Raw genomic sequence first — 72,089 nt, 5'->3', positions numbered from 1 at the left:
AGTATTGTGGCGAGGTGAACTCCAACAGGAGTGAAGTGATCAGGGTCGTCGTGCGTTTCCATTATTTCTTATGGGGAAACTCGCTTAGGATTATAAGCATGCTTCTGGAAACTAATTATGCTCGCAATCCAAGGTTTTACTGTATGTTGAAAGTCTGCATGGATGGCAAGTGTAATGGATTTTATACATTCCAAGTTTTTCTGGCAATATAAGAAAGAAATCTGGTAAATCAAGGTTTATTTGAGGACATGTACACCTTATCAATGGTAAGCTTTGAATGAAAGATTTATGTTCTTAACCCTGAACCTTAAAGGATAAATGCACCTCCTAGAAGTCCCTGCAGCCTATCCCCCCTCCCCATTCCCTCCAGTCACTTTGTGAATTAAATCTAGTGCCAAAAATAAGTAGAAAGTCCTGTTTGTACGGCATGTCTGCTCTGGGAAGGCTATAGTAAAAACTGGACTTTCTACACATTTTTGGCATTAGATTTAATTCATAAAGTGACTGGGGGGAATGGGGGGGGGGGGGGTAGATAGGCGTGCAGGGACTTCTAGGAGGTGCACTTATCCTTTAAGGTTTAGGGTTAAGAAAATAAATCTTTAATTTAAAGCTTAGCAAGAGCCATAGGTTTTCTGCCATTGATAAGGTGCTTTACGTGTCCTCACACAAACCTTGCTTGATCCAATATTTTCTTATATGACTGTTTGCCAGAAAAACCTGGAATGCATAAAATGTGTCTGGAGAATATGTTCTATAAGCTGGGATATAGGCCCAGATGGGGTACTGCTTTCATGACATAAAAGCCATTTGAGTGGAAAGTTTTGGCTGTGATACCTTGTAAAGCTCCATCACATTGATTCACTTATGCTTTTAAAGCCATTTAAACTTGATGGGGGCAACTGAGGATCTTAAATGCGAAAGAGGTGATGTAAAGTAAATAAAGTCTTGGCTGTTAAACACTGGCTCTCATGGTCTATTAGACAAATATGTTGAAGATAATCATTGGCTTGAAAATTCAATAAGCTGGGTCTGGTGGTAATTCTCACTTCAGATCAGTATGGCTGTGTATACATGGTCCTAAAATAAAAGGATTATAATTGCTTATTTTAGGATACACTTGTCTACCTGATTATGTAGCACCATTTAACGTTAAAGCTAAACCCTGGACATTCTCCAAATGATTATAATCACCTCACCCTCAAAGCTGATGTAGCGCCTTGGCGTTTAGACAGGAAGCTCTGCATCAAATTCCTTGTCAGGGGAAGCTACCATAGTTAAATTGTTAGAGATCCATTGATTTCTCCCTAAGTTTGGCCTTGTACTTTTCTCTTCTACCACTAGGTGGCCGGGCACTTGGTGGTACTAGATATGAGAAGGACAACTCAAGGTCAGGTTATAGTATTTGGGGTATCTCAGCCAATGGGCAGGGGTTTTCTTGACTCCCTTGGCCTGCTGGGAATGCCTATATATTCGGGTGGATTCAGGTGATCTGTGCCACCCGGACTGCCATCTGGGTGAAAACATGTCATCTGCCCGGGGCTGCTAGGCCAGAGATTGGGCCTATCCCGGGGGCATCTGGCAGCCAGGCTGTGTGCGGGCCTATGCAGGAGTAAGAGGGTAGAGCAGGGTTGGGACTGGGGCTTGCAGGCCTAACCAAAAGTGACGGTTCTGCTGTGGTCGGAGGTAGAAAGGACCAACCACCTTTACCAGGGACCACAGTGAGTAACTGAAGCAAGTACCGGAGCAACATTCTCATTGAAAGGGCACGGTGGAGAATTGGAAAACTTCAGGCGGTGATCCAATCAAGAACCCAACTAGCAGAGGTGACACTTGCAGAGCAGCCTTGTGTGCCAAGCTAAGGACCAAGCCGGTGAGCAGGGGTGAAGCTTGAAGGTATCTGAAGTGCCAAGCTAGGGACCCAGCAGGGAAGCGTGGGTGATGCTTGAGGGAGATACCACCGCAAAAGCCTTTAGGAGCTCATGGGATTCAGAGTCAGTGAATCAGAGAGTCCATTGACAGACTAGGAGCTCAAGGGCCTGAAGAACTACAAATAGAATTTGTAGTAAAGCTGAGAGAACTGTTACGTTTGAATTAGGAACTGTTAAGTACTGTAGCCAGGAGGAGAGCAAACCTGCACGTGCAGAAGTGGCCCCTAGCTGGGGCCTTTCCCTGTAGGGCTGTCCTCCTATTGAAATCTTGGAGTCTGCCTATTGAAATTGCAACTACTTAAGGGTGTCCTAGCCCTAACCCTCTTTCCCTTGCAAAATATAAAAGGACTGTTAAAAAGGAATAAATCCTCTTTTGCATCCAAGAAGTGCTTGTGCCCAATGACTTTTACCACCTTTGCCCCCACTATGCCTCACAACTCATTACATATTGAAGGTCTGTGGCCTCAAAAGGTTCTCAGTAGACTGGGATAGGTTAGAGATTCTGCTACACTGATAAATGATTTAATACTTGTTTTAAAGTGTTACTAAACCCACAACATTAAAATCAGTCTGTATATGCAATAAAACATGCTTATTATACTCAATGTGGAACTTAAGGGGTTCATCCTTTGCATTGTGTATAAAGGCTGTGTAACCATCTGGGGTGAGTATGCTCAAGTGGTGTATTTGTTTTCAAGAACATCGGTCAGTCCAGACGGTATTTGTGAGGGCGTGGCTGCCCAATTTTATTTAAACAAAACAAACTTTACAGAAAATCTTCCCTCGCAGGGGGTTCTACCATAATTGTATAACAGAAAACTTCAGCCTCCCAGCTCACTCACTCTTACTTAGTCAAACTCCCTCCTGGAGCTTACTAGCTCAGCTGCGTGCTGCTTGGTCGCGGGCCACATCTGCCTCCTGCAGACATAAACGCTCAGACTCCTAGAGACCGCCGTCTCTCTTTCATGGAGCGGTCTTCACCTGAAAGCCCTCCTGACTACTACACCAGGCCACCTGCCTGTACGGTGGAGCTGTTTCCAAGTGTGAGCCCTGAGCTCTCTTCCTGAGGGGAATATAAACCCAGCCCACAGGTGTGCAATCATCATGCCTGTCTTTGCAAAAACCAGGCTGAAGGTGCTAATACACACCATGACCTGGAGTCGCCTCTCCACATAGCCTACCCCCCTGTTTGGCACCGGAAGGAGATATACAAAACCCTTCTTCCTAAAGGGGCAATGTCATACATCTCTGAATGGTCAACCCTGACATCTCTGGCTGCAACAGCACATTTTCACCACTTGTCTTCCTGCTATACAGAAGACTGCCTGAAGACAAGTCCTTATCAGTCCTCATATTACATTGCATTATCTCATCATTTACACTGCACCAAAGTCCTTCTCACAGGTGTATCTCCCCTCCGGACTTGCCACCACTTCACCTGCATCAAATACATGATAAGTCTCTTTCGTATAAGAAACAGGTATAGTCTTACCAACCCAGATGACAGGTGTTTGAACCTTCAATTGAGGGCATCGTCCCTCCTTAGTTGTGCTTTCACAGGCCAATGCCCCCATCTGGTTGCAGGGCAACATTGCAGGCCAAACAGGTTTCCTGTTGCCAATGGTAATGGCAGGCACTTTACCAAAAACAGACATAAACACTCAGACTCCTAGAGACCGCCTGTCTCTCTTTCATGGAGCCGTCTCCACCTGAAAGCCCTACCGACTCCTACACCAGACCACTTGCCTGTAGGGTGGAGCTGTTTCCAAGTGTGAGCCCTGAGCTCTCTTCCTGAGGGGAATATAAACCCAGCCCACAGGTGTACAATCATCATGCCTGTCTTTGCAACGCCAGGCTGAGGTGCTAATATACACCGTGACCTGGGGTCTCCTCTCCACAGCTGTTTGATCCTGTCTCTCTGACCCTCCTCTTCTTCCACTGTCTCCAAAAAATAACCTGATATTTACAGAGCCAGGGGACAGGCTGCACATGCTCAGTTTGGTGTGTATTGTTTTGTTTTCTTGAAAGGGTGCATCTGATCAGCACAGGGCCAATCAGCACTGTCCCGACATGTCCAGACAGAGGATCATGGGAGAATGAAAACTTCTCCTACAAGCTTTTCTAGGAACTGATACAAGTCACAAGACTGCTATATACTGCTGACGAGAAAAAGTATTTAGCATTTTATATTTACTAAAATAATTGCATTTCTATGTTCTGTGTACTGTGGGAGACCAGATATAGTGAAAGCAGGTTCCTGGGTTTAGTAACACTTTAAGTTCCATGACAGGCCCTGGTCCTTTTCTTTCCAGCACTGAAATGTGGACAGCCACACAGTGGTGGATTGCCCTGCATTGTATGTGAAGATGTAGGTGAGAGGTGGTGATAAGATTAGTCAGCGACCCCCGAGAAGAACAGCTCTGGAGGACTGGTCATCGCAACCAGAACTGGCAGGGAGGAAGACTGCATGACCTTGAATTAAGATAAGTTATACTATGTTCTATATCATACCCTAGAAGAGCATTGGATTCTTTATCAACTAGGAGGAGGAGCTCATTCTAATATTGTATTAAATGCCTGACCTTATTCTTTAAAAAATACCTTCAATCTAATAAAAAAATTGTGTGAGTAATATTTGTTATGACATATGACATATGAAGGAATGCTGTAAAAGCCCTGGGAGCATACTTAAAGAGGAACTTAGACCCCTTTAACACTGCCAATGTCCGGGCGTCAGCAGTAAAGGGCGCTATTTTTAGCACCGCTTTACCGTCGTTGTAGCGGCGCTATTCAGCCACTAGCGGGCTCTTTTAACCCCCGCTAGCGGGCGAGAAAGGGTTAAAGACCAGCCACAAAAGGGTTAAAACGACTGCAAAGTGCTGCTACAGCAGCGCTATGTCGGCGGTATGGCCACGCTGCCCCATTGATTTCAATGAGCAGGAGCAGTGAAGGAGCGGTGTATTCAAAGATGCTGCTAGCAGGACTTTTTTTAGCATCTTGCCAGCGCACCGCTCCAGTGTGAAAGCCCTCGGCACGTTTCAGCATGTTTGCATGTACTATTTTTAGTGCTGTAGCACCTGCAAAGCAGCCCAGTGTGAAAGGGGTCTTAAGCTTTTCCCCTTAATATTTTTTTCCCCCATCTTACCTTATACTGTATACTCACCTAGCCAGTGGATCCAGCGTTGAGCTGCTGGAATCTCTTCTCTTAAGCTGCTGCATGGGTCCGGTGCTGCCATGTTTCTTCCTGACAGCTGCCAGCTTTTCTGCGTGCAGGCATGCTAGGCCCGCCCCCTCCTCCTTACTGAATGGGACTGCACGTCATGCATCACCTATACTATACGAACACCAGAAGATGAGGGCTGGTCTGAGGTTTTTAGCAAGAAAAAAAAAGGTAAGGCCATGCTCATGCAGCATTCTCCTCCTCTATAATCCCACCATCCCAACCCCCCCCCCCCCCCCCCCCCGACTGACAATGCTGCTGGCTGCTGTGCACTCTGTTCTCATTCATCCAGAGTAGAGGCACCAGGAGGTGTGTTACTGACCACATCATCAGGTAAAAACAGAGTGAAAAAGCCTTATAATAAAGAAAACAAATGCAGCCACCACATCTAATGATTGGTAAACTGCAACATATTACATGTTTAGTTTTGGGTTTATTACAGCTTTAATGTACTTGGTCAGCATTCTTCATCCTTAGCTGCAATAATGCATATTTAATACCTTATCATTTTATTTATGAAGCCCTTTTAAATATATATATAAATGTGTATAAATATAAGAGTGCTTTCACTCTGCAGTCCTTGAACTTTGATTTGTACAAGCCAGGATGGACTTCTCCACACATATTTTATTGGGTTTGCCCTGTAATTCCAATGCTCTCAAGGCATATAGACATCATTTGGAATAACAGAAATTTGATGCCTTCAGCCTGTGTCTACTTCTAATTTCCCACGCTTTGGGAGGAAGAAGCGTTATTTGTGTAAAGTGAGCACAGCAAGGAGACCCCACGCCCCTCGGAATTAGAGCACTGAGAGTATGAGAGCAATCACAGTATTATATGACAGATAAAGACAGATAAATAGATAGATAAACTGAATTCATTTCTCTCATGTATTTTTCAGATTGCATTGTTAAAATCCAAAAGCATGTACCTAAAGCAGGATTAAGTCCAGCACCCTAATTGATAAGAATGACAATTTAGGCAGTCCATACATTTATAAGGATGGGTATCATTTTAATAGTGTAAGGAAAAAGGGTCAGAAGACATCTGCATTGACCTGCAGATTATTAAACAAGAAAACCAATTCCAAACATTAGTATCCAGGTATATGGCCTTGTGGAGCAATTATTGCTCCAAAAAACTCAAATTGGGTCTAGCCCAAGTGTGGTGGTATGGCCCAAAAAATAGATTTAGGTAATGCCTAGTGTCTGGTTCTTCTGGCAATGTTGTAGAGGTCATAACCTGGAAATAATGGCATTAATATGGTAGTCATCACCATGCTGTAGCTGTGGTTGATGTATATTATTGAATTGGTTGTAACAGTGTCTAATCTCTGTCTGATGTGGTCGTTCCCCCTTTGATATGGTTATGATCCCTACCTGGTTGAGAAGATGTGTCGGAAGTTATCAGTCTCTCAGTGCCCAGTCATAACTGGTCAATTATTATTATGATGAAATACTAATTATAATTTCTGCAATTTTGCCATTAAAGATTTTTTGCCATTAAAGCCATTAAAGCAATTTTGCCATTAAAGTCCCAAAAATCTAAAGAGCACCTTACTGCAAAGATTAAATCCTCCAGCAGAATCTTCAGCATGCGACGCATCCAGGAGTGAATTGCTGAGATTCCCCTATGTCACTACAGGAAACTGTAGTGACATCGGTGCCAGTGGGAGGAACCATTTTGCACAGCAGGGAGCATGCTAAACATTGGCTGAAGGCGTTAACAATTGTAGACAGCAGGTAACAGAACTGCTTTAAATTCCCGTAAAAAAATAGATTTTTTTTTTTACTGACGGTTAAATATATCCAAAAATGTTGTAGCCAGCGAAGTATCTTGAGTGCCAATCTAGGGACCCAGCAAGGAAGCAGGGGTGACGCTTGAGGAAGATACTACAGTGAAGATTGGAGGAGCGCAAGGGATTCTGTGGCAGAGAATTGTCTAGTGAGAGAGACTGGGAGCTCAGTGAGCTGAAGAACTACAAGAAGTGATTGTAGAGGGAGTGAAGGAACTGTTAAAGACTTGCCATAGGAGACAGCATTCCTACACATGCAGATGTGGTGTTTTGCTGGATGCCTTTCCCTGCTTGGCTGTCCTACTGTAGAAGTCTCGGAGTCTGCCAATTAATCTTGCAACTACCTAAGGGTGTCCTGGCCCTAACCCTCTCTGCCAAAGTTCTATTAAGAGAAATAAAAATCTCTTTTGCTTTCAAGAAGTGTCGACCGCCCAATTACTTTAACTACTTTGCACTCACTATGCCTGACAAACCACTATATACAGAAGGATGTCAGCTATCTCTGGCCCTGGAGGTTCTCATTAGAGCGAAGGAGACCTGGGACATTGCTACATTTAGTTTAACACATTCAAACATATTCAGTTAGGGCCGGTTCACACAGGGGGCGATGCGAGGCGACACGACTTGCCTCGCCGCGACCTCAGCGGCGACTTGCAAATGACTTCTGTATAGAAGTCAATGCAAGTCGCCCCGAGGTCGCCCAAAAGTAGTACAGGAACCTTTTTTCTGAGTCGGAGCGACTCGAGTCGCTCCTCTTAGAACGGTTCCATTGTACAGAACGGGGGCGACTTGTCAGGTCGCGGCACGGCGAGTCGTGTCGCCTCGTGTCGCCCCCCTGTGTGAACCGGCCCTTAGTTGTTTATTGTGTATTGCATTTACCTGCCTTGCAACAATATATTCACTTTATTTACTGTCAAGTAGCTTGTGGTCCATTTCCTGTGTGATGATATAGTGCAGGGGTAGGGAACCTATGGCTCGCAAGCCAGATGTGGCTCTTTTGATGGCTGCATCTGGCTCTCACCTCTCAATCCGCGGATTGCGTGGTGTGCCGATCTGTGGATTGAGCCCATAGGAAAGGCCGCAGCTTTGGCCTAGCTCTGGAGCTGCGGCCATCTTGGTACACCTGGCGGTGGCCTAGGTCAGCGGCGCGCTGACGTCATCATCACCAGCCTCAACTGCTCGTGGATCTGCCTGCCTGTGTAGTGGTAAGCAAGCAGACAATCATAGGGGAAATGTGGATATTACAGTGGGGGAGATGACATGGATATTACAGTTATAATTAAAATTAGTCGATTAATCAATAAAAAAAAATAGTTTTAAACTTATTGTATGGCTCTTGTGGAATTACATTTTAAAATATGTAGCATTCATGGCTCTCTCAGCCAAAAAGGTTCCCTACCCCTGATATAGTGTGTAGTTTACCAGTACCAGTAAGTTACAACCAGATGTGTCAAAAGGGACAGAGCTGTGTGCAGAGTTACAGCGGAATAGAGAACCGCATCACACCAAGCGGCTCCTCCGGGGGCAAGTGCTATAACATTTTTAAACAAATCCTGAGTAAAAGAATCTCCCTTTATATGTAAATGCAGTGAGTCTTCTTTTTACACTACAAAACAAGGAAAACGCAATAGTATGGAAACCAAGAGATCAGAATGATACAAATATATGGAAAAATGGTGAATAAATGGAAAAAAATGGTACCTTATTAACCACTTCAACCCTGGACCATTTTGCTGTCCAAAGACCAGAGCACTTTTTGCGATTCGGTACTGCGTCGATTTAACTGATAATTATTTAACTGACGCATTATTTTTAACTTTTTGCTATAATCAATATCCCCAAAAAATATATTTAAAAAAATGTTTTCCCTCAGTTTAGGCCGATACGTATAATTCAACATATTTTTGGTAAAAAAATCGTAATAAGAGTTTATTGATTGGTTTACACAAAAGTTATAGAGCCTACAAAATAGGGGATTTATGCCATTTTTATTAATAATTTTTTTTTTTTACTAGTAATGGCAGCGATCAGCGTGACTGCAACATTATGGCGGACACATCGGACAATTTTGACACATTTTTGGGACCGTTGCCATTTATACAGCGATCAATGCTATAAAATTGCATTGATTACTGTGAATATTTCATTGGCAGTGAAGGGGTTAACCACTAGGGGGAGTGGGCGAGGGATTAAGTGTGTCCCGGGGAGTGATTCTAACTGTCTGGGGGATGGGCTAGCAGTGACATGACACTGATCGCTGCTCCCGATGACAGGGAGCAGACTATTAGTGTCTTGTCACTAGGCAAAATGGGGAGATGTGTTTACATTGACACCATGACACGATCGCGGGTATCCCCGCGGACAACGAGTCTGCGGGTCCAGAGGTCATGGAGCTCGCAGCAGGTGCGCGCGCCACTGGCACGTGCACAGTGCATTCTCACATGTACAGTGCATGCGCACGTGCACAGTGGGAAATTCAAAGTAACGTACAAGTACGTTACTTTGCTTAGCCATGCCATTCTGCTGACATATATGTGCAGGACACGGTCGGCAAGCGGTTAAATAGCCCCCCCCCCCCTATTTCTTTCTCAGGATTATTGTTTTACTAATATGTTACCGAGGTCTTGTTATGAAGTTTGTTCAGATGTAAACAGTGCTAAACAGAATTTTTTATTATTACTATTAAAGCGCTAGTAAACCGCAGTTGATGAGAAAAAAGAATCGCAAAGCAATACCATAATGTGCTAGTATGCATTGCCTACCTTAGAACTAAGCCCTACAGCGCAGTGTTGCCACTGCTGAGAGGGCTTGCATCTTCCCCTGTTTTTTCTTCCGGATGATGACCCCGGCTGTATGCACTCTGACTATCTCCTAAACTTGCACAGTTTAGGAGATAGTCAGAGTGCATACAGGTAAGCCTTACTATAGTCTTGCCTGTAGGTACAAGTGGTAGAACAGAGTTTGCTACCACTTTAATATTGTTATCAATTATATTATATTATTATGAATTTGTTTCTAACTTGTGGCAACAGAATGGAAAGTGTTTCTCCAGCCTAATCTTCTGTTTCCAAATCTGAGTCCTATCTAAGTCCAAACCTGGGTAGAAAAAACTTACCAGTATTACAGCAGGTATGCATTTCACTTAGTGCTCATGCACACGGACGTTTTAAAAAACTGGCTGCAAAGCTAGCTCCGACGCTTGGAAAAATCAGCGTTAAAAACGCAATTTTTACCGCGTTTTGCATTGGCGTTTTTGCGCGTTTTTTAGCGTTAGCGTTAAGTAGCGTTTTTAAAGAAACACATCTCTTGGCTATAGCACTCAGAAAACAAAGAAAATATGTTGCGCGTTTATGCGCGTTTTTGCGCGTTTTCCCGCGATTTGCGTTTTTACAGCTCTAGCTCCGCGCCAGGGAACGCACTGGTCCTGGGTTTTTTTTACAGCTTAAAAACGCCTATGCCATTTGCAGCTCAAAAACGCCTAGGTGGGCATGAAGCCATAGACTAACATGGACAGGCCTTTTAAAGCTGCAAAAAACGCTCAAAAAAGCGGCTGTAAAAACGTCCGTGTGCATGAGGCCTTAAAGTGGTTGTAAACCTCAGTCATGAATCTTAAGCAAAGCACATATATCTGTAGTGTTTACTTATCTCTCTCCAAGGCTCTAAGTGTGTTTTTTTATCTGGTGCTTAGTTCCTCTGTTATCAGCATTAGTCACTTCTGAGAAGTTTTCCCGACACATGAGATGCAATTTGTGTCAGGGAAGGAGCTCAGAATGTAGCTTGTCTATTCAGAACACAGTTCTTCTGCTGTGTTTGGAGGGGGGGTGTGTTCCTGTCCTCCAATCAGCTCTCACACACTGTAACTACAGACTTTCGGCCCCCTCCTCTGTGCTCCTGGCAGATGAAGAGGGATTTTAACACTTTTCTGCCCCATTTAAAGTTGTGTAGGGAAGAGAGGGCTGCAGATAAACAAGTAAAACCTATGTAGGAGATTTTTTTTAAATCTCTGTGTTTCATCTGAGGCTGTTCACTTCACTGGGTATATGTGAGGGTTTACATCCACTTTCAAAAAATAAACTTCCTATCATGCTGGTTTTATTCTACAGTTGTAAAATCATTTCTTTTACATGTAAGATGGAAGTACAGCTCCTGCTAGAATAAAAGTGCTGCAGGCTTAATAGACCCAGTATGATGGTTGCACTTCTGCCTTCCTCTCCTCTTGGCCTTTGACAAAACACAGACCTGCAGAGCTTACATCTGAGCTGGCATAGATTATCGATATACAACTGGGGTAGTATTTCTCTTGCATGTAAAAGGACAGATTTGACAGTGTAAAATAAAGTTAGCATGTTTTTTGTGCCTGAAGTTGGACTTTATGTCTTTGCAATGGCATGTTATATTATTATACAGGATTTATATAATGCCTCACACCGGGGATGATAACACCAGCTCTAGCCAGTGTATTGTGTCCTGATTGGCTAGATTGATAGCAGCATAGCCATTGGCTCCCACTGCTGTCAATCACATCATATGACGTGGGCGCGGGGGTCAGGGCCGAGTCCAGCATTTGTGTCTATGTACACAAATGCTGGACTCGGGACCGCGCCCGCAAGGTAACCCCCTCGTGGAAGCGCTTCCTCTAGAGTGTTATCTGATGCGGGGAGTAGCCGCCGCAGGACCCCAGAAGAGCAGGGTCACGGCCACTCTGTGCAAAATGAGCTGCACAGTGGAGGTAAGTATGATATGTTTGTTATTTTAAATAAAAAAATAAAAAAGAACCCTTACAATCACTTTAAGTTTCTCCAAGCATAAATGTCTTTTCTTGTGAGCTGGTTCTTTTCATAATGGGGGTTAAAGGCAAATAATTTGTTCAGAAAAATAGGCAATTTTCACTTTGCATTAGAGCTTAGTGAAAAAGCTCTGCTTTGCTTCTTTCATGTTTTATTTGTCTTGCACGTGATTAAGTATTCTTTGCAAAATGCATTTTTAACACATTTATTTTTACAACGTGCCCATCCTTTTTCGCAGTGATCTCAGTTGCAGTCCAATTTCATCTCATTGGAGAATTCCCTTGCAAAATGAACAGCCTTTTTGTTCTTAGTAAACCAACCCCTATATGTCCAAAATATAAACAGCTTCAGCCTAGTCATATGAGCTTCTAGTGGAAGGTTGGGATTGATTTGCTGAAGCATTTTTTTTTTTAATTTCCCCTGCTGTCCATGGTATTCATAGAATTCTTTGCCAACACCAAAGTTCAAAGGCATCAGTGCTTTTTCCATCTTGCGTCTTCATTCTCCAGCCTTCACATCCAATGAGTAAGAGAAAATACCATAGCCTAGACAATTCTTCTGACCTTTGTACTAGACACATTGGTACTTTTGAAAATATTTTCTAGCTTTCATCCTTGCTCTTCCAAAGGCCAGTCTCATTCATATTTCTTGACTGCTACATTCTTTGTTGGTAATGATTGATCCAAGGAGGCAGAAGCTGTCTACTGTTTCTTCCTGTCCACCAACTGTCTTGTCTTGTCCTGTCTTTTCTGTTGTTATAACTTTATTTTTCTTGATAGTTAACCGAAGTCCCATGTTTGAAATTAGGGTTTTACTTTTCTATGAACCCTTGATGTCTTTTACATTAACTGTTAATGTTTCTACCACCAAACTTTAAACCTCTACCATCTTCTTCCAGACCTTTTTTTTAATTATATGTTCAGCATAAATGTTGAATAAGTATGATGGATGTATTCAGCCCTGTCAAACTCCTTTGTCATAGCTGAACCAGAATGTGTTTCCATGTTCTGTGAGGAGTTTAGCTTTGTTGATCGGTGCAGAAGATCTTCATAAGACTAGTGTTCAGGTACATTCTCTTTCCATAATTCACACAATCTATACCGTTAAATGCTTTGTTTTAATCAATGAAGCATATGTTGACTTTCTTATTGAATTTCTTGGCTTTTTCAACTATTTACAATGTATCTTCAAAAAAACCTTGTGCTCCTGATACCTCTTCTTCAATATATGGTTCTAGTCCGCATTCGATACTTAGCATAATTTTGCTGGTGTGTGTGGTGGAAATTGTTTAATAGCTAGTATAGTTTTTCAAGTCTTCTTTCTTTGGTATTGAAATATTAACTGGTCTTTTAGAATCTGTTAACCATTGAGTGTTTTTCCAGCATTAGATATAAGTTTACTTTCTTATGCAATGTTGTTAATTACTATTTTATCTTCCATCACTGAAGTCTCTTCTGTATAGCTGGTTTCAGAAAAAGTTTGCTGCTTATTGATGTCCCTCCACCTTTGCTTAAACATGCGTAAGCTGCGGAGCCCGCGATAAGGCATCCCATTATTATCCGCAGTCTTAACTCTATACATTTTTGAGAGCCTCCATAGTAGAAGCACATGCAATATAATGGGTGTCCAGTGTGCCCCTGTACCTTTTAAGGAGGGGTGGGATCCTTCCAATCTAACCTGCCCTCTGCCTATCCATTATAATGCATGTGCTTCTACTATGGAGGCTCTCAAAAATGTATAGATCTAGGACTACGGATAATAGTAGGATGCCTTGTTGAATATATTTGCAAATGTGTCCTAACAAAACCCCTGTTTTTAATGCAAACTGTCAGACAGGATAATTCGGTTGGTTGCAGGCTGGCTGACTAGTTGAGCTGGGAATTTTCTTTGGTTTTGTTCTAAATACGGATTTAACATGTTACAAAGGAAAAATTTAGCCTATAATCTCAGTTCAGTAGATGATGATCTCTCCATGGATATCTCTGAGCATCCATTCTTGAAGCCAAAATTTCTTAGTGTTCTTTCTGTAGTGTTCTTGTAATATTGGTCCTTAAATTATTAATTGTTGATGATTTTGAATGCCATCCACAGTTCATCTGATTATCTATTTTCACATCTAAAATCTGTTCTTGAGATAGTGTGTATATTCTCTAGGTATCTTGGAATACTAATAGTTTTATTGTTCTTTATCAATTTCCCTTAAAACTTACTTATTAACAGTTTATGATTTCTTCCCCAATCCACTGCCATGTCTTGGACCTATTATCATCTGGCATAGGGAGTTATTTGATTTCCATAAAGTTCATTTGGCGATGTATAGATATTGTTTTTCTTTCTTAAAGAATGTATTAATAATGAAAAGTTCATTGTAGTCACAGAATCTGATTAGTCTTAGCCCTTGTACACATGATCAGAGATTCCGACAACCAAATCCGTCGGACAAAATTTTGTCCAAAACTGTTGCATACACACGGTCGGACGAAGTTGTCGTAAGATCTGATCGTTCAGAACGTGATGACGTTATTTCGTTACGACGGGACTACGTTCAGGCTAGTAGCCAATAGCTTTGATGTAGGAATTTGATCTGAGCATGCGTGGCACTTTGTATGATTGGAATTCTCTACACATGATCGGAATATGTCTGATCGGAGCATTTTGTCGGAAAATATTTCCGGCAAGTTGGAAAATTTGGTCCGACGGATATTCCGACAGAAACAGTCCGATGCATACCACACACAGTCGTAATATCTGACAAAACGCTCCGATCGGACACATTCCGTCAGAATCTCCGATCGTGTGTACAAGGGCTTACTCTTGATTATTTTCTGTTTCCATTACTGTATTCTCAACAGTAATTCCTTCTTTCTTTTTTTCTACTTTTGCACTTCGGTCACAAGCAGCATATCTTGTTTGCATGTCTTGTCAATCTAATGCCCTGCACACACGGTCAGACATTTCGACGAGAAAATCTGTCTGATTTTTTCCGATGGATTTTTGCCCAAACTTGTCTTGCATACACATGGTCGCACATAGTTGTCGGAAAATCCGATCGTTCAGAACGAGGTGACGTACAATGCGTACGACGGGACTATAAAGAGGCCAGAAGCCAATAGCTTTCATCTCGTAATTTATTCTGAGCATATGTGGCACTTTGTGCGTTGGAATTGTTGTGGGAAAATTTTAGCTCCAGATCTCAAACTTTGTGTGTCAGAAATTCCGACAGGAAAAGTCCGATGGAGCCCACACACAATCGGAATTTCCGATGACACAATCTGATCGCACATTTTCTGACGGAAAGTCCGACCGTGTGTACAGGGCATTAGCCTAGGTTTGGCACTTTTGGGCCTTACTTGTCCTATTAATGTGGTAATTTAGATTTTCTCTCAGTAATCATGTATTAATTTGTTTGGTTATTTATTTGATAAATCCCAACTCCCTGTATTGTATGTGTACTTTATTTTGCACTGAAAATGTTTAATAAATGTTTGTTACTTAAAAATAAATAAATACATTTGTTGGACTTCTTTTTCATCTACGTCAGTTGTTTGGGCATATGTTGAATGGCTATCTGAAATGTAATTATGATTAGAGAGAAGAGATTATATCCAACGACCGTCTCATTAATGTTTTTGCTCATTCTTAGTTTTGTATGACTAGAATAGTATATCCTCCTGTACACATGCTTCTGATTGTCATTGCACTCCTGTCTCCACTGTTTACAGTGCAGGGTTAAGAGCTATGGCTCCATCCACAGGCTGGAGCTTTAGGGTTTCATTCTACCCCCTAAGGTTAATGATCCTTTAATTCTTGCAGTGTCCCTCCTCTCCGTTTTTTGTTGTTGTGCCTCGAGCTTTACGTTTGCAGAACCCTAGTGTCCAGTTTACTTTGATTCATATTGCATGTTCCAAGTACCTACAGTATGATGAGTCGATTTTTACAGCTTCAGATTTTCTATTCTTGCATTGAAACTATAGTGCAAGGGCCTCAAACTGGCGGCCCTCCAGCTCCAGTCCCATGATGCCTCTGCCTGTGGGAGTCATGCTTGTACCTGTCAGCCTTGCAATGCCTCATGGGACTTGTAGTTTTACAACAGCTGGAGGGCTGCCAGTTTGAGACCCCTGCTATAGTGACTAGAGGCCAGAAGGGTTTATTCTAGTCACATCTTTCACACCAGCTCTTATTTAGTTCCTTTAGTTCTTCTTTCAGGTGCCTATATATAGTGCATTTCATACAGAAATTATTGGTACTATGTTCTGTTATGATAAAAAGTATGTTCAGCCTTATTCATGAAGACATAAATATAATAGTGTTCCAAAGAAAATAAACAGAATCTCAAATGTTTATAAATGTATAGAAGTATTACCCTTACCAGAATATCTTAGAGGACTTTTCCACTAAAACTTGTATTTCCTGTATGCAGTCTGGAAAAAAAAATACATTGGTATCCTTATTATTTTTAAATGTATTTTGGTTACTTTTAGATTGATTTCTCTATATTAAGGATTTTATTGTAGTCCATATATACATTACTTAATAAATACATAAACAAAAGTCTTTGACACTTAAACAGCCACATTGCATTAAGTACAACATCAACATTTATTTATTTTATTTTATTTGGAAGGAAGGGGTAGAACCTCTATTGAGTTTCTATTGCATTCTGTGTCTCCAGTGGATGGTTCTCCTACTGGTTCTGTTGCCATAGACATAACAGGAAGTAAGTAGCAATTTCACCAAAACAAGAAGAAATCCCATATCTGGTTAATATTTCCTAAATGGGTAAAAATCGCTCAACCCTAGGTGTTAATTATACTCCTAAATATATCCAAAAATATATAGAAATAGGGGAAGAGAGTGGAGCAGCAGCACCTGTGTAAATATTCGGCTGGCTGGTTTTAAGAAATACCGGTATATTCACACAACATTGTAACTGCATTCTTTTGTTATTATTGGGCTTATTTTAATAAAGAGGTATACAATGATGGGTTCTCTTGTTTGTGTTTCCTCTTTCATCTTCTGAGCACATTAACTAGTTAAGGACCGGAAGGATTTTCCCCCTTAATGACCAGGCCATTTTTTGCGATACAGCACTGCGTCTCTTTAACTGACAATTGTGTGGTTGTGCAATGCTGTACCAAAACAAAATTTCCCACAAATAGAGCTTTCTTTTGGTGATATTTTTTCATCTCTGCTTTTTTTTTTGTTATAAAACAAAAAAAGACCAGCAATTTTGAAAAAAAAAAACAATATTTTTTACTGTTTGCTTTAATAAATATCCCCAAAAAATGTAAAAAAACTAAATTTCTTCATCAGTTTAGGCCAATATGTATTCTTCTACATATTTTTGGCAAAAAAACCTCAATAAATGTATATTGATTGGTTTGCACAAAAGTTATAGCATCTACAAAATAGGGGATATATTTATGGCGTTTTATTATATATATACATTTTTTTTACTATTAATGGCGATGATCAGTGATTTTTAGTGGGACTGCGACATTGCGGAGGACAGATTGGACACTTTTGACACTTTTTTGGGACCACTGACATTTATACAGTGATCACTACTAAAAATAGCCACTGATTACTGTATAAATGTCACTGACAGTGAAGGGGTTAACACTAGGGGAGATCAAGGGGTTAAGTGTTCCCTAGGGAGGTGTTTCTAGCTGTGGGGGGAGTGTAGTGACTGGGGAGGAGAGAGATCGCTGTTCCTAATCACTAGCAAATCTGTCTCTCCTCCCCTGACAGAACAGAGATCTGTCTGTTTACATTGACAGATCCCTGTTCTGTCTCTCTCGGAAGTGATCACGGATGGCCAGCGGACATCGAGGCCGCCTGCCACGCGCATCAGCTCCAATGTCACGCGGTACCCCCTAGAGCTCTTAAAGCAGCCGATGTACAATGACGGCAATTCGCCCAGGAGAGCCAAGCTGCCGCAGTGCAACTGCGATGGCTGGTTTTAAAGTGTTTAAAGTGTATTGTAGGGTTTCTAGGGCCATTCACTCATGATTCCTGTGGCTGTTGGAAAAAGATTCTAGAGATACCTGCTTTACTATAAAACATTGTTTGACCGGCTTATTTAATAATAAGAAGTCAATAATTCCAGTGAGAAAGCACTTTAAAAGGATATGAAGGAGAAGTACATGTACAGTGTTAAAGAGTTCGGCATGGATTTTAATCACAGTTGAAAACTGTGTTACACATTTAAAGTGTAGATTTTTGGATACTGTTTATGCACTTTATTTGGGCACAGTATAATATTGAACTTGCATTTTTTGCACATTTACATTGGAATTAGCATATTTTTTTTGCACATTTACTGTATATCGAGTGGAGCATTTTGTATTTGAATATTTTGGTTTGCATATATTGGAGCATCTTATTTCTGTAGTTTTTTGGAGGTATTTAGGAAACGTCAGTTGGGTTGCCATAACATTGATGTATTGATTTTATTTGAGTAGTTTTTGTGTGATGGACATCAGCGCAGGTTTGTTTGAATTATACATTTCACTAATGATGTCACTAGATGTTGTCACTAGAACAAGTGTTGATGTGAATATACTACATATCTGCTGCTGCTGCTATGAGAGACTATGCCCCTAATGCTGTTGCTGCTGAGTGTCAAGGCTTCTGTTTATGTCTACTGCTGTTCCAGTTTCCTGTTGTTTCAGAGCTGCTGTTCCAGTATCCTGTTGTTCCAGTATCCTGTTGTTCCAGTATTCTGCTGTTCCAGTATCCTTTTGTTTTGGTATGCACCTGGTCCAGTATCAGGTTGATGTCTGAGAGATGAAATATTCTGTGGATCCCTACAAAGGTGCGGGCTAAAGAGGTAGACCTAAGGCTTGATGGGTTACCTTTCAGTTGACTCCATTTAGGAACTGCAGTTTTATTCATGGTCATAATCATCAGAGTGTGAGAACAGTCTTCCAAGAGTAAACAGCGTTTGGGAGGACTATACCAGAATTCTCTGGAGTGTTCTGGGGCCTGAAGCCACTAATATGTGTTTATTGGCAATTTTTTGCTAAAGAGTTGCCACTGTCTTCTGATTTTGCAAAGAGATTACTACTTGCAATGTCTCCTAGTAGATTATAAATTAGAACAATTTGAACAATATTTCCTTGTAAACACTTTTGTTGTAGAAAATAATATTTTGGTTACAAACATCTTTATTATTTTTATTGTTGTTCATATAGCTTACAGGATAAAAGCGGATGTGATTTCCTGAATTGATAAATTGACCTGTGTATCAATGCCATGGTGCATTGCCACGGGTCTTGTTAGGTAAGTTGTAGTTGGTTGTCTATTTACAAGCTTGTAGCTTTTTTGCTGTCAGAATGGTGGCGCCTTTCCGCACTTTAAGATGAAAAGTTCCAGCTTATTTCAAGCAAGAGAATCTACATCTGCAAAAAATTAAATTACCCATGTAAATGTTATCAACATTCAGAAGAACATTAGTCTAAGTATAATCACATTTTGCTTCCCCTTGGTCTGAATGTAACAAGCAAAAAAGACTGTGTTTATTAAATCAAAGTTAGTGGAATAAATGATTTAGTAGCCAGGTTGTATTGTATATACTATGTGTAGCTATATGAGATAAGGTATATAACAGGATCTCATATCGTAATTCTCTTTATGCAAACTATAAACTCAGGGTATCCTTTCTCTTCTTCTCCTTTCCTCATCTTTTTCCCTTTTATCTTTCCTTTTTATCTTTCACTTGTCCTTACCTTACCTTACTCCTACCTCCTACCTGGGGGCCGCAATCTAGTTCCAGCTTGCTGTAAGTCCATCTCCGCCATCAGGGGCTCTGGTGAAGAAGCAGGCTGGAGCTTGGACTCCATGCCCTGGATAACCCCAAGTTGGCAATCTACAAGGGCTCACTACCATTGAAACCTGACAGTAACTTGTCTTTGTCCTCCAATTCTTCTCTGTCTTCTTCGTATTTTGCTTCCTATGTACAAAGAAACAAAATACAACATCAGGGAAGACTGAAGGACGAAGGACAAATACACAGAATGAGGGGAAGATCCAAATGGTGATATATCTAAACAGAGAAAGACTGAAATTATATATCTAAAATCCAGTGTGTTATCTGATTATCTGGTTTTATGGCCAAGAAGGATATTTTTTTCCCCCTTTTGGGACATAATTGGGAAAATTGTCTACATAGGTTTTCTTTGCCTTTGGATTTTCAGACAAGTTACAAGGAAGCCAGACCTCATGGAGCCCCAGACATCCACACGGAGTGGCTGATGTGGACGTTTCTGTGGTTAAGTTAAATAAAATCTTAGTATATGCCGTTAAGTGAATTTCTTGTGTTTACCTGATCAAGGAGCACAATTAATGTGAAGGATGAGGAAGAGAAGAAGCAGACAGAAAGTTTGGAGGGCATTTGGATTAAAGGAGCATTGGCAGAATAGGAAGATATACTGCTTACCTCCTTCTTATTACTAATGTAGCGGTACACGCCATAGGGGCCACTGGTTCTTCCCTAACAGTACAAAGGTTCTAATAACATAGTCTAGGTGATGTATTTTTTAGATGTATTGCTTGAAGAAACTTTACCAGAAAAGGGGTTAGGGCATGGGTTACTCCAAAACTATTAGCACATAGCAATTAGTGGCTAATAATTTCCTTAAATAATTTTGAGTTTTGGAGGGCCTAATACAAATGATCATAAAATTGGAGGTAAATAGGCCTTACAGCTGCAGATGATGAAGCAAATTTCTGAACAATCTCCAGTCTATTGACTGTCATTGACATATACCGCTGCCAGTAGGAGCCAGCTTGATGAATGCCTGTGTTTTAGTGGGTAATTATAGTGGCCAAACATATAGCAATTTTCAGAGGAATAAAGGGAAAAAAAAAGAGGTGAGGGCAAATGTAAAACAGACTTTAGACATGTGGATATCTTCCGTAGAGCAAGGTGTTTATTAAGGGTTTTTTCGCCATTAGTTAGACGGATACATAAGGTAGATATCTTCTTGACAGAACACCTGAGCCATCTACACTTGATGCTGACACACAGTACTTTGATCTCTTCCTTTGTTCCTTAGGTTGGAAAATGTTCCAGTGCAATAAAAAAGAGAAGAGGAAGGAACCACAGTATTATGCCAATGTGGTGCCACATCAAGTATCAAACAAAAAAGAGAAGAATACACCCTAAGGTGGACTTTAAAGGCACACTAAATTTATAGATAATTAAAGAGTATTCAAAGTATTATAGTACAAAAATTAATTTATTCAATGTTACACATAATAGCTAAAATATGGAATGCATAAACATTTCATAACATTGTCACCATGTTTTGACAAGACATATATGAAGTCCTCTTGCACCCAATGCGTTTCAGAGTACAGTTTCCTCCTTCTTCAGGGTTGTATGAAGAGGGAAATTGTATCTATAACATAGCTGAAAAACAATCAATATTTTATAGTGCATGGTCACAATAGGAAAACACTTGTAAGGATAATTGGTAAATACACTTACATGTGGTGACAGAATGAGTGTAACATTCCATTAGGTTACATTTAAAAACAGAACAGGTATAGGTATATATATCAGTAAGAGCTGGAGCTGCTGGTTCTCTACTTCTATAGCATAAACATCAAAAGGAAGCTTCTTAGGGCTATATGGAGTCACCCACAGAGCCGAAAAATCGTTCCCCCCCTATACCCCACGGGGGGGGGGGGGCAGAAGGATTCACTGAGGAAAAATGTAGAGACATCCTGCAACAAAGGCATAAATAATTCTAGAATATAGTATTGATCATGGACAGAGGTATAATGCTGTAATTATTTGTATATTGATCCCTATAATTTTGTTAAATATTGTCTTTTACCTGAATATTGCTGATAGCACTCAACCAAAATTCTATTTTAAAGACGGTGAAATTGACTAAGAAAAAAATACATAAAATGTTGACAGAAAGTCAATGAATTGTTTTACTAAGGTTGAGGGTAATGTAACAGCAGTGAAATATTGAAAGGTATCATAAAAATACAGAGTAATGTATTTTTTATTTTATAGTTTAGTACGATATCTAGAGTAGCTAGTATTTCACTAGATTACTGTATTACAAATATATGTATAAAAGTCAATGAATTGTTTGACTCAAGTTAAGGGTAATGTAACAGCAGTGAAACATTGTAGAGTATCACAAAGATTGCAAAATAATGTATTTAATATTTTATGGTTTATTACGATGTCTAAATGTAACTAATATTTCAACATATTGTTTTGTTAAAGATAAATTTATAAAATAATACTGCAACTATGAATAATCATAAATGGTTATATAGGTTAATTATAGATAATGGGTATCACATACTGTTAACCCATAACTAAGTGAAAGTTATATGAATCAGACAGAATTTCAGGGGGAGGAGCAATTTTGGGCTATAATATGCTGCTTCATTAGCTCCAAAGCAAAAATTGTGAAGTTGCAGTGAAATTCAAAAGAATAAAGCTTAATCAGATTTGTAATTTACCTTAGACCAGAGCATTGAAAGCAAAACGACAGCATGTCCTGACATCCAACAAGCTACTGATGGCTCCAAGGTGCACTGGTAGCTATATACCCCTCTCTCTTCAATCAGCTGGCGCAACAAATTGCAACGGCTGATGAGCTTGGAGAGAGGGAGAAGAGACAGGAATATCTGTGATGGGCCCCTGGGCAGGGCACGCGCAACCCCGTCCCTGATGCACATGCATCAATGCAAGCACGCCGGAACAACGTCACACGCACATCGCCCACGGAAACAGCAGCTTCACGAGTAGCAAGATGGAGGCCAGACAGGATATAATACGTCTGCAGCCTCCCAGCACCACATCAGATTGTGAAATCTAGGTGGCCCCATGTGTCAGGCGGTCCTAGTGGCCTAACCATGGGGCAAAGAAGGAATGAACAAGGAGCCGGACACTAAGGGGAACAGGGGAAAAGAAAAAGGCCGCTGTAAGCACCTATATGGCATCAAAAACATGTGCATGATGCAATAATATAAAACATTCACGTTTAGAGAGCTTTAGTGCAGACAGCATATATACATGAATGCACAGCATACAGAACTTTTACACAGCAGGTGATATATTATTGAAACAAGTTATACATAACAAAGTGTACTGTATATATACTGTAGATACAAATGCATGTACATACATAAGAGAGAGATTGAAAAGGAGAAAAAAGGGAAGCATAGTAGTTCCAGATTATTGTTAATTATTTGATGGTTCATTACATTTATTAAAAGATCAATAAAGTTTATCAATACTCTATGGATACAGATTGGAAATTGTGTTTATTTTTCCATTCTTCCTAATAAGTAATGGTTTAAAACAGATGGCCTCATTTAACCCTCGGGATTGTGTAGCTTTCAACTGATGGATCCATCGTAGCTCCATTTGGAGGACGGTTTTATTTCAATCGCCTCCTCTGGAGCTAGGGTGTATGCGATCTAGAATTAGAAATTTCACGTTTGGAAATAGCCGCCATTAGTTAGACAGATACATAAGGTAGATATCTTCTTGACAGAACACCTGAGCCATCTTCACTTGATGCTGACATATAGTACTTTGATCTCTTCCTTTGTTTCTTAGGTTGGAAAATGTTCCAGTGCAATAAAAAACAATTCTAAAGTGGATGGAGGCTCTCAATATTGCTGCCTAGGTGATCACAAACTGTCTGATTCCTCTGTGTGAATTTTAAAATTAGGAGAATTGCTTGTATTTAATCACCTGCTTAGGACCACCTTAACGCTTCCCCCTTTTCCTCATTGCAACCCACATAGCTATGTACTTACCTTCTGCCCCATTCCAGACATCCTCACTGTGTGGCTCTGCCTGATGGTGCACAGCCTTCGCATGAAAAAAAATCCCATTTGGACCCTACATCATAGTTTTATTTATTCATATGGCTAGTCCATATATTTACAGCAGCCTCAGCCAGCCAGATAAGTATGGACCAGCCATATGAATAAACAAAGAAGGCCATGGTGCTGTAAGTGCAGGGCCCAGAAAGGATTGTTTTGTCATAGGATGCCATTGGGCAGGACACATCATCACAGTGAAGATCTCTAGAGTGGGGCTGAAGTATTTAGCTTATACTGAAAGGTGGAGGGTGGGCTTTATAAGACAACTCGCCTAATCATGACAGTGTGCAATTCATTAGCTAGTGTAGATAATATTAAACAGTGGTGAATTATTGACTAAAAATAGCATCTGTATACCAGGTTGTATTATTTGACTTACTTGAAGATGGGTTTTAAATCTTCGTGCACACTACTAATTTATTTTCGTTCAACCCAGCGGGTTGAACAAAAAACTGACTGCTCAGGTTCGGAACTGGTGTACTCAGGTCAGCAGACCTTTTTTCGATTAGGAGCCTTCGACAAAAGCCGGCTGCACAGCCGGCTTCTGTCGGACTGGCTGCCATACACACGGTCCGAATGTCGGCTGGGTTCTATTGAACCGGCCGATGCCGGCCACCATCTGGCCCGTGTGTACTAGACAGAAAGGTGTGTTTGAAATGTCGATGAATGCCAAACAGCACACAAATGAGAATTCCAAAGAAAGAGAAAAGTAAATGAGATATTATAAAGGTGAAAGTGTGAAAAAGTTTACTACAAATCGAATGTATGGTAAAACAGGTCGTCATTCATATCCACTGTATAATGGGCTGTTTGTCAGTTCTGCTATTTAAATTAACAGACAGCCTTTTTTTTCATTTAGCTTCTGCAATTAATATGTTAATCATTACTAGGGAAAATTTCCAAGCTTAGCTCTGTGAAGCTTACAGAAAAGTCTTCATAATTATATACATTTCTTGTTGTGTTTTCTGGTGTAAACTGTCTTAACTTTGCTTATTTTGTCTGGTAAATGTAAAACTTTGAAAATACCTATTTGGCTGCTCTGCAACTGAGCTATTTCTCCCCAGTTTTCTTCAGTTCTGTCAATAAATCAAGGCTATTTTTCTTACAAAGACTTTTCAACACAGTACATTGCCTTCAGCAAAAGCCTAATTATAGCTACACCTTCGATTTGCTCTTGCACAGCATAAGAGCAGCCAAACTAACACCATACAAACAATGTTTTTTTTTTTTATAAAGCTTTTCAAATAAAAGATACATGTGCTCAAAAACTCTGTAGCTAAAATAGTTATTTTTGTAGCAATAACAGGATTATCTGATGAAATGGTTATTAGGTAAAACAATTTAAAAAAGCATAGGCCAAACATGGAAACCTTAATTGGGAAAAACGTGAAACTATTATAGTCCTTCATATTGACCTCTTTCCGACTGTGTAACGCATATATGCGGCATCAAGAAAGGTAGGTTTTTACTCCCAGCTGCTGCACATATGTGTCTGCGGTGGCAAGAGGTTATGTGCTGAGAGTGCCATCACTGTGCGCTCCCAGCAGACCGACTGACCAACAACTATCAGTCAAAGCTTTTGATTGGGAGCCAGCGGGACAAGCTTCTGGTGACATGGCTGCTGTAAGAGTCAGTCACACCTGTCACATGATACAAAAGGCCACTTAAAGGGCCACCGGGAGGAGTCAACTTACACTGTTGCCTTGCGGTAATGTGTTCACCCCAGGATGCCCTCTGGGCCCTTAAAGTGAATCTGTGCCCAGACTATGTACTCTAAAATATTTACATATTCTGAACAAGCAGTAAAAGCACTTTAAAGTCCTCATTTACCTCTGTAGCTATAGGCATTGTGACGTACACTGCACACATCATTTTATTGATTCATGTATGCGAACCAGCTACTCCTATGTTCCATACCTTATTAGTTGGTGTTAGCACAGTAATACTTTGACATACTGTCCATCTGCATACAGTGACTGGTCACAGAAGGATTGCAAGTACTTCTTGTGGAATATACCTCACTACACATAGCCAATCAAAGGTGCGAGGGGAATGGTTCAGCAGGTCTTGCTACCTCAGGTTCAGCTAACATGGGGGGGGGGTTACATCCATCCAGAAGTATAGCTAGGCCTCCCTAGCAACTTATGGTGCACCCATCTTCTCCTGTTTATGGAGGAGTTCTCAGCCACAGAGTCTCAGAGTCTTATTTTATTTGACTTACAACACTTTTAGGAGCTACAAACTACAAAGGCTGCCTCATCCTGTCCCTCAGAGTCCATCTCTGATTTTCCCAGATTGCTTTTGTGCTCCCTGAGGAGGAGTAAGAGAGTGTTGCCCCATCTGTTTCACCCAATCTTCTGACATCTCTCCCAAGCTTAAATTATATCCTTAATGATGCAATGTGCACTTGCCTTGCCTTATTGGCATGGCCAAAGTTCACCAGCCTAAGTTCAATAAAGATGCCCAGTCTGCCAAAACCTTCCCTGTACACTTACTCCTAAAGCCTGTGTTGCATGGTGACTGGCCTGATTCTCAAAAACAAAAAAAATGCATCCCTCCAAAGCATTTTGCATAACAAAACCTCATTATTGAGAAGACATTCCTAAGTTGTGTACCCTCACAATAAAACTTAAAGGGTAACTCCACTTTCGTGGGGAATAAAAAATAGCAAATAAAGAAAAAATTGTGTAGCACATATAATTGCGATACTAATCATATTGTAATTGAATGTTATTTAAAATTACCTTTTCTTTTCAATCTGCAGCCGCTGTAATTTTTGTATGAATGTAAAGCAATATGGCTACATGGAGTTGTTCTGTACATAGAATGTGTACTGATTGACCATTCCCCAGAAACATCATTTTCTGCTTGTGCGATTGGCTCACCAATTTTCCCATAAGTCTGCCTAAGATACAAGTCAGATTTCAGGCATCCCCTGCATTAAAAATTACATTTTTGGAAAGATACTTTCAATAGGAGCATGTCTAAAGGGATGCAGGCCCAGGAACTTTCCTCATTAGTGCTTTCCAGCTGCACACCTGACCGTTAATTATGAAACCACTCCCATTAGAAACATTTAGAACAGAAGCACAGACAAACACACTTGGATTTCTTCAGAATAACAAAAGGTAGAAATCTGCAACAGAGCTTGTTATAATCCTTGCAATGTACATAGATCACCCAGAAGTACAACGAACAGTAAAACTTTTTAACGTTTTGGATAGAGTGGATAGGGATTAGAATGCTTGTCAGTTTTTATTGCTGTCTATGCCTTTATTACGGAGATTTACTCTCTTTCTATTTGTGCTGTTTACCATTATCACTGAAAGTGAACGTAAAAGAAAATCCCAAATTTTGTCCCCAGAAAAGTAATAAAGGGGGATATTCTAACAAATGGGGCACTAAAAGGGGGTCCCCAAGGAATTCCCTTTATTTGCAGGGATTTCCTCTGACTTCCTGTTTAGCTATGACCTCTTGGACAGCTACCCAGATAAAGGAACCCATCGTTTCTGCAAGTAAGCCTTTGTTTACTGAGGTGCAGAACAGATCCTTTCCTTTCTTGGGGTCCATTTTCCAACTCCAAACCCACCAAGTCCTGGAACAAGCTCTCCTCTCAATGAGGAGGCTTCCAACTTGTCAGCCTACGAGACACCTTTTGGTCTTTTACTCCCAGGACATCTCAGACACTTGGTTTCAGAACATTATAAGGACAACAAACTAGAGTTTTAGAATCTGCCTTCACCTCGCATCATGCTGTAAACATTCCTGGAATGAGCTCTTAAAGTACCGGGTGCTGTAGCAACCGCCAGCTGGATACTGGAACATGCACGATAATGTAGATATTCGCCAGCACACCAAGGATCTTCAATTTCATCCAAAGGTTTTTTTATTAACCACTTAAGGACCATCCCATGTACATTTACTTTGGCAGGGAAGCCTACAAAATCACATACCTGTACGTGATTCTCATGCACGGCTCTGGGGTGCCCGGAGCCGCCCTCCTGCTGCTATTGGACACAGCGGAAGCCAATCAGCAGGTCTAGTGGCTGCAATGGCCGCTGCCCTACTGCGATTGCTCACCAGAGAGATAGAATGATGGTCTGCCTGTGTAAACAAGGCAGACTGCCGTTCCGTCAGACAGGAAGAGAGACATCTGTGATTCCTGCTAATCAGTATCACAGATGTCTTTCTTCCTCGATCAAATACCACCAAAAGAAAGCTCTATTTGTGGGGAAAAAAGCTCAATTTTATTTGGGTGCAGCGTCGCACGACCGTGCAATCGCAGTGCAGTATCGCAAAAAATGGTCTGATCATGAAGGGGGCAAAATCTTCCAGAGCTGAAGTGGTTAAAGAAAGATCACATCACAAAACAGTGTAGTGCAATGTTTCAGAGCCACGCACGACCCCCTCACATGCCTAACGAAGGGGTCGTGTGTGGCTCCAAAACATTGCACTACACTCTTTTGTGATGTAATCTTTCCTTACTAAAAAAAAACGTTTGGATGTATTTGAAGATCCTTCCTTGGTGTGCTGCGAATAGCTACATTATTAATAATAGCACGGGCTGGTATCTCCAATCTGGCAGGAGGTGCTTTATAAAGGGATTGTCTGTCCCCCAAACATTGTACACTTTTCTCCTCCTGTTTGTCAGGGGGTGTCTGGCTTTCTCTACAACTGTTTTCTAAGCATGGATAAATGTTATCATTTGAAGGAATTGACTTGGTCTTGATCCTGGTTGGGACTGGCAATGATGTGGCAAGGTTTAGTTATGTTTATTCATGTGCATATGGCAAATTCATTGTGTAACCATTTGTTTGGTACAGCAAAGTTATATCCTTTATTTAGGGTGGATATTTAATATACCCTTATTTTGTGCAAAATCCTGGTATACTCCTGTAGATCTTCCCTGACCCTATACCTGTTCACTTATATGTCTACACTGTACTCAGATTTCTGTAGCTACTCTGCCCTGGATTACTGTCATCAAGTCCCTTTACTCCAGGAGTTCCCAACCCCCTATGATAAGGCCAGCAGTCCTCTGCTACCCGTGACACTGAGTTAGTAGAACCCTCTTTAGTTTTCAACTTGTCCATAGCATTGACCGTTTCTTTTTGGATTAATATTTTCCACAACATATGCCAATGAGACCTTAAAGAGGCCCTGTCATTAAAAAAGTCAGGTAAAAGCATGGAATTAGTAATTTAAATGCTTACTTGTGGCCATTTTCCTTTCCATAAATGTGTTTCATTCACTAGCAATGTGCCTTTGAACATGCCAGTAATTTTGTCTTCTCCAGAAAAAGTAAATTGCCTAAAACAGTGTTTCTCAACCTTTTTTCAGTCAAGGCACCCTTTAAAAATGATGGACAGTCTCGAGGCAACCATATTCTAAAATGTAGAAACTATTCTAATAGTTTTGCATAACACAGCAACATCCACACAAATAGGACACCAACATTATAGGCGATGTATTCTTCCAAAGCAAATACACTTTTGCAAACTGGTACTGACTCTTCTTTTTTTTTAAATCAAATAAGTTTTTATTGCAAAACACATATGGTACAAACCAAACATAGGAGTAAAGTAAAGTCGTACAGCAGCATTGGTTTTTACATTCAAAGGTATACAGGAAACACAAAGTACAAATAGGCTCGGTTTGTAAACGGCTGAGACATGGAAAATGTCAATGAGACAAAAAAAAAAAAAGTAAGAAAAAGGAACCAAAAATAAAAACAAAAGTAACATTCTCTCATAGACCACACCGCACCAGGAGGCAACCACATAAGTACCATACTCATGCACTGCGGCCAGCATCCCTCCACCCAGTCCTACTAGTGTCTCCCTGCACCCCTTACAAATACCGGGTGAGGGAGAGACATAGAATTAGCCCCTTACCGGGAGCACATGTGTTTATATACCTCCATGCACATGTCCTTGGACCTTCAGTCAACCCTGTAAAAGTCTGTCCTGTATAAGTTGGTGGGGAGCTAGTCCCGGAACCTCGAGCCATCCCCCCCACATGGCGTTAAATTTGTGCGGTGCATTTCTGTGTTGGTATGTTATCTTTTCCCTGATCAGCATCTGGTTCACCTGTTCCGTCCATTGCTGCCTGGTGGGAACCCTGTGTGTTATCCACAATCGCGCTATTAATTTCCTGGCTACGTATAGCAGCCTAATAATGGCCGTATGAACCGAGGGCGTCAATGATTCTTCATCCAGGGCCCCCAACAGGCAGACCAACGGACACCGCGGAATACCAACAGAGAACACAGAAGATATAGTGTCAAGGATTCCATCCCAATACCGTTTGAGTTTCGGGCACCCCCAGAACATATGCATGAGATCCCCATGGTCCCGCATACATTTAGGGCAAAGGGGAGACTCCCTAACACCCCAACTGTGCAGTTTAACTGGTGTCCTATAAGTCCTATGTAGTAAGTATAGATGGGAGAGCCTATGGGAGGCCGACACCGACACCAACGGAGCGGAGGATAAGCAAAGGCTCCAGGTCTCCGCGTCCAAGGGCCCCAGGTCCGCCTCCCACTTCTGCCGACACGGAAGACGTGCCGGGTCCTGCACTGCGTCAAGAAGCATAGCATATCCCCTAGAAATCATACCTTTACGTTCAGTCTGCATGAATATCCCCTGTACCACAGGATGGTCTGTTAGGGAAAGCTGCATACTGCGTGCCTGTGTCTGTAGCGCATGGCGTAACTGTAAGTATTTGAAAAAATCCCTACGTGGGATGTCAAACTCAGCCTGTAGTTCCATGAAGGACTTCAGTACCCGTCCACTATACAGCTGCGAGAGGTACTGGAGGCCGCTCCTACTCCAGTTACCAAATCCCTTGAGCTTAAAAAGCTCACCGTAATTAGCATTCCGCCAAATAGGGGTGAGGGCAAGGAAGCCACGTATTCGTAATAGTCGTTTAACATGGGACCATAAGGTGTTCAGCAGCATAATAGTCGGGGCACTCCTGTCCATATGAGGGAAGCCTGCTTCCAACCTGGCCAACGCTATGTCCTGGGCGACAGTGTCATCCAGTATCCTACGTATCGGGTCCAGGGGATCATCTGACCCCCAACCACCCAGGTGCTGGAGCTGCGAGGCCAGAAAATACATCCTAGCATGTGGTAGTGCCAACCCCCCTTCATCCTTATTATATTGCAGGGTAAGCAAATTAAGCCTGGCCGTCTTTCTACACCATATTAATTCCCTAAACTGAGAGTCAATTTTATCGAACCAACGTTTCGGGATCCATGTCGGGGAGTTATGACAAACGTAGAGCAACTGTGGGGCCCATACCATTTTAATGAGGTTCACCCTTCCCACTACCGAAAGCGGTAGTTTGCACCAGATCTTACACTTATCCCTAAACTTAAGTAACAATGGCAGAAGATTCAGATTGGCATAATCCGTCACCTCGGGTGATATCTGTACCCCCAGGTATTTAAAGGACGCAACCGTCTGGATCATGTTTGCACAAGGGGGTAGAGGTGTCGTTAGAGGGGACAAGGGCAGTAGTACAGACTTGTCCCAGTTAATCTTAAAACCGGATAATGTACCAAATAGGGTAATCAAGTGCATTGTGGCTGTGAGGGAACCCTGTGTGTCCCCCAGGTATATAAGCGTGTCATCCGCGTATAGTGATACCACATCCGTTCCAGTGGGCCTGCAGAATCCAACAATGTCCGGAGCCGATCTCATTCTGGCTGCTAGTGGTTCAAGCGCCATGGCAAAGAGCAGGGGCGATAAAGGGCACCCCTGTCTCGTGCCTCTATACAGCACGAATGGGTCGGAGAGCTCCGCATTAGCTCTAATTCTAGCCGTAGGCTTGGCATATAATAGTTGGACCCAGCTAATAAATGTACTGCCCAGCCCCATCTGCTCCATCACTTTCCACAGATAAGGCCACTCAACACTATCGAAGGCCTTAGCCGCGTCCAGCGAGAGGACGGCCTGATTACCGGGGTTATCCACAGGGACCTGTAGGTTTAGGAATAAACGGCGAATATTTAGGGCAGTGGAACGCGAAGGAATAAATCCTGATTGATCCCTATGGATCAGTTTGTGTATTACCAGGGACAATCTCGTCGCCAAGACCCGAGCCAATAGTTTGACGTCTGTCGTGAGCAAGGAGATGGGCCTATATGCATCCGGTGACGTCGCTACCTTACCCGGTTTTAGAAGTACAATTATGATTGCTTCGTTCATAGAAGCAGGCAGGACCCCTGTCTCTAGGGCGTTGTTGAATACTTTCAAAAGGGTGGGCAAAAGAACACCGGCATAACGCTTGTATACCTCGGATGGGAGGCCATCAGCCCCTGGAGCTTTGTTATTATGGGAGCGTTCCAGTGCTGAAGCCAATTCATCCTCCGTTATGGGGGCGTTCAACAGCTCCCCATCCGACGCAGACAGGCATGGAATATCACAACCATTCAAAAAGTCCACAATCTCCCCGTCACCGGGCTGCACCTTGGAGGAGTACAAGTCCGCATAAAAGGACCTAAATATCTGTAAGATCCCAGGGGTGTCCGAATGGGTCACCCCCTGCGAATCGCACAGTGAGTGAACCATAGGAGCGGAACCCTGAGCCCTCGCCAGCAGCGCCAGCATATGGCCTGTCGTTTCCCCCTCCTCAAAGTGCATTTGTTGCAGGAAAAATCGTTTATTTTCTGCCAGTTGTAAAGTCACCTGTCTAGACATAGATTGCGCCCCCAACCAAGACCTCTTAGTGTCCTCCGAAGGGTTGTCAACATAGGCCTGCTCAGACTCTCTAAGTGCTCTACTGACCTCCATCTCCCAAGCTTTAGTATTCCGTTTTATACCATTTATAGCGGTGATAAATTGCCCCCTAAGCCTTAGCTGCATCCCAGACTACGTCTATAGAGGCCGAGCCTAAATTGTCCTGCAGGAAAAGTTTAAGGGCACTTGCTATGGGGTCGGGCTGTGGGAGAAGTGCAAGCCAAAAGGGGTTAAGCTTCCAACTCCTAGGTGCGAGGTCAGTAGATAGGGACATCTCAATCCACAAGGATGAGTGGTCGGATACATGTCTAATCCCATAGCCAGAGTCATTAATTAGGGGAAGAAGGGCGGAGTTCCCCAGTCCCAAGTCTATTCTGGACAAGCTCCCAAACGCTGGAGAGCAACAGGAGTACAAACGGGTGTGGGGGTGGGTTCTCCGCCAGACATCTACCAGCCCAAGTTCAGCTAATAGAGCTGCAAAGGGGGTATCGCCATTAGAGCGGGAGGGGACCACAGGAGGAGTTGGAATCTTATCCCACAGGCCATTAACATAGTTATTAAAATCACCCATCGCCAGCAGGGGTATGCCAGGGAATTGCGCCATGAACCCAGCTAGGCGCCTAAGAATCTCCGCCGAGTACGGCGGCGGGATATAAACGTTAGCGATAATGCAATGTACAGTAGTAATCTTACACAACAAGAAGATGTACCTCCCCCCCGGGTCAATAACCTGTTGGGAGCAAGAGAAATGGGTATGTTGTCTAATTAGGATACTCACTCCCCTTGCGTAAGCAGAGTATGTAGAATGGAATTGCTGGGTATACAGTCTAGACCCAAGGCTATGAGTGCCTGCAGGAGCAAAATGTGTCTCCTGCAGACACACAATACCAGCCTTCATATCCTTAAGGTGCCGCAGCACCGCTAGCCTCTTCACCGGACTGCCTAGCCCCCTGACATTCCAAGAAAGAAATCTAACCTTAGCCATCAGGAATACAAAATATAAGTGTAGTTAGGAGTGACCATATTAACATTCGTAAACAACCAGGGAGGAAAAATACAGTTAACACATATATATCAGCAACAAGCGACTGAGAAGTCGCATCACCTGAGATGCCCCAAAAATGGGGAGAAAAAAGTCCGGCATGAGCTGTAGCAGCCATGGGGAGGCGCCCAGACGGGTGCAGACAGGCCGGGAAATAGTCCCTGTCCGTTGTGAGCCTGAGAGAAAAAAAATTAAGCAAAATGAAAAAGAAAAGAAAAACAGTTAAACAGCAAAAAACCGTGGTATCTTCTGTATTAAAGCCCGCGGGGCTCCCACACGGGAAAGGTAGCAGTCTAATTGTCCCCATCCATAACTCGGGGGCTGGGGGAAGGCCATGGAAACACCCATAGAAGACTCTTCTAGATGACAAGCAGGGTTTCACATGTGCAGGCATCCTGTAGCTCTAATGGGGTTGCAATGGAACCAAAAACCTCTGCCTTCCGCCGGACCTGCAAAAGTGGAAATCCAGTCATCCTGTCTGAAAGTGCCATTATCGTGGAGGAGATCTTTGAAGCTTGGCGGCTTTGAGTGCGTTGTGCTCCTGGTCAAGCCACTGTGCTGCCGCCGCAGGGCGATCAAAAAAGTGCGTGGAGCCCAGGGCCGTAACCCTGAGCCTGGCCGGATATAGCATACCATATTGGACGTTAAGGTCCCGAAGGCGTCTCTTAACTTCAAGAAATGTCGCACGCTTCTTCTGGAGCTCTGCTGAAAAGTCCGGAAATAACAAAATCCTGGAATTCTCAATCTCCATTTTATCTGATAACCCCCGCGCTTTAGAGAGAATGGTGTCCCTGTCTCTATAGTTGAGGAGTTTAAACAAGAAGGGCCTGGGGCGATTTCCCGGAGGTAGGGGGCGAGATGGCACCCGGTGGGCGCGTTCTACAGCAAAAAGCGGTGACAAGGATTCTTTACCAAAGGTGGCAATCAACCAATTTTCAATAAAGTCAACCGGGTTTTTACCCTCAACACGTTCCGGAATCCCCAAAGCGCGAATATTATTGCGTCTCATGCGATTTTCCATCTCATCAAGTCGCATAGCGTGCTGTTCAGTAAGATGGCAATTATATTTTAGATCCCTTTGCATGGGGGCCAGATCATCTTCTACTGTACTCAGTCTGCCTTCCAAGGCCGCTGTTCTCTCCCTGAGCTTTTGCATGTCATGGCGGACAAAAGTTATTTCAGCTTTAACCCCTTTAATGTCCTCTGAGCGGGCTGCAATAGAGTGATTACAGGAGGTGACAGCAGCAAATATGTCCCTTAGGGTAGGCTCACTTTCCAGTGCTGGAGAGGGGATGGCCTGTGCCTCAGGCCTAGCACTGTCCCTGGGTGTACTCACTGTGTGCCATACTGCGGACAATCCATCTTCATCCTCCAAGGGGACTGTGTCATCTGCTTCAGGAGAACCTCCAGGGATAGCTTGAGGAGAGGGCTGGCCAGCCAGGGCATCCTTGTACGATTTACCACCATAGAGGAGCTTTTGTGCCGCTTCCTTGTACTGGTCTCTGGCTGCACGCCGCGCGCCGGCGCCATCTTGGCCTGGGGGGTCCGTCGGCCCCTTCCCTCCGGTATGGCGTCTGGACATCACAGCGGGGGTCCCGAGATATACCGCGGTGGTCCGGGATGCTTCTCCTAGCGTGGCAGGAGGTAAGGGCCCCGAAAACAGCGTTTCAGAGCAGACTGTAAGGATGTAAGCACGGATGGCCGGCGGAGCTCAAGGCATGCACGTCCTCCTACATCAGCCGCTAAGCCACGCCCCCGTACTGACTCTTCTTCCTCAGTTTTTTCCCTCACTCAGCTAAGGTGCCCTCAATGCTGATGGAGAGGGGCAGGGGAGGGTCAAACAACGATGCGATGCTAACATCCTCCTTATCAATTGGTGATGCCATTGATCATTAGCATGCCGGTGTCCTGCCAAAAACTGTCCCCCCATCGGATAGTGTCCACTCTGTACTGCGCAGGCACAGCACTTGCGCAGTACAGAGGACAAGGAGACTCCAAAAGCCTCCAAAGATGAACGGTGCCTGAGCACTGAGTCGAGGTTGAAGCCCCACTATCCAAGTGGACATACGGTAGCAGTTAGTAAGACGGCCCCTTGCGGGCTCGCTTCGTTCCCCACGCTTTGGGCAGGACCTCGCTTCGCTCTGCAATTTTTTATTCTAACTCTATGTCCACTTGGATGGTGGGGCTTGAACCTGGACTCAGTTTGCAGGCGCTGTTCATCTTCAGAGACTTTCGGCGTCTCCTTGTCTTCCGTACTGCGCAAGAGCAGTACGGGCGGACACTATCCGATGGGGGACAGTATTCAACACAACACCGGCAGCTAGAGGGTTGTAATTGTGCACAATGAAACCCTGCGGTGTTGTGTAACTTAAAGGCAGCTTTGTTCACACGCTGGCTTATATACAACCTTTGGGCAATTTTTAAGCATTTTGCCAGGCACCCCTAAAGAAACCTCCAGGCACCATGGTTAAAAGAGGCTGGCCTAGAACATCCCTTTCCCACCTTGTACAACATTGCCCTCTTCTTCTTCTGACAGTGTCTAATTATTGTGTCTTCTGGCTCAGCTTTTCTGCCCTTACCTTTACATCTTTATATAACCTTTCATCTTCATTCCAGAGTGTCATTGAGTGTGTCTGCTGGAGCTGTTGGTATTACATCCAAGATGGCGGAGTCCAGAAGCAGTGTCAGGGCCTTTGGATATCTACACAACAGGGGATTTTACAGGTCAACAACATTCACAAAATACATGAAATGTACATATAATCATACAGTATGGGAAAGTTGTTGTTAATGTTAACGGAGTGGTAACAAGGTCTCTTTAATTTGAGCTAAACCTCCAATATCTTGTTACTTTTTCTGTAGCCTTCTTAATAAAAAACTCAACAAATAAAGCAAAGTATGCTATATCAGATTCATTACACCTGGCTGTAAGCATATCTGTATTAATGATCACACTCACAGTGAGTTCTAGCACATGACTAAACATGCTGTTCACGATGAAACATTCTTGGTTCATATCAACACAGCAAAGAAGCATAAACCAAAGTCTATGAATCCAACTTGCTCAAACGTGTTCAGTACTTGCTTGAGTCTAAATGTTACACTGAATCCCACTGCGACAGTGCTACTCATTAGAGCATAATCAGTCAATGAGGATGTGATTATATATACAGCTAGAATTATTGAAGCACGACACTGTAATTGTACTTATTTAACGAATAAAAAAAAAGTGTATAGTGCTGACAAACTTTGTAAAAATGTATGTCAATTCCTGACTCCAAAGAAGCTTCCCTACTACGGTTATGCACACATATACACAGACTAGGTCCAGCCTGGAAAGCTGCATGCAGTAAGCGAATCAATGACTCCAGTGGGCAATAACCATCATGTTAATGACATCATTTTGGCTATGCAATTAACTTTGATTGCAATCATTTTCAAATAATATTTATTGCAAGCCGTTCATGTATTTTCAGCAACGAGGCTTAATCTGTCAAAGGATTTGCCCTTAAACAGAGATGGCCAAATTTGATTGAAGCACTAGATAATGTAGAGTGATGACAAAACATACAGGCAACCATCCTCTTTATTAATGCACAAGAAGAGTCTACTGTGTCTTATTTAACATTAGACACAGCAGGCTCGCATGAGCAAATGGCAGATACAAAGTGGTGGTTTTTCCCTGTAGAGAAATTGGCCACACATTTCTCATCAGTAGAAATGCAGTCAGCTCATATAAGCCGATTTACATATTGGCATACTATACTAATCTAGGTCATGACTGGCAAAACATTAAAACGTTGCATGTAAAAGAGTTGACCCAGGTAGAGGGGCACTGCTGTGGGAACTGCAGTTTGTGTGCCTGCAGGCTCTACTGCATAGCTCCCAACTGTCCTTGATTTTAAGGGACTGTCTCTCATTTGAAACAAAGTCCCCCTGTCCCTCCTTCCTCCTCATTTGTCCCTCATTTTGGTATGATCTATATCGTTTTATATAAAATGCACTACTTATCTATCAAAAAGTGTTCCCCAGTGCTAAACCTTTCATTCCATTTCTAAATTGATGCATTTGTAAATTTCGAAAGCTAGTAAAAAAAAAAATTGTAGTGATAAAAAAAAGCACTTGTGGGTTTAACCAATCTTTTCTTTCTATAATTCTCCTTCATCTGTTTTGTTTAACTGCTAATAGGTGTTCCCTCATTCCCATCGCAGAAAGTTGGGAGGTATGCTAGTGACGGAAATCAAACCCTGCCAAGGGTTAACCTATTGGCCTAGAAAGTTACACATGTGGCCCAGCATAATCAAGCTAACCTTCTAACTAGACGTGTTTTCAGCTTTCACAGGGAATCACAGATTGAAGCATCGTCATTAAAAAATCTTATAATATGGCTGCCTCATTCTGCTGAACCATTTTTGGTCAAAATACCTTAAACATCCCATTATCTACAAGCGCCCTCATCTTTGCTGATATTGGAAAGCAGGAAATCTCCAGTACTCAAGAAGAGCTGGAGTGCTGGCTATACCTGGTTAGAGCTGTGGGACATCAGAACGGAACAAAACGGTAACTATATCCACCCTGGGTAGAGTTGCCACCCCATCCCTTTAAAATCAAACACATATGAATTACACAGTTTTTGAAGGCTAATTTAATGCAAAAAGACAACAAGTGAGTTTAATTACCACCTTAATCAGCCTCAGAACATGTGTAATTAATATGTGTTTGGGTTTAAAGGGATGAGGTGGCAACCCTAACCCTGAGCCATAAATAGACGCTCAATTTTTTGTAAGATGGCAACTAATTAGATATGAATGCCTTCAATGAAGTGAATATATACCTGCTATTAGTGCAATTTGCAATTTATAAATTAGTATTTGATTTACTGAAGAAAAACACAGTTGTGTTATACTATCCAGAGAGGTCTAGTAAGCCCTTGTACACACGGTCGGAAATTCCGACGGAAAATGTCCGATCGGACCGCGTTGTAGGATAATCCGACCGTGTGTGGGCTTCATCTGACTTTTTCCGAGAGCTGGATATAAAAATTTTCCGAAAACATGATCCGATCGGACTTTGTCCGATCGTTTGTAGAGAATTCCGATCGGAAAAAGTGCCAGGCATGCTCAGATCAAATTCCTAGACCATAGCTATTGGCTACTAGCCTGAATGTAGTCCCATTGTAACTAAAGAACGTCATCACGTTACGAACGATCAGATTTTCTGACAACTTTGTCCGACCGTGTGCATGCAACACCAGTTTCGGACAAAATCCGTCAGACAAAATCTGACGGATTTTGTTGTCGGAATGTCTTACCGTGTGTACAAGGGCTAAGAGTCATCTGATCCAAACAGATTGGATGATGTTCCTATGACTAAAACCCAGTCTACCGAGTCAGATAGATGCTTGTGTTAATAATGACATTGCATGATGCGAATGCCATGAGGGTGAGTGTGGTCGCATTGTGAACACACAGCTCACTACTTCTTAGGAATTCATGGAAGCTATGACGTTTTTTTTTCATGGTTAATTTACTAAGCATATAGACATAAAGCCCCACTGGCCTAACTCTAACACCAAATAATGTATACACATATTTCTCCAAGTTTTGACACAGGATTAAGGCTCAAGACTAAATAGAAAATCTTAATCATGTCAGTACAGTAAGAAACTGAAGACAGCTGAGCTAAGACATTTATCTTCCTATAAGCTTCATACAGCCAAGATAAACTCTTCAGTTATGCGTTAGGAAGAAAATGGAACGTTTCTTGATCAGCACATAGAAAAAGTGCAGACTTTATCTCCATCTTCCATTCTTGTATCTGACCAGTGGGTCATATTAAACTACATCAACAGGATGATGGACTGATTAGCACATTCTCTGGAGTGTGTGCGTGCTGCCAAATAGTTGATCTTTATCCAGCTAGGCCTCCTTCAAAACAAGGTTATCTCAAAGAGATTCAGTGCAGCAAAAACAATTTACCAGGAGCTAAAAATCATATGCTTTGGAGTTATTTTAATGCTTCAGTGGAACTGAGGAAAAATGTTGAGTTTGCATTGATGCAGAAAAGGAACCTAATAGTGCCCAGTGTATCAGTCCTTTATATAGATAATTAAATATGCATAAATACAAGCCCATACTCTGGATATTTGATTAGGAAGAGAGATATATAGATAGATAGGATAGATATACAGAAAAATCATAAGGCTTGGGGGTTGACTATATTTATCCATCTCACAAGTTGTCAAGAAGATACCGACCTATTAAAAAACCTTATCACCAGACCATTCAGTTCAACAACAGTATTTCTATTTAATGATATTCACATTTAACCACTTGCCTACTGGGCACTTTCACCCCCTTCCTGCCCATGCCAATTTTCAGCTTTCAGTGCTGTCACACTTTGAATGTCAATTGCACAGTCATGCAATGCTGTACCCAAATAAAATGTTTATCAATTTTTTTAAAGACAGATAGAGCTTTCTTTTGGTGGTTTTTAATCACCACTGAGTTTTTTTTAATTTCTTGCTAAATAAATGAAAAAACACCAAAAAGTTTGGAAAAAAAAGTTTTTTCTTAGGTCCTGTTATAAATTTTTGTAAATAAGTAATTTTTCTCTTTCACGGATGTGCGTTGATGAGGCTACATTGATGGGCACTGATGAGGTGGTACTGATGAGGTGGAAATGATGAGCACTGATAAGGAGGCACTAATATGCAGCACTGATGGGCACTGATAGGTGGCACTGATATGCCGCACTGATGGGCACTGATAGATGGCATGGATTGATGGCAATGATAGGCACTGATAGGCAGCACTGATGGGCACTGATATTTGGCACTGATAGGTGGCACTGATGGGCACTGATAATTGGCACTGACGGGGGGTCACTGATGGGCACTGACAGGCATCACTGATGAGCACTGACAAGCATCACTAATGGACACTGACAGGCAGCATTGATGGGCACTCTTGGGGCTGTACTGATAATCAGGACAGTGATGATCAGTACCTTGATTGTCAGTGCAGATTTCCCTGCTGAGGAATGCCGCTTGCCGGCTCTCCTCTCCTTGTGCACTGTCAGCGTGAGGACAGGAATGCCGATAACCAGCATTTTCTGTTTCCACTGGGATCAGCTGTGATTGGACACATCTGATCACATGATAAAGAGCCTACGTCCTCCCACATGAGAATGTTCCCGCCTGTCCATCATTTTACTATACGTTGGGTGGGAAGAAGTTAACAAATATATGGACTTTTTTTTGCAAACCTCCAAAAGCTTAAGAGTGCCGCTGGGTGACACCATCTTGGATGTAATATTAGTAGCCCCAACAAATTCAGAGCTGTCACACAAGTGACAGTCACTATTCCCATTGTTCCCCCCCCCCCCCCCCCCCAGGCTGCTGCATAAAAGATTATATAGGGAGGTGATGAAAAGTGTGTAATTAATTATATGCTGTTTTTGGATTTTAACTAAACATCACACTTAAAATGATTATTTTATGGTATACAAAAAAAAATGCAAAAATGGCTTTGACAGTGAAAGGGTTAAAGCATATCATCTAAAAACAAAAATGGAGTGCATTTGTAGCTTTTAGATGTGGTGGATGCATTCATTTTCAGGGTTTCTTTTTTTTTTTTTTTACTTTCATCTGATAAACCTGTAAGTTAACATTTTGTATGTGTCCTAAACTGACAGTGCTCACTCACTGCACTCTATCTATGGACAAATAGCATTATCGCCTTCATTTACCTAAAAAGCCATATCCATTTGAGAATACCCTGTATACAGGGTGATAATACTGCAGTAATTTCCCTGCAAAATGAATGGCATTGTCACCCTATTACAAGAATTGATCAACTCTCCGATCTCTTGGCAGGATCAACAGAAAATAAAACTATGTTACAAGAGTGAGGAAAACAAAGCTGCCGTAACAATGATATTAACACCCTGCATCATATATGTCATATTTGCTTTTGCCCATTGTTTCACTTTAAAGAAGAACCCTGGGGTGGAGGTAAAGCCCTGTTTCACACCATGCGACTTTAACATTGCACTACATTGGTGCAATTTGCACTGAGGATTTCATTGCAGCTTGCGACTTCATTTAAGAGAAGTCTATGCAAGTCACAATGAAATAAAAGGTAGTGCAGAACCCTTTTACCCTTTTTCAGAATTGCTGCGACATGACTTGCAGCGATATAAATGGTTCCATTGTTGGAAATGGGGTGCAAATTGTCATGCGTTTTGGAACGGTCAAATCACATGGCAAGTCGCACAGGTGTGAACGGGGGCTAAGGCTGACCATACACGGTGAAAATTTATTTCCTGCAGCCATGGATTGCAGTGAAGGAATTTGCACTATTCCCCCATGAACACAGACAGCACTGATAAGGGAATTCCTCCTGCTGAGCAATTGTCTGCTCCTGGCAGAAGCCGTCCCCGCCTGGAGAAGACAATGATTATTGCTAGCTGCTATAGCAACCACTAGCGATAATCGTATGAGAATCCAGCAGGCTGATTGTACCCAAGTTGATCGATCGATCAACTTGGTGCATTCAGCCTGCCCATTAACGGTTTGAATCTTGGCGGGTTCCTGCTGAACCGGCCGAGATTCGAGCAGTGTACAATATGGCTAGCCTAAAGTCCCCTACATATGGGCCAAATGTTGGGAGACATCGGCAAGTAAAAAAAAAAAAACAGGTCGACGTTCGGCCTGTGTGTATGTCGGTCTGTCCAACAGAAGTCAGTTGTTTGGCCAACTTCTGTCAGACGTGCATGCTGGTAAAACCAGCAGTTGACCAACTCCCAATCAGCACTCTCAGCCAATGACAGAAATTGCTGATTGGAGTGTTCTGGCGGGGGGCCAAAACAGCTCAGCAGAGGAAGATTGCTGTACTAACACCGGGCTGTTAGTACAGTGGCTCTGACCGAAGTTGACAGTTTTTTTTTTCGTTCAACCTGTGAGGTTGAATCGAAAAAAACAAATAGTGTGTACCCAACTTAAGTCTGTACAATAGCCCTGTATAGTTAGATAAGCAAAACCGCTAATGTGATTTGATTAAAATTTCACATTTCAAAATGTACTGTTTTAAAAATCTGTGACATCATTTGTTTACATGGCCCCTTCCTCAATCCCCAGGCTCTGGGTATCTCAGAAGCAGCAAAGTCACTTCCTATCAGTGTTTGTAATTACATCAGCCCTTGCTTTACAAAAAACTACAATGCGGAATGTAGAGGACGGATAGCTGGGGGGATATCGGGCATAGGGGCGAACCAGTCCTGTGAATAGGATGTAAGCAGGATAGAGGGCTTTTCATGGAATAAAGAAAACGTTTCTGACTGGCAAGAGGATTGTGCACTGTAAAGCTGCGTACACACGGGCGGACTGTCTGGCCAACTTAGTCCGTCGAAACACATTTCAGCGGACAGTCCGCTCGTGTGTGGGCTTCAGCTGACTTTTTCAGCGTGCAGTCTGGCGGACTAAGTATTTCGGAATTTCCGTAATATTGTCCGTCAGACTTTGGTTTCAGCGGACAATCCGCTCGTGAGTAGGCTAGTTGGACGGACTAAGTATGGCGCATGCTCAGAAAGGATTTACACGGCGAAAGGTTGCATTGCTGTGTATTGGACTTCCTATTTCTAGTCCCGTCGTACGTGCTGTACACGTCATCGCGCAAGCTTTCGACGGACTGTTTGTGCATCCGTGTGTGGTCAAGTCCGTTCATTCGAAAGTAGGACGGACTGTCCGTCGGATTGTCTGACGGACTAAGTTGGCCATACAGTCCGCCCGTGTGTAAGCGGCTTAAGTCCAAGTCATTATCTAAAGATATGGAAGCACCTGTATATATATATATACAAAATAACATTTCTGCCCAGAATTTAGCTTTAAGAAAATGCAAAATGCCACCACATTGCTCCAGAATGTAACCAAAGAAACCAGATTTGATACATTTGTCTTCCTGTAATCCACAGTATACATTAGCTGCACCCAATTTAATCTGAAATTGTTTATTTCCCTTTAGGCCGGGTTCACACCGCTGCGATGCGGGAACGCCGCGAATATGCGGCGATTTCCCGCATCGCATGACTCCCGCCGGCAGTTCACACTGCCCTATGCGGACGGCTGGGAGTGTCAATGATATGTTAATGACACCCCCAGATCCGTCCGCATATCGCAGTGCGATCTGCCGACTCGCACAGGAATCGGATCGCATGGTGTGAACCCCCATGCGATCCGATTCTGTTGCGGACCAAAAAAAGGGTCCCGTGTGAGTTTGCTGCGGGACCGATGCGAATTCAGCCATACTATCTGTATGGCTGTACTCGCATCGCTACGGAGATCGGATGTGATTTGCGGTGCGAATCACATCCGGATCTCCCCCCGCAGCAGTGTGAACCCAGCCTTAATGAAGTTCAGACGTCATATTCATTTTATGTCTCCTCTGCTCGGGAAGAATATTTATTTGTAGCACTTTTCCTAGCAGTGTTCTGCTTTAACAAACATCTGGGCACTGGGGTCAGCGGCAGAAAATACTCTAAAGACTTGTCCACATTCATTTATCAAATAAAGTGCACCCCGAGGAATAACCCAGATTAATCATTGCTTGTTATCTTATGCCGCTTGACATGTGAAAACTTGTGCCATGCTATTAAACAAAAGATTCCTATCTCAGAGACTGGGATATCACACTATAATTGCTCCTAAAGATACCCACTAAATAACTGTGTGACAATACAATATAGCTATTCCACAAGGGAATTGGGAAAATTGATCCCACATGGCACAAGTTCAGGAATTCAGTATTCCTGATAATGAATGGTAGCATTGGTATCTCCTGTGGCAGCAGCAATCAGCAACTGAAACAGTTGCTGGAAAATGTTGGTACTACAGAAAAGCTTTTCTACTGAGAACAGTATGGAGGAAAAAGGGATTTTTATCCAGCGGTAATAGGCCTCAATTGAACAGTGGAAATAGCAGCCACAATAGACTCAAAAGCTATAGGATCTAAAATGTAATTAAACTCAAATTTGCACAAATTGAACTGTGGCAAAACAGTTTAACGCTATTGTTTGTGGGCTTTTTTTCTTCTTCCTTTGTTTCCCTGGGGATTTGGCTCCTGGGAATTGTCTGTGTTTTTAGTAGTGGTCCTTTGTGTACATTGGCGCTCTGTACTTTTGCAGATGGTTGAGCGTATATTACGTGCGTGACATTATTGCATTATAATGCTGTGTGTACACGTTGCATGTGTGATGTCATCATGTAGCACGTACTGCGTGCATGCACGGTAGTGCATTTCAGCAGGCATTTTGTGCTTTGTCCCATGGCAGTTGATTTGCTTAGAGGCCGCTGTATGCCTTCTACATGGCACTGGGTAGGGAGGAGTGGCCCTATGCCCTGGGGTAGGGTATAAGTAAGGAATACAGGTGGATGATTGCTGCACTTGCACCATCTAGTCTTGGGACTGGAGGCCCTGCTCTCTTTTAATGTAAGTACTATGGCGATCACCTGATTCTTTCTTTGACTTGTTCCCTCACTTCAGGTTTTCATCTACCGTGGTTCTTTTTTACTACTTCTTTTGGCACTATTGATATTTGGATTTTCTAGTATTGCTTCACGCTTGATCTTTTAGCTGGGCTTTACTGATCTTTATAGAGTTATCCTCTCTAGTTAGCTTCCTTTATGGTGGTTAGGGATGAGCCGAACACCCCCCGGTTCGGTTCGCACCAGAACTTGCGAACGACCCCCGCGTTCGGTACGAACGTTAGAACCCCATTGAAGTCTATGGGACTCGAACGTTCGAATTGGAAAGTGCTAATTTTAACGGCTAATATGCAAGATAGTGTCCTAAAAAGGGTTTGGCGACCTGCCTCCTGCCTCAGGGGACATGGGTCACTGCAAAAAAAAGTTTTAAAAACTACCGTTTTGGTGGGAGCACTGATTTTAATGACGATTAAAGTGAAAAAAAAAAAGTGAAATATTCCTTTAAATATGGTGCCTGGTGGGTGTCTGTAGTATGCCTGTGAAGTGCCACGTGTTTCCCATGTTTAGAACAGTCCCTGCACAAAATGACATTAAGCGGAAATAACACCATTTAAAACTGCCTGCGGTTTTAATGTTATATCTGGTTCCTGCAATATGGTTGAAAATCATTCAGAAAAATGGCATGGGTAGCCCTCCCTGCCCATTACCAGCCTATTTGGGTCTTGTACGCATATTAAGGGAAACACCTGTACCCATATTAAAAAAAGGAAATGCGTGTGGCCCCCAGGCCCTATATACTCAGAACAGCAGTATACAGGCGGTGCAAAAAAGACTGGGACTGTGTAGGTTTGTTGTGTTAAGTTGAATCTGTTTGTAATTTTCAACTGGTACATTTTTAAAGTGTAGCTCCAGTCAAAAAAAATATTTTTAAGCTTTTTGGAAAACATAGGGAAGGGTTATCACCCCTGTATAATTTGTTTTGTCGTCCATCTTTTTTCATCTCACTTGCTGTTGTCTCCTTCCGTTTGCAAGTAGGAGATGTTTGTAAATTGGATGTTTGAAAGTAGGGGCCTGCCCTATATGCTCTGCAGAAATGGCGGAACAAGGTGTTGGTTTTGCAACAACATTGTAAGCCCTCAAAGTGACTCTTGGTGGGCGCTGGAGCGCCCTGCTGTGAACGATTATATCAAGAATTGTAATTACATGCCATTGTTGAACAGTGGTAGAAAAATTGACCTTTGGTGGTTGTGGTGCTGGTGCCACAACACTATAAGTCCTCACAGTTACTCTGGGTGGGCACAGGAAGGGGCCCTCCTGTGAAATATTATATCAAGAATTGTAATTACATGTCCCTGTTAAACAGGGGCAGAAAAATTGGGCCTTAGGCACTGGTGCCATCACACTGCAACCTCTGCCATACACTCTAGTTTTATTGCAGGAATTAGCCCTGCTGCAAAGCATTGCATCAAAAATTGTACTTAAACGCCCCTGTTAAACAGGGGCAGAAAAATTGGGCCTTAGGCACTGGTGCCATCACACTGCAACCTCTGCCATATACTCTAGTTTTTTTGCAGGAATTAGCCCTGCTGCAAAGCATTGCATCAAAAATTGTACTTAAACGCCCCTGTTAAACAGGGGCAGAAAAATTGGGCCTTAGGCACTGGTGCCATCACACTGCAACCTCTGCCATACACTCTAGTTTTATTGCAGGAATTAGCCCTGCTGCAAAGCATTGCATCAAAAATTGTACTTAAACGCCCCTGTTAAACAGGGGCAGAAAAATTGGGCCTTAGGCACTGGTGCCATCACACTGCAACCTCTGCCATATACTCTAGTTTTTTTGCAGGAATTAGCCCTGCTGCAAAGCATTGCATCAAAAATTTAACTTAAACGCCCCTGTTAAACAGGGGCAGAAAAATTGGGCCTTAGGCACTGGTGCCATCACACTGCAACCTCTGCCATATACTCTAGTTTTTTTGCAGGAATTAGCCCTGCTGCAAAGCATTGCATCAAAAATTGTACTTAAACGCCCCTGTTAAACAGGGGCAGAAAAATTGGGCCTTAGGCACTGGTGCCATCACACTGCAACCTCTGCCATATACTCTAGTTTTTTTGCAGGAATTAGCCCTGCTGCAAAGCATTGCATCAAAAATTGTACTTAAACGCCCCTGTTAAACAGGGGCAGAAAAATTGGGCCTTAGGCACTGGTGCCATCACACTGCAACCTCTGCCATACACTCTAGTTTTATTGCAGGAATTAGCCCTGCTGCAAAGCATTGCATCAAAAATTGTACTTAAACGCCCCTGTTAAACAGGGGCAGAAAAATTGGGCCTTAGGCACTGGTGCCATCACACTGCAACCTCTGCCATATACTCTAGTTTTTTTGCAGGAATTAGCCCTGCTGCAAAGCATTGCATCAAAAATTTAACTTAAACGCCCCTGTTAAACAGGGGCAGAAAAATTGGGCCTTAGGCACTGGTGCCATCACACTGCAACCTCTGCCATATACTCTAGTTTTTTTGCAGGAATTAGCCCTGCTGCAAAGCATTGCATCAAAAATTGTACTTAAACGCCCCTGTTAAACAGGGGCAGAAAAATTGGGCCTTAGGCACTGGTGCCATCACACTGCAACCTCTGCCATATACTCTAGTTTTATTGCAGGAATTAGCCCTGCTGCAAAGCATTGCATCAAAAATTGTACTTAAACGCCCCTGTTAAACAGGGGCAGAAAAATTGGGCCTTAGGCACTGGTGCCATCACACTGCAACCTCTGCCATATACTCTAGTTTTATTGCAGGAATTAGCCCTGCTGCAAAGCATTGCATCAAAAATTGTACTTAAACGCCCCTGTTAAACAGGGGCAGAAAAATTGGGCCTTAGGCACTGGTGCCATCACACTGCAACCTCTGCCATATACTCTAGTTTTATTGCAGGAATTAGCCCTGCTGCAAAGCATTGCATCAAAAATTGTACTTAAACGCCCCTGTTAAACAGGGGCAGAAAAATTGGGCCTTAGGCACTGGTGCCATCACACTGCAACCTCTGCCATATACTCTAGTTTTATTGCAGGAATTAGCCCTGCTGCAAAGCATTGCATCAAAAATTGTACTTAAACGCCCCTGTTAAACAGGGGCAGAAAAATTGGGCCTTAGGCACTGGTGCCATCACACTGCAACCTCTGCCATATACTCTAGTTTTTTTGCAGGAATTAGCCCTGCTGCAAAGCATTGCATCAAAAATTGTACTTAAACGCCCCTGTTAAACAGGGGCAGAAAAATTGGGCCTTAGGCACTGGTGCCATCACACTGCAACCTCTGCCATATACTCTAGTTTTATTGCAGGAATTAGCCCTGCTGCAAAGCATTGCATCAAAAATTGTACTTAAACGCCCCTGTTAAACAGGGGCAGAAAAATTGGGCCTTAGGCACTGGTGCCATCACACTGCAACCTCTGCCATATACTCTAGTTTTTTTGCAGGAATTAGCCCTGCTGCAAAGCATTGCATCAAAAATTGTACTTAAACGCCCCTGTTAAACAGGGGCAGAAAAATTGGGCTGCTGGCATCACCCAGAACCAAAAATGTTCTTCCAACATATCAGTGGAGGAGGAAGAGGATAGACAATCAACATAACAGGACAGTCACTCAGCATCAGCATAGGCAGTCTTGAAGGGATGTGGTATTTCAAAAAAAATTATTCGGTTACATCAGCTTCAGGTGCTTGGTAGCTGTGGGTGATCCAAGACTGATTCATCTTGATGAAGGTCAGTCGATCAACTGATTCGGTGGACAGGCGCACCCTGTGATCGGTAACGAAGCCACCAGCAGCACTGAAGGTGCGTTCCGAAAGAACGCTGGATGCAGGACAGGCCAGTAGCTCAATTGCATACTGTGCAAGCTCTGGCCAGTGATCCATCCTCAAGACCCAGTAAGCCAGAGGATTTTCAGTGGGAAAGGTGTCCAAGTCTGACCTTGCCCCTAGGTATTCCTGCACCATGTAAATTAGACGCTGGCGATGGGTGCTGGAACCAATCATACCTTGGGGCTGCGGACTAAAAAATTGTCTGAAAGCATCAGTCAGACGGCCACCTTCTCCACCGCTCCTTCTGACTGATGCCTCAGCAACACGTTGTCCAGGACCAGGAGTTTGTGACCTCCCAGTCTCTGGGAACGCGTTGCACAGAGCTTTCTGCAAGGCCTCCCGGAGATGTCTCATCCTCTGCTCCCTCTGCGATGGCAAGATAAGGTCGGCAACCTTACCCTTGTACCGTGGATCAAGGAGAGTGGCCAGCCAGTAATGGTCCCTCTCCTTGATCCGAAGAATACGAGGATCCTTCCGCAGGCTTTGCAGGATCAGGGAGGCCATGCAGCGTAGGTTAGCTGAGGCATTCGGTCCGGAGTCCTCTGGGTCACTAAGGACAACATGATCCGCAGCTACCTCCTCCCAGCCACGTACAAGTCCACGTGTTTCTTGGGACTGTAAATCATCCCTATAAGACTGCTGCTGCTGATGCTGAGTGCCAGCCTCCACCTCCATGCTGACACAATCATCCTCCTCCTCCTCTTCCTCCTCCTCACCCTCTTCCTGTGTGATGGGTGGCACAGCAGGAACACTGTCTGGATAAAGGGGGCCTTGAGAGGCAAGGAAGTCCTCCTCTTCCTGCCTCTGTTCTGCCTCAAGTGCCCTGTCCATTATTCCACACAGCGTATGCTCCAAGAGGTGGACAAGAGGTATAGTGTCACTGATGCATGCACTGTCACTGCTCACCATCCTTGTGGCCTCCTCAAACGGTGACAGGACAGTGCATGCATCCCTGATCATGCCCCACTGGCGTGGTGAGAAAAAACCAAGCTCCCCTGACCCTGTCCTGGTGCCGTAGTCGCACAGGTACTCATTGATGGCCCTCTGCTGCGTGTGCAGCCGCTGCAGCATGGCCAATGTTGAGTTCCATCTGGTGGGCATGTCACATATAAGGCGGTTCTTGGGCAGGTTCAACTCCTTTTGGAGCTCAGCCAGCCGAGCACAGGCATTAAATGATCGGCGGAAATGCACACAGACTCTCCTGGCCTGTTTCAGGACATCCTGTAAGCCGGGGTACCTGCCCAAGAACCGCTGCACCACCAGGTTAAGGACGTGAGCTACACAGGGCACATGGGTCAGTTGTCCCTGTCGGAGGGCGGAGAGGAGGTTGGTGCCATTGTCGCAAACCACCATTCCTGGCTTAAGCTGGCGTGGCGTCAACCACCTCTCGGCCTGCCCCTGCAGAGCTGACAAAACATCCGCCCCAGTGTGGCTCCTGTCCCCCAAACAAACCAGCGCAAGCACGGCATGGCATCGTTTTGCCTGCGTACTTGCGTAGCCCCTGCAACGCCTACGGAGCACCGCTGGTTCTGAGGACAGAGCACTGGAAGAGGCCATGGAGGAAGAAGAAGAGGAGGGGGTGGAGGAGAGAGGTGTGTCACAACCAATAGTAGCATTTTGGAGGCGTGGTGGCGGAACAACCTCCAATACTACTGCACCTTGTCCTGCATCCTTCCCAGCAGCCAGAAGAGTGACCCAATGGGCCGTGAAAGACAGGTAACGTCCCTGTCCATGCCTGCTGGACCATGAGTCAGCGGTAATATGCACCTTACCGCTGACCGCCCTGTCCAGCGAGGCAAGGACATTGCCTTCCACATGCCGGTAGAGAGCCGGAATCGCCTTCCGTGAGAAAAAGTGGCGTTTGGGGACCTGCCACTGAGGAACCGCACATTGTACAAACTCACGGAAGGGGGCCGAGTCTACCAACTGAAAAGGCAGCAGTTGAAGTGCTAGCAATTTAGCCAAGCTAGCATTCAACCGCTGGGCATGTGGATGGCTGGGAGTAAATTTCTTCCGCCGGTCCAGCAGCTGGGGCAGGGACATTTGTCTGCTATAATCGGACGTGGATGTACCACTAGCAGAGTTCCCGGAAGCACTTGGCTGTGACACACCTAATTCTACACCTTCATTCCTCTCAGAGCAGGTTTCAGAGAGGACTGAAGGTCTAGTGGGGTTGGAGATGCCAGCTGATGAGGAGCAAGGAGAGGTCCGCTTTGTTCTTTGGTGTGGGTCTTTGAGGTATGCTTGCCAACGAGCTGCATGGCAGGTCAACATATGTCTGGTCAAGCATGTGGTGCCCAAGCGGCTGATGTTTTGGCCACGTGAGATACGCTTGAGACATATGTTGCAAATAGCAGCGGTGCGATCTGATGCACTCGTCTCAAAAAAGGCCCACACCAAAGAACTTTTAGAATAACGCGCAGAGGAAGCGCTCTGCGCAGAGGAAGCGCTCTGCGCAGGCGGAGCTCTGCGGTGTGATTCAGTCGGTGTGCTGCCCCTAAGCTGGCCCCCGGAGGGCATCCTGCCTCGTTGGACATGTGCCTCCTCCTCCTCCTCCTCCTCCTCCTCCTCCCTCCTTCCAGGCACCCACGTGGAGTCAGTGCCCTCATCATCCCCTCCCTCTTCATCGCTGTAGCAAACCTGGCAGTATGCTGCAGCTTGTGGAACATGACTGCCAGATTGCTGTCCTTCTTGAGCATCCCCTCTCTCTGTGCTCACGCTACTGCCTTCCTCTAGCTGAGTGTCATCATCAGAGCCCACCAAACACTGGGCATCCTCCTGGAGCATGTACCCAACACTGTGCTCAAAGAGTTCAGGAGACTCCTCAGGAGGACGTGGTGGGTCTAGGGAAGGAGTCACTGATGATGACATTGAGAGGAGGGACGATGATGTGTTGGCAGCTGCTTTTCTACTACCCTGAGACTGGGTGAGAGAGGATAAGGAGGATGAAGAGGGCTTGGTCATCCACTCTACCAAGTCGTTGGCATGTTGCGGTTCAACATGTCCAGCTGCAGAAAAGAAGGACAAGCATGTCCCATGGCCACGTGCTGATGACAATGCACCGCGTCCACGACCAGCACTGTTGTCTCTAGACACAGAGCCTGCTTGCCCTCTTTTATCGGCTCGCGCCTGTCTGCCTCTCCTTGCTGGCCTTCCAGACATGGTAATGGCCTGAAGGGAGTTGGGTAAAACAGTAGTTGGGTAGTTTATATTGTGCTGGAGGCACACAACACCCACTAACTCCTGCAGATGCCTTTTTTATAGAACAGCAGAGTTAAAGGGGTATATACAGATGTATACTGTGCTGTGCTGGAAGCACACACAACTTCCAAAAACTCCAGCAGATGTCAATCGTGCCCAAATAGAGAACAGCTATGTAGGTGGATAATAGCGGTATGTACTGGGTACAGAGCAGGCACACAGCACGCACTATCTCCTGAGTGACACTGCTGACTGCAAGCTCTATTGTTAAAGATGGACCACTAGCTATATAGGTGAGGTGAATATCACGGTGTATACTGCGGTCAGGGCACGCAGACAATAACCAGAAAACAGCAGAGTTAAAGGGGTATATACAGATGTATACTGTGCTGTGCTGGAGGCACACACAACTTCCAATAACTCCAGCAAATGACAATCGGGCTCAAATAGAGAACAGCTATGTAGGTGTATATAGTGGTATGTACTGGGTACAGAGCACGCAGACAGCACGCACTAACACTACTGACTGCAAGCTCTATTATTAAAGCTAGATCACTAGCTATATAGGTGAGGTGAATATATAGTGTGGGGCGTGCACTACACAGTCTGAGCTATGATTGGCCACAGGCAGGATGCCTGTGGCCAACCATTGCTCTCCTCGCTACTGGCGCTGCGATTGGCCAAGCATGCGGGGTCACAGTGCATGCTTGGCCAATCGTGAGACAGCAATGCATTGCGCCATCGCAGTGCATTGTGGGCCACACGAATTTTGCCGCGAACGGCCCAAACGTTCGGAATTCGGCGAACGCACGAACGACCGATGTTCGAGTCGAACATGCGTTCGACTCGAACACGAAGCTCATCCCTAATGGTGGTCTTTAGGCCTGAATACTTCTATAACATTTATTTTCTTATTTGTTTGTATACTTGAAGTATTATGTATATATCTATAAGTTATTTTTGTTTACACCTTATCTTTTACTTTGGATGTACTCATTTTTATAGAGGTTTTTCCTCTTTAGCTAGCCCCCTTGTGGAGAGGCAAGACCTGAATATTCACTAGAACATTTTCTTATTCTCAGGAGTAACTTGTGTCCTTGGCTCTAATTCCCTAGTTCTGCTTCTCTCTGCTCTACTCCTTGCTTGTTCCCCCCGGGCCATATTCTGGCTTGCTCCCCCATATCCACAGCCCCCCGAATAGACTCCACTGTGGGTCCCTGTACATGTGTGGATGGCTATAGCCCCCTCTTTCTTTTTGGTTATTGGTAGAATATCCTGATGACTGATAAGTCTTCTTCCTTCCTCCTTTTTTTTTCTCTTGTTATAATTTTGGTTTTATTCCTAGATTTTCATACTCTTGGCTGGTAACATTAAACGCCTATTTAAGTGAACTGTGTTTCACGAAACATGTAGAGATTACAATGTTCCTCAGTTTATGGATCTGAACCCAATCATAATTACATGTTTATATGAAGCAATTTGTACTGATGTACAAGTAATATCTCTAATGTACATATTTTGTACTGGGTCATCTTTTGGCATTTAAGTTGGTTTTTAATCATTGTGCACAATAAAGTATCTGTTTTATAGATCCGTGGTAACTTTTTATATCGTCCCCCTAAAAATATATATTATTATATAAGGCTCTGCATTTTCTTGCATTTGTACAAAATGAACTGTGAAAAAACAGTTTAAGGCCTCATGCACACGAGACGCAGTTAAACGCGCGTTCAGATGCAGTTGGACAGTTTTTTCAACTGCACCTGAACTCATTCAATGTTATCCTATGTGTCCATGCACACAGTCTCGTTTTTTTCCGTTTATATGCAGTTGCGTTTAATCTCGTTTTTCCAGAAGCAAAAAAATGCGTTCAGAAACAAAAATTTCTGCGTTTCAGACGCAAAACGCAGCTAAACGCGGCTATACGCGGCACCCGCGTTTAGCCGCGTTTGCGTTTATATGCGTTTTTAAAGGTGACCTTTTTTTTTACATTAAAAATCTCAAAAATGATTGCAAATGATGAAAAACCATTAGAAAAATATTTTAAACAATTGCAATTGCAAGTGGACAATCCACAACTTGTGGCAAGTGACGTGGCAAGTGGACAATCCACAACTTGTGGCAAGTGACATGGCAGGTGGCAAGTGATGTGGCAAGTGGACAATCCACAACTTGTGGCAAGTGACGTGGCAGGTGAAGTGGCAAGTGACGTGGAAAGTGGACAATCCACAACTTGTGGCAAGTGACGTGGCAAGTGACCTGGCAGGTGACGCGGCAAGTGACTTGGCAGGTGACGTGGCAAGTGGAAAATCAACAACTTGTGGCAGGTGACTGGCATGTGACGTGGCAAGTGGACAATCCACTTGTGGCAGGGGACGTGGCAAGTGACGTGGCAAGTGGACAATCCACTTGGTGCAGGTGATGTGGCAAGTGACGTGGCGAGTGGACAATCCACAACTTGTGGCAGGTGATGTGGCAAGTGATGTGGCAAGTGGACAATCCACTTGTGGCAGGTGACGTGGCAGGGGACGTGGCAAGGGACGTGGCAAGTGGACAATCCACAACTTGTGGCAGGTGATGTGGCTGGTGACGTGGCAAGTGGACAATCCACATCTTGTGGCAGGTGACGTGGCAGGTGATGTGGAAAGTGGTGTGGCAAGTGGACAATCCACAACTTGTGGCAGGTGATGTGGCTGGTGACGTGGTAAGTGGACAATCCACAACTTGTGGCAGATGGCATGGCAGGTGACGTGGAAAGTGGACAATCCACATCTTGTGGCAAGTGACGTGGCAGGTGATGTGGCAAGTGACGTGGCAAGTGGACAATCCACAACTTGTGGCAGGTGACGTGGCAGGTGATGTGGCAAGTGATGTGGCAGGTGATGTGACAAGTGGACAATCCACATCTTGTGGCAAGTGACGTGGCAGGTGACGTGGCAAGTGACATGGCAAGTGGACAATCCACATCTCGTGGCAAGTGACGTGGCAGGTGATGTGGCAAGTGACGTGGCAAGTGGACAATCCACAACTTGTGGCAGGTGACGTGGCAGGTGATGTGGCAAGTGACGTGGCAGCTGACGTGGCAAGTGACATGGCAAGTGGACAATCCAAAACTTGTGGCAGGTGACGTGGCAAGTGACGTGGCAGGTGACGTGGCAGGTGACGTGGCAAGTGATGTGGCAAGTGGACAATCCACAGCTTGTGGCAAGTGACGTGGCAAGTGGACAATCCACAACTTGTGGCAGGTGACGTGGCAGGTGACGTGGCAAGTGAACAATCCACAACTTGTGGCAGGTGACGTGGCAAGTGACGTGGCAGGTGATGTGGCAAGTGACGCGGCAAGTAGACAATCCACAACTTGTGGCAGGTGATGTGGCAAGTGACGTGGCAGGTGATGTGGCAAGTCACGTGGCAAGTGGACAATCCACAACTTGTGGCAGGTGATGTGGCTGGTGACGTGGCAAGTGGACAATCCACAGCTTGTGGCAGGTGGCATGGCAGATGATGTGGAAAGTGGACAATCCACATCTCGTGGCAAGTGACGTGGCAGCTGACGTGGCAAGTGACGTGGCAAGTGGACAATCCAAAACTTGTGGCAGGTGACGTGGCAAGTGACGTGGCAGGTGACGTGGCAAGTGATGTGGCAAGTGGACAATCCACAGCTTGTGGCAAGTGGACAATTCACAGCTTGTGGCAGGTGGCATGGCAGATGACGTGGAAAGTGGACAATCCACATCTCGTGGCAAGTGACGTGGCAGCTGACGTGGCAAGTGACGTGGCAAGTGGACAATCCAAAACTTGTGGCAGGTGACGTGGCAAGTGACGTGGCAGGTGACGTGGCAAGTGATGTGGCAAGTGGACAATCCACAGCTTGTGGCAAGTGACGTGGCAAGTGGACAATCCACAACTTGTGGCAGGTGACGTGGCAAGTGACGTGGCAGGTGACGTGGCAAGTGATGTGGCAAGTGGACAATCCACAGCTTGTGGCAAGTGACGTGGCAAGTGGACAATCCACAACTTGTGGCAGGTGACGTGGCAGGTGACGTGGCAGGTGAACAATCCACAACTTGTGGCAGGTGACGTGGCAAGTGACGTGGCAGGTGATGTGGCAAGTGACGCGGCAAGTAGACAATCCACAACTTGTGGCAGGTGATGTGGCAAGTGACGTGGCAGGTGATGTGGCAAGTCACGTGGCAAGTGGACAATCCACAACTTGTGGCAGGTGATGTGGCTGGTGACGTGGCAAGTGGACAATCCACAGCTTGTGGCAGGTGGCATGGCAGATGACGTGGAAAGTGGACAATCCACATCTCGTGGCAAGTGACGTGGCAGGTGATGTGGCAAGTGACGTGGCAAGTGGACAATCCACAATTTGTGGCAGGTGATGTGGCAGGTGATGTGGCAAGTGGACAATCCCCAACTTGTGGCAAGTGACGTGGCAAGTGGACAATCCACAACTTGTGGCAGGTGCCGTGGCAAGTGACACGGCAAATGCAAGTGTACAACTGCTCTCTATGCTGCTGCTGCTCACTCTGATCAAAATAGCAGAAATAGTTAAAAAAAATGCTTTGAGAGCTTGGGGAGGGTCTACATGATGTTATCTTTATAAACGCGTTTAAACGCAAACGCGTCTAAACGCATCTAAACGCGGCATGCAAACGCGGCAAAACGCGCGTTTCTAAACGCGCGTTTCAGCTTTTTTTTAACAGAGGTTTCATCTGCGTCTCGTGTGCATGAGGCCTTAACAGAGGTTTCATCTGCGTCTCGTGTGCATGAGGCCTAACACTATTGTTTATGAGGTTTTTTATTTTTTTGTTTTTTGCAGTACCACACTGTTTATTACATGTTACATGTTCTATCTGTATTTAGGAGTAACTTGTTAGTATGCAGCTCACCCCCACTGACAACATGCAGGGGTTCTTCTTCCTACATTTAATGTCATATTTTAAAATCGTGAATAAACAAACTACAAGTCCTGCCACAGACGGACCACCGCCGCAGACGGACTTACACTTTCAATGGACTGTGAGCTTGCTGATTGGCATGTTTGTAGTTAATTCATACTACCTATAGCTCAAAACTTTCTGCAAATACCTCAGCTGTCAGCAGTGTCTGCAAGAACCTGACATTGTATCCATGATCCACAGATCATGGGTGCATTCCTTTACAGGCTCCTGTGAAAAAATAACTGCACATTTTTTTTGTCCAAAAACATGCATTTTTTTTCTAAACCCCTTGCTCACCATCAGCAGTTCATTTAACCACTTTGCATCCAGGCCAATTCCGACATTTCTCTTCTACATGTAAAATTCATAATTTTTTTGCATAATGTGAAAGAGGAAGATACGCCAAATAAATAGATGCCCAACATGTCACGCTTCAAAATTGCATGCGCTCGTGGAATGGGGCCAAACGTTGGTATTTAAAAATCCCCATAGGCAACGCTTAATTTTTTTTTACTGGTTACATGTTTTGGGTTACAGAGGAGGTCTAGGGCTAGAATTATTGCTCTCGCTCTAACGTTCGCGGCAATACCTCACATGTGTGGTTTGAACACCATTTTCATATGTGGGCGGGACTTACGTATGCGTTTGCTTCTGTGTACAAGCTCACGGGGACAGGGGCGCTTTAAAAAAAAATTTTTTTTATTATTGTTCATTTTATTTTTATTTTTTTAGTTTGACACTTTAAAAAAGAAAAAAATGTGATTACTTTTATTCCTATTACAAGGAATGTAAACATTCCTTGTAATAGGAATATGGCACTATCGGACCTATCGGACCTATTTACAGTGAGATATGGGGTCAATAAGACCCCACATCTCACTGGAAAGCCTAAAATAAAAAAAAACAAAAAACGATCCTGGCTTCCCAGCCAAAACTGCGCCATTAATTTGAATGCAGAGGCCGGGCATGACGTCATAACATCGCGCCCGGCCTCCGAACGATCATAGAGACTCCGGGGATTGATGGAAGCGGTGAGTCGGTACAAGCCCTGGAGGGCGGCGGGAGGGGGGTCCCCCCTGCCACCCGTAAGAACGATCAAGCGGCAGAACAGCTGCTATGATCATTCTTATGGTGCAGGGGATCGCCGGCTGAAAATGCCGATATCTAAATGATGTCTGTGGCCTCAGGCATCATTCAGATATACCGCCACAAAGCCCATGACGTCATATGACGTAGTATGGGCGCCAAGTGGTTAATGCTAGTGGACAACTTCCCAAGAACCGCAAAGTACCAGTATGTCATGATGCGCACTGGTGCACCCCTGGGCGAGCAGCAGCGCAGACCTGTCAGCAGATCACAATGCTCTGTACCAGCCTGCTGTGATCGACCAGGATATCGTGATCGCTATGAAAAAAAATCATAGCAAACATATTATGTTATGATTCATTCATGATACAATGTAAGCAAGTTACTTTTGTTTGGTGGCACAGTGATGTAGTGGGTAGCACTCTTGTCTAGCAGTAAAAAGGATCGCTGGTTTGAATCCCAAACATGACACTACCTGCCTGGAGTTTGCATGTTCTCCCTGTACCTGCGTGGGTTTCCTCCGGGTACTCCGGTTTCCTCCTACACTCTAAAGACATGCTGGTAGGTTAATAGGCTTCTGTCTAAAATTGGCCCTATTATGAGTGAGAGGGACCTTGTATTGTGGACTCCTTGAGGGTAGGCACCGATGTGAGTGTGTGATGTATATGTGGAGCGCTGCATAAAATTGTCGGCGCTATATGGGTACCTTTAAATAAATAATATAATAGATGAACATCTTAATGAGACACAATGTACAGGGATAGGGACAATTATAGACACACACCCACACTCACTCAGGTTGAATTGGATGGACTGCTGTCTTTATTTAACCTTAGTAACTATGGAACTATGTGAACAAAATTGTCATGAACGACTTTCATTCATGACAGCTTGCTCACTATTGTGGCGCTATGGCTATCACATGGTACCTGGCCCAATCACAGCACCCTGTACCATGTGATTAGCTGTGGCCATTCACAGCATCACAATAGGAAACAATCAATGAGTCGTAACTGAAAGTCATTCATAACATAACTGATCATCACTGTATCAAGCATTCACAGTGTTAAAAAAAAAAAAGAAGAAAATCCCTGATCAGCATAGCATAGTAGCCCATTATGTGTCACTTACCTGGCACAGGAGCCAGCGATGTCCCCGATTTCCTCGCCGGCTCGAATCGTCCATCTTCCTTCCGGGGTCACGGACTCCGGCTCTGTGACTGGCCGGAGTCGTGTGACATCACTCCCGCGCGTGCGCATGGGAGCCGCCAGTCACAGAATGTCGTTTAATGAAAACGGCACACAGTGACCCTTCTAAAGTGCACATCAGAGGGGGGCAGGGTCACCCGTACATCACTGGGGAAGCCTGTCTTTCCCTGTGTGTCAGAGGGGGGCGGGGTCAGGTGACGGGTGGCCCCATCCTCCTCAGCTAAGAAATGTCAGGCTGCCGGGATTCCCACAGTGTCTCCGGTAGAGACAGAATGGATGCAATGTGCTGGACCATAGAGATCACCCATCACTGGACCCTGGAGAAGAGTTCAGATCACCCAACGCTGGACCCCGGAGAAGAGATCAGCCATCGATGGATAGCAAGAGTGGATTACCACCGCTGGAATCTTTATTTATTTTTCCCAGTGGTGTCTGTGTCTTTTTTAACAATTTTTTACACTTTCTTTGTGAAATGGTAGGGGTATTTTTGTACCCCCTTACCATTTCAAACAGGGGGGGGCCGGGATCTGGGGGTCCCCTTGTTAAAGGGGGCTTCCAGATTCTGATAAGCCCCCCGCCCGCAGACCCCCACAACCACCGGCCAGGGTTGTGGGGATGAGGCCCTTGTCCCCATCAACATGGGGACATGGTGCTTTGAGGGGTCGCAGACCCCCAAAGCATCCTCCCAATGTTGAGGGCATGTGGCCTGGTACGGTTCGGGGGGGGGGGGCGCTCTTTCATCCCCCCTCTTTTCCTGCGGCCTACCAGGTTGCATGTTCGGATAAAGGGTCTAGTATGGATTTTTGGGGGGAACTCCAAGCCATTTTTTTTAAATTTGGCGTGGAGTTCCGCTTAAAATCCATACCAGACCTGAAGGGTCTTTTTTTTTTATTATTTGACGCAGGTTTTTTTTACCAATGACTTTCAATGTTTTCTGTGTTACGGGGAGCCGACAATTCATTATAGCCGCGAGTGCTTTTAAATTACTTTTTTTCCTGCAGAAATTACACTTTGTGCAGGGACAGTTCTAAGCACCGGAAACAAGTGCCCCTTTATAGGCATACTATAGACACCCCACAGATAAAAAATTTAAAGGAATATTACACTTTTATTGTTTCACTTTAAGTATTATTAAAATCACTGCTCCTGAAAAAACGTCAGTTTTTAAAACTTTTTTTTTCATTGATCCATGTCCCCTCATGCAGGACCCAGGTCCCCAAACACTTTTTAGGACAATAACTTGCATATTAGCCTTTAAAATGATCAGTTTTGATTTTGAACGTTCGAGTCGCATAGACTTTAATAGGGTTCTAAAGTTCACGTGAATTTTAGGTCTGTTCGCAGGTTCTGGTGCGAACTGAACCGGGGGGGGGGGCGGGTTCTGCTCATCCTTATTGCTGGGCCTCTCCACTAACCGAGACGGCATGGGACCACCTCTGAATCCTTCCATTAGTTTCCTTGCCTCGGCTAGCCAGCCCCTAGACATGAAGTGGGGTGGATCCGCACCCCAGGCCATGGAAGTCCTGGGGGCTGGTCAGGAGGATCAGGACCAAACAGTCAGAAAGCACTTCTGGACTGGAACCCCGAAAACACGTGACATCCACACCTTAAGTACCCCCTCCAAGAAGGCACAGCAAGAGTGACACTCCCACTGGGCTGGTTCCGAGAGAGAATAACCTTAATGCACCCAAATAGACTGCGTTCTAATCCCTGCCAAAGAGGACAGCGCCACCTATGGTCAGGCAGAACACCATGTAGTCCAGCCAGACTGGTGCTGAGGTCTAAATTTTGAGTAATTAAACCCAAAACCAAACTGCGGTTCAAGGATAAAGTTAAATGACAAAAAATCACTACACTTATCTTGGACTGTATTGGCATTCGCACTTTGGAAAGTGGTTATGGACTAGTTATCATAATATTTTCACGGAATATTTTCTCTTTATCTTTGGCTTTTCTTTATTTTTCGGTTTATATATCAGACATGATCTAAACCAGCACTTTATATATATTGATATATGTATGTTTCGTGCATATTTATATTTTATTATTACAGAATAGCGCTACACAATTTTTTGTTTTTTTTTAACTAAAACAGTGTTGGCTGCTAGCTTTCAAAAGAAGGACACAGGTGAATGTTGGCAAGGGAATTGTTTCAGAATGGTACTCTGCAGATTGTGAGCCAGGAACAGCTAGGGACATTCAAATATCTTATAGTATTTATTTCACTTTCTACAAAAGAAATGTTTGGAACTCTAAATTATACTTTTTATTGATGGTTTTTCAACTTACTATTTCTCTCCTTCTATAAAAAAACACATACAGTAAATGTTGCAGAGGTTGCAGGGCACTAATGAACTCTTCAGGCAGAGACTGTAGCAAAGAAGAATTTGATTATTATTGTTATACAGAGCCAACCTGCAGCAGTACAACTGCGGCGGCTGGTCGGGAAGGGGTTAAAAGGAGAGAGGATTAGCAAGTGCACTTATACAAATAATCAATAAGACAATAGCATTACTCTGGATATGGTTAAACACACACAGTATTTTGAATAGCAGTAATTAAAAGAACTGCATTTACCTAGCAACACTATATAAAGACAGTCCCAGTTTTTTCCACTGGCCAGTGACTGATGAAAAATAAAAAGATTGGCTGGCAAAGTTGAAAAAACCACAACAGTTCCCAGCAGACAACAGATGTAAATGCACAATGGTAGTCTTTTGCCAAACCCAGGGCACCGTCCTTTGGGTCTCGACATATAATTTGGTTCAACTCCCCAGACAGGGATAAGAATTGCTGGTGATGTCTCTCTTTCAGTCCTGCTGAGCCAGTTTATTCTTTCCTTCCTCAAAAGTGGTAGGAGGGGGCTCTCATGTACAGTGTGATCTCACCAGGCATCCCAATCATACCTCACTTCCTCCTAGGAAGAAAGATTTTGATTTCTGAGACAAGGTGAGTAGACTCTTTGCTTCTCCCGATTGTGGTCAGCTATGGCAGGGTTGTGTTCATCTCCTTGCTCTGTTGCATCAACCAATCACCTCCAGGATTGAATCAGACCCAGTCAAGGTGGCTGCCCCCTGCAGTTGGGACACTCCATGGACAAGCATTGCAAAGTGGTCTCCTTAAAAATGTCTGCTGCACTTCTCCATTAACTAGTATTCAGTTTAACCCTATCCACTCTGCTGAAGGATAACACAGCAGCAACAAAGGATGAAGTTCCGCAGCAGTTATCAGCTACAGTCCAGGTTACATATGTATATACAGTGTATATGTAAAGTGCTGCCTAAATTGTCCACACTATGTAAATACATGTAATAAAAAATAAATATACAGTATATACAAAAAAGAGCATTGTTTTTTATTAAACTGTGCACCAAATAAAAATGTTATATATCCTTATAAAATTTAAAATCATTAACAATAATTAGAAGTACAACTAAATTGAAAGGGCACATATAGGCAGCCCTATGTAAACACTTCTATGCTGAGAGTGCATGTACTACGTGCTCCCAGCACAGTTACAGTTACCGGAAAGCTCCCAATGCATATTTGCTATTGGGAGCTTTCCAAAAATGTGACCACTGTAACAGCCAATTACAGCTGTCACATGACCCTAATACCCACCTCCACTTCCCGGCATTTTAAAGAACTGGAAGGTGGCAGCGGGAAGTGGTTAACCACTTGCTGACTGCCGCACGCAGATGTATGTCGGCAGAATGGCACAGGCAGGCAAATGAGCGTACAGGTACATCCCTTTAAATTTGCCGCCTTTCGAGCATGCTTGCCCGCCGTATGCTGCGGGAGCATGCCCGCGGGTCCCGGGAACTTGATGTTCTCTTGTGGCCTGTGATTTCGGTGTGGAGAGGTAGAATGGGGAGATGCCTTTGTAAACAAGGCATTTCTCTGTTCTTCCTTGTGTAATGACAGATGTGTATAGTAGCCCCTCCCCCCAGTTATAATCACTCCCTTGGACACACTTAACCCCTTGATCGCGTCCTAGTGGTTAACCCCTTTATTGCTAGTGTCATTTACACAATAATCAGTGTAGTTTTATAGCACTGATTGCTGTATAAATGACAATGGTTCCAAAATAGTTTTAAAAGTGTCTGATGTGTCTGCCACAATATCGCAGTCCCGAGATCGACACCATTACTAATAAAAAAAATGATTAATAAAAATGCCATAAAACTATCCCCTATTTTGTAGATGCTATAAAGTTTGCCCAAACCAATCAACATACGCTTATTGCGATTTTTTTTTTTTTTTTTTTACAAAAAATATGTGGAAGAATACATATTGGCCTATACTGAAGAAAATATTTTTTTATATATTTTTGGGAGATGCATATTATAGCAAAAAGTAAAAAAAAATAGCTTTTTTTTTTCTCCAATCTTTTTTTGTATATAGCAAAAAAAATAAAAAAAACTGCAGAGATGATCAAATACCACCAAAAGAAATTTCTATTTGTGGGGAAAATAGGACATCAATTTTTTTGGATGCAGCATCGCACGACCACGCAATTGTCAGTTAAAGTGACACAGTGTCAAATCGCAAAAAGTGCTTTGGTCAGGAAGGGGGTAAATATTCTGGGGCTGAAGTGGTTAAAGCAATATTAAACCCAAAAGCAATCATTTATTATATTGCAGCTTACCAATTTTTAAATGTGATAGCTTAACTTTTCTTTTTTAGGTTTTCTCTCTTCTTTTTTCATCAAGCTCTTTTGCAGATGTATCAGTTTACAGGGTTTACAGGGATGAGACCAACAATTTAACACTGGCAGAGGTGCTTACAGTGAGCAGCTTTTATTTATGTAAAACCTTTATCCGAAAAAGAAGAAAAACAGCTATTTGCTGTAACTGATTCTAAAGCCTGAGCTGGAGTTTTACTTGAATTTGTTAGTGTAGTTAAATCTGCTAGTCCATCTAACACTTCCCTCTCCCCAGAGGAACAATGATACTGTCCAAATCTGCCCCCTGCGCTCCTTCATCCAGAGTGAGGGCACTCTAATACAAGAGGTGTGTTACTGATCAGATCACCATTTGAAAACAGGGGAAAAAGCCCAAAAAAATTAAAAAAATAACGTTACGCTGCCACCACAACTAATGACTGGTAATCTGCAACATACTAGATTATTTTTCTGGTCTTAGGTTTAATACCACTTTAACCTCATACTGATGCTGTCTTGATGGGCATCTGGGCTTCAATGACCTTTGGTTAAAAAGGGTTTAGAGAAACTAACATAGTAATGTATTTATTTCCCAGGTAAAAATGCAAGCTTGTTGCAGTCATATAGGGTCACAGACAGTGAAAACCTGACAGATATGTTCATTTTGGTTGTTTAAGGAGACTATTGTAAGATACCCCTAGCAGTGGCTGCCAGTTTTGCTGGACAGTTAGGGCAACATGTAAACGCGGATACATACATTCAAATGATATAACATATAAAAAGGAGGTAATATACTGAATATTTTTAAATGTATCAACCACATACTGCTGCATACAATATCATATATATCACCGCTGGAATACATGAATGTGAACTATTTTCCCTTCTAAAAGGTTTATGTGTTTGCCCATATTCCTGTGATCCATTCGTTCATCCCTTCTGTGTATATACACTTGTCGGCCACTTTATTAGGTACACCTGTTCAATTGCTTGGTAACACAAATTGTTAATCAGCCAATTACATGGCAGCAACTCAATGCATTTAGGCATTTAGATGTGATGAAGTCAACTTACTGAAGTTCAAACTGAGCATCAAAATGGGGATAAAAGGGGATTTAAGTGACTTTGAATGTGGCAAGGGTGTTGGTGCCAGATAGGCTGGTCTGAGTATTTTAAAAACCGCTGATCTACTGGGATTTTCATGCACAACCATCTCTAGGGTTTACAGAGAATGGTCCGAAAAAGAGAAAATATCCAGTGAGCGGCTGTTGTGTGGATGACAATGCCTTGTTAATGTCAGAGGTCAGAGGAGAATAGGTAGGCTGGTTCAAGATAATAGAAATGCAACAGTAACTTAAATAGCCACTCGTTACAATCAAGGTATGGGGAATACCATCTCTGAACGCAGAACAACACATCAAACATTGAAGATCACACAAGTGCCACTCCTGTCAGCAAAGAACAGGATACAGAGGCTACAATTCACACAAGCTCCCCAAAATTGGACAATAGAAGACTGGAAAAATGTTGCCTGGTCTGATGAGTCTGGATTTCAGCTGCGACGTTCAGATGGTAGGGTCAGAATTTGGTGTAAACAACATGAAAGCATGGATCCATCCTGCCTTGTATCAACGGTTCAGGCTGCTGCTGGTGGTGTAATGGTGTAGGGGATATTTCCCTGGCACATTTTGGGCCCCTTAATACCAACTAAGCATTGTTTAACCACTTGCCGCCCGCCCTATAGGGAATTGACGGTGGCAAAGTGGTTGCATAATCCTGACCGGACGTCATATGACGTGATCAGGATTATGAGCCACTGCGCGCCCCCGGGGGCGCGCATCGCGGCGATCGTTGTTGCGGGGTGTCAATCTGACACCCGGCAACTACGATCTCGGTAAAGAGTCTCCGATGGAGACTCTTTACCACGTGATCAGCCGTGTCCAATCACGGCTGATCACAGTGTAAATGGGAAGAGCCGGTGATCGGCTTTTCCTCACTCGCGTCTGTCAGACGCGAGTAGAGGAGAGCCAGTCGGCTGCTCCTCTGACAGGGGGGGTCTGTGCTGATCGATTATCAGCACAGCCCCCCCGAGGATGCCCACACTGGACCACCAGGGACGCCACCAGACCACCAGGGATGCCCAGAAAAAGGTAATCCTCCCTAGACCACCAGGGATGCCAGTCAGCACAATGGATGCCAATCAGTGCCCATAATGGATGCCAATCACTGCCCACAATGGGCATCACTGATTGGCATGCATTAATGTTTGGCACTGAGTTTGGCATCCATTAGTACAGTATAACACCAATGCCGCCTATGAGTGCCCACCTGTGCCGCCTATGAGTGCCCACCTGTGCCGCCTATCAGTGCCCACCTGTGCCACCTATCAGTGCCCATCTGTGCCGCCTATCAGTGCCCACCAATGCCCATCTGTGCCGCCCATCCATGCCCTTCTGTGCCACCTATCCATGCCCATCTGTGCCGCCCATCCATGCCAATCCGTGCCAGCTATCAGTGCCAATTTGTGCCACCTATCAGTGTCCATCCGTGTCGCCCATCCGTGTCGCCCATCAGTGCCGCCTATCAGTGCCGCCTATCAGTGCCACATATCAGTGTCCATCAATGCCACCTCATCAGTGCCACTTCATTGGTGCCACATCATTGGTGCCCATCAGTGCCGCCTTATCAGTGCCCATCAGTGTAGCCCCATCAGTGCCCATCAGTGAAGGAGAAAACTTACTTATTTACAAAGTTTTGAAACTGAAACAAAAAAAAACATTTTTTTTTTCAAAATTTTCGGTATTTTTTTATTTGTTTAGCAAAAAATAAAAACCGCAGAGGTGATCAAATACCACCAAAAGAAAGCTCTATTTGTGGGAAAAAAATGATAAAAATTTCATTTGGGTACAGTGTAGCATGACCGCGCAATTGTCATTCAAAATGCGACAGCGTTGAAAGCTCAAAATTGGTCTAGGCAGGAAGGTGTTTAAGTGCCCTGTATTGAAGTGGTTAAACACCACAGCCTACCCGAGTATTGTTGTTGACCATGTCCATCTTTTTATGACTACAGTGTACCCATCTTCTGATGGCCACTTCCAACAGGATAATGCACCATGTCACAAAGCCCAAATGATCTCACCACTGGTTTCTTGAACATTACAATGAGGTCAATGTACTAAAATGGCCTCCACAGTCACCAGATCCCAATCCAATAGAGCACCTTTGCGATGTGGTGGAACGGGAGATTTGCATCATGGATGTGTAGCCAAATCTGCAGCAAATGCATGATGCTATTATGTCACTATGGACCAAAATATCTGAGAAATGTTTCCAACGCCTTGTTGAATCTATGCCACAAAGTATTAAGGCAGTTCTGAAGGCAAAAGGGGGTCCAATCTGGTACTAGTAAGGTGTACCCAATAAAGTGATTGGTGAGTGTATTTCCATAGCATAAGGAGGGTGACATCACTTTGTAGAGCCTGCATACTCCTTTCCTCTGCCCTGACTCTTGCCTTCTTGTTGGGTTACTGCTCCACTTGTAACGTTGCTGCTAAATGTCAACCCAACTACCTTTCCCACCCACTAGGTACTTCTACTGCAAGCCTAATACCTTCAAATTCTGTGTGTCAGTTTACTATAAGGCAAATAATTGCAGAAGAGAAACTTAAAATGATTTCATGACATCTTAAGGAGGATAAAAAGAAACCAAAAGCATTTTTTTTTTAATTTTCCTGGGATTTCTTCCTTAAAAATGTGTATTGGCTATCTGGCATTTAAATCCTAAAGTCTTATCATTTTATTTCTATTATATGAACTGGAATTACACTGACAAAGCAATCCTACAATTCTAATGTTCTCGGCTCATTTGGATTTGTTGCCTACACTGGTGATGAACATACTGCAAGTCTGACCGCAAGCAGCATATGATATCACTTAAAATGTTATGCAATCCGTAATTACAGAGCGTCCATTTAATGATGTCACATTTGGATGAGGAGTTAGCTGTGTCAATGTCATTCCTTTCATTAAATGGGATTTAGATAGGATAGCCGATTTACTTGGAAGAAAATAAAGAACTTAACCAGACAATTTCCTATCCTACTATTACCTCGGAAAAGATGTTATTAAATTCCACCAGTCTTTTTGGAGTTAACCCAAAATATACAGTATGTGTGTCTGAACTACCTTTCCGCCTGTTTCCAATAAGTGATAATTACATTTAAAGCACATATGTTACAATGAGATCATTTAATTGAGTATTTTAGCAGGTCTCATATAATAAGCAATGGCATTGTAGACATCGAGCCTTCCTCAAAGGGTAACAGCAGCAACTTCCCAGAAGGAGTCCAAGCCAACATATTAACTCTCTCAGAAGGCTAGGGAAGGGATTTTTGCAGACAATGCATTGAACCTTAAAGTGTTACTAAACCCAGAACGTTAAAACCAGTCTGTATATGCAGTAAAGCGTGCTTTTTATACTCAATGTGGAACCTAAGGGGTTAATCCTATGCATTGTGTAAAAAGCCTGCTTGATCCTGTCTTTTCTAAGCCTCCCTTTCTTCCACTGTCCTCTAACCCTCTCCTGATAAGCCACTCTGCACATGTTCAGTTTGGTGTGTATTGCTAGAGAGTTTCCTTTTCCTTAGGGGGGTGCATGTGATCGGCTTAGGCCAAATCAGCACTGTACAGACAGAGGGTCAGGGATCCTGCAACCTCACAGGACAGACAGAGTAGAATGAAAACTCCTCCTACGCACCTTAACCAGACACTGATAGTAGTCACACGACTGCTCTAACTGCTGATGAGAAAAGGTATTCAGCAGTGTATATTTACTAAAACTATTGCATTTCCATGTTCAGTGTACTATGGGAGACCAGATATAGTGAATGCAGGGTCCTGGGTTTCGTAAAACATTAATAGAAGGCTATATTTACCAAATAGTACACACGGGACAACTAATGGGTGCAGCACTAAATCTCAAAATGTATAAAGAGAGGTGTTTTTTTTTTCTTATTTTGTTTCATTTTCTTAGTCACCTCTGGACATTTGTGGCTATATGTAGTGGTAAGAAGTTGCAAAGTATATTAAGAAGAGTCAGAAGGAAACCTGAAACTACACTCCCTGTTTTCCAGTGCTTGTTTAGCCGGCGATATGTGAAGAAAATTTTAGCTGGCCCCTCATGAACCTGCTGAAACTCAAGCTATGGGTCGCCCAGTCAGCACCCTTCTGCCTGACATCTTTTTTATATGAACATTGAATTGGGTGAAAAATTGTCAGTGCAATCGGATGAACACATGTTTAATATTGGCAGGTGTGGTTCTTTTGCAGCCTCCTTAGGCGTCACAGGGAGAGCAACTGTCCGATTGGATGCTGCAATCCCCAGGGACCTTCTGTGGTCATCTTGGATGGGGCAGCCCTGATAAATAAGAGACCCTGCAGGGATTTGGCATGCATTTGCAAGTGGATGAAGTAGGGACAGAAACTAGGTTGTTAGGGACAGTGATTTAGTGTCATGAAAAGTACTAGGAGAGTAAGCATGGGAATCTCGCTGGACACCCCTCAAGCACCGATTGCTGAAACAGCTCCTGCCACCTTCTCTTTAGTCTCCCTGAATTTCCAGCTGAATCTGCCATCCTGCCAGTCGGATACCCCAACTTTTTTTTAAACTAAAGACATGACCAATCATTTCTCTTTAGATAGAAGAGGTAAAAATTGGGAAAAAAAGACAGTAGTAAGAAGGCGCTTAACAATGAAATGACAATTTTGGAAAGCTTTCACAAACAACTGTATTATATTTTTCCCCAAAAGCATGATCAAAAATGGAATTACACTTTTAAATCAGCCTTTCCATCCCCCAAACATGCAAACATGGCTGCACCTTCAAAATACAATCCATCAGCTCTTTCAATCTCCAAAACATGAAGCTTAAGCAGACTACACAGCATATAATGACTTTTTGTCAAAAGTCAAACGCTAAGCCTTGATCTCCATCTGTAGCTACTTCCCTTTGGCTCTGAAGTATACAGAGGTCAGTGATGGTCACAGGAAGGGCAGAGGCATCTCTGATGTGTTGGCTTTGACTGACAGCCTGACATCTCCTTCTCTATGCTGTGGCAGATACAAGATAACTGGGTCTTTGAAGTCAAACTGGAGCTGAGATTTCTTCATTAATTATGCATCAGTGGGTTGTTTATAGGCTGAATAGTTGGCAGCAGTTATTGTAAACATTGGCAAAGGAAACAGTTGATTCAAAGGGAATATTTTACAAAGCCAAACACCTGTATAATTAGAATTTGATGGAAATAGCAATAACTTGACTCCTATCCTGCCTCCTCTGGGGCAGTGACCACTCTGGTACTAGTATCCTCTGAGTTGTACAGTACAGTGGTTGCATCCTCACACAGGTAATTTGCTTCGCGATGGAGCTCCTGTAAAGATTCAAACATTTTTAGGAAGACAGAGGCAGTCTTGAACTGTGACTCACCATATGTGAAAATACAGAAAAAAGCTTCACTTTACATTCCGAATAATATACAGAATATAGCAGGGCATTTATCATGTACTGCACCACAGTAATGGGTGCACATCTATGTATTTTTTAATCCAGAGCAGCTTCCCCATCTATTTTTACCAGCTCCTACTTTCACGATCACTTGAAGGTGGGTACATGTCAAAAAATGACTAAAGCTGGCCGTACACTGATAAAAATTTGTCTGGTTCAGCAGGAACTGGCTAAACTATGCTCAGTGTGCGGCGGTCCCTACTCTACAGAAATTGATTGTCTGATCTACTTCTGTCAAAGGGACATGCTGGAAAACTTTTGTCGATCAGTAGCTGTAGACACTGAACAGTGTATTCTGACAACGGAGGGTGCTTCTGTCAGAATACAATGTCCAGCCGGTAGGGATTCCTCCATTTTCCTTGTTTGGGTCCCGCTTGGCTGAATGAACAAAAAATAACTGTCTATGGCCAGCTTAGGCCTAGTCATAGAATTGCCAGAGAGAGAAAATAAAACACCTGTTTTTAGTTTGTTACTCCCTTCTTGAAGGACCTGCAAAGTATCGCTCCCTTGCTTGATGAGGGCAATTCTGTTGCATTTTGGCTAGTGAAGTTTAGAGTCCTTGTTAGTCTGAGCAGAGAAGAAAGTACATTATAGAAACAAGTGTTTTCTTCACTCCCTCTCGCAATGCTTGCACTAGTGTGTCATAGGCCTTATAGAAGAGGAGTCATGTCATACAGTACATGGTAAAATTGTGTCACTGCGGTATGTCTAAGGCACCATGAAGAGTCCATCATCCTCCTCTTCAAAAATGAATTATTTCAAATTCATTTGTGTTTCAATTGTGATTCCTATTTCTGTGGCTACTTGTTTTGTCAGATTTTCAATGTGCCTCAAGCCTTGTTGGCTCTATAAATGCAGAAACACACATATAAATATGAGCTGTGGCCTAGCATAGAGATTAGAAACACAATCCAATTTCACAGCAGCTGTTTCTGATGAGTACAGTACATTTCCTGCCAGGAAAATCGGCAGCATCACACCAGACTGCCAAACCGGCTAACAAACCGTTAAATCAGAAAAGCCACTGAATTTCTCCTAATTTTCCCCCTGCAGTAATCACAGAGGTTAAGAGTATAAGTAGGTGCCATGGCACTATAGCTCCCAGCAGCAGAATACCCATCTACCTACATTTGTGAGCAAATACAGTGACTGACTGCATTTAGTGACAAGGGGGTTCTGGGTTGTTATAAGACATTAGAATGTACAGTATCATTTGCAAGCATTGAAACCCTTGTGAGTATGGCTTTCAAAAATATGGGCATATAGGGGTTAACTCTCAAGCTAGTGTTACTTGTTAGCTCATTGACAAGTGTTATACTGACAGAGTTTTGGATTAAAAATAACCGTGGTCATTTAGTAATTGTTTGATTTTCTTCTAAGACAAGGGGTAAAAAATGTTCATTGTGCACATGGCACAACAGTATTCAGGCCAAGACAGGAAAAAGTTATAGCAGGTCCTGGCAGCAAGGAACACTGGTATGGCCATGTAACAGGAAGTAAACACAGAAGAACAGTTGGGAAACAGAGACTAATCATTGTCACTCCATAACAGGAAGTGCCTGAACAAAGAGTCTTATGGTGGGATCACCGTTTATGTTAAAAACATGTCAATGACAATCTGGTTACAATAAGGACAACATACAAGAAAAAGTGTTACTAACATAAATAAAATGTTATCATAGCTAATAAAGTA

The 72,089-nt window shown here is 43.5% G+C and overlaps 1 long non-coding RNA gene across 1 annotated transcript; it reads right to left on the bottom strand.

The window, feature by feature from the left end:
• Positions 1-18,444: 18,444 nt before the first annotated feature.
• Positions 18,445-62,153, bottom strand: LOC143990235 (uncharacterized). Its single transcript, XR_013277234.1, has 4 exons — positions 61,749-62,153; positions 35,967-36,088; positions 26,346-26,536; positions 18,445-19,684 (listed from the first exon to the last, which is right to left on the bottom strand). It is a non-coding gene; the product is annotated as an uncharacterized LOC143990235 (long non-coding RNA).
• Positions 62,154-72,089: the final 9,936 nt, after the last annotated feature.

Source organism: Lithobates pipiens, unplaced genomic scaffold, assembly GCF_037356315.1.
Source record: "Lithobates pipiens isolate NorthernLeopardFrog02 unplaced genomic scaffold, aLitPip1_a1.2 Scaffold_18, whole genome shotgun sequence".
NCBI lineage: Eukaryota > Metazoa > Chordata > Amphibia > Anura > Ranidae > Lithobates > Lithobates pipiens.
Note: the sequence above shows the minus strand (reverse complement) of the source record. Positions and strands in the feature narration are given on the sequence as shown.